The 71,592-nt window shown below is 43.8% G+C and overlaps 1 protein-coding gene and 1 pseudogene across 5 annotated transcripts; one reads left to right on the top strand and one right to left on the bottom strand.

Moving 5' to 3' along the window:
• Positions 1 to 20,116: 20,116 nt before the first annotated feature.
• Positions 20,117 to 27,121, bottom strand: LOC138844999 (short coiled-coil protein B-like; annotated as a pseudogene).
• A 14,087-nt stretch (positions 27,122 to 41,208) lies between these two features.
• Positions 41,209 to 48,168, top strand: LOC103350904 (uncharacterized). 5 transcript variants are annotated; one of them, XM_070055653.1, is made up of 6 exons: positions 41,209 to 41,348; positions 44,857 to 45,119; positions 45,746 to 45,818; positions 46,212 to 46,341; positions 46,658 to 46,745; positions 47,586 to 48,168. In XM_070055653.1, exons 2-6 carry the CDS (start codon positions 44,858 to 44,860, stop codon positions 47,612 to 47,614), a joined length of 582 nt encoding a protein of 193 aa, XP_069911754.1. In that variant the 5' UTR covers positions 41,209 to 41,348; position 44,857; the 3' UTR covers positions 47,615 to 48,168. The 5 variants fall into 5 exon arrangements, with proteins under 5 accessions (XP_069911754.1, XP_069911753.1, XP_069911752.1 ...); XM_070055652.1 differs by lacking the exon at positions 47,586 to 48,168 and adding an exon at positions 43,407 to 43,503 and having other exon boundaries at positions 46,658 to 47,018; XM_070055651.1 differs by lacking the exon at positions 41,209 to 41,348 and adding an exon at positions 43,181 to 43,503.
• Positions 48,169 to 71,592: the final 23,424 nt, after the last annotated feature.

The following is a 71,592-nucleotide window of genomic DNA, read 5'->3' as shown; positions in this document are numbered from 1 at the left end:
TTGAGGGAGGCAGCTTGGCCGGCTGCACCTTCTTCCTGGACTGGAGCAATTGGTGAGGTGCACCAGCCCTTCCACGCCAGCACTGGCAGTGGCCTTGGGAAGCCCTGAGGGGAAGGGAAGGGGTCCTTGAGGCTGAGGCTTGGGCCGGCCCAGTGGGCAGAATGGGGGAGGCCGGCGGGCATGAGAAGAGCTCTCGGGGTGAGTGGAGTTAGATGAGTTAGTGGCCACTGAGACAAGAGGGGGCAGGAAAGATATTGGGGAGTGAGTTCCCTGGGGGTGTTGTGGGAATTAGGAGCACACAGAAAGAGGGGAAAGACTTTCGCTTCAAGGCGTGGGAGGTAGACCTGGGAGGAAAAGTGGCTGTTTTTCACTGCAGAGTCAAAAACACAAAGTCTATCTTGGGTGAGATTGGGCAAAACGGTTGGGGTTTAGAGTTCAGGACTAATGATAGGCTAAAGGAAAACTCTGGGGGAGGATTAGGTGCCCTAGAAGAGCTTAAGACTTGGGAGTTGGGAACTGAGAACAGGTCTAAGAGTATTATGGAGAAAGGCAGGTGACTCTGAAGTCAGAAGAGTTGTAATAGGGAGGAGTGGCATCTACCAAAACTAGTGGAGGATCAGGAGTGTTAGACCTGAGGCAGAGCCTGGGAAAAGCCTTAGGACAAGTTGGGGGGGCAAGAGATTTTGAGGAAAGGAACTTTCTGAAGGGACTGGGGACTGATTGCAGGATTAATTAGGGAACTTTGGGAAAGATCTGCAGAATACTGGGAATGGAGAATTGGGTAATCTGGAAGAAAACTGGGTTGATGAAGCAATGGAGAAATTGGAGAACTTAGGTGATCTGGCAACAAAATATTTTTGTGGCTTGTGATCACCTTGTTGAAAACTAAATTGAGGCAGAAGACTGTTGATCATTCAAGAAGCATTTCTTGGCTTTGGAAGAAGTTTTATCTACTGTGTGGGAGCTTTTCTTTCAGTTACTTAAAGTAGTATTTGGAGTGACATGTGGGTATTTGAAAAGTTTGTGGGATGAGGGAGTTGTAAGTTTCTTTATCACAAATTTTTATTGACTTAATTTTTTATTTCAAAGCTTTATTTATTTGAGAGGCAGAACTACAGAGAGAGGGAGACAGAGAAAGGCCCTCTATCCTCTGGTTCACTCCCCAAATGACCACAATGGCCAGAGCTGGGCAGATCCAAAGCCAGAAGCTTCTTCCCGGTCTCCCATGCGGGTGCAGGGGCCCAAGCACTTGGGCCATCTTCTACTGTTTTCCCAGGCCACAGCAGAGTGCTGGATTGGAAGAAGAGTGGCTGCGACTCGAACTGGCGCCTGTATGGGATCCAGTACTGCAGGCTGCTGCTTTACTCGATATGAAACAGCACTGGCCCCTGTGGTATGTTTTGAAGTTAGATATTGTGACACGCCCAGCTCAGTTTTTCTTGCTCAGGATCACCTTGGCTATTCTGGGTCTTCTGTGATTCCATATGAATTTTAAGATTGTTTTCTCTAATTCTCTAAGGAATAGCATAGTTATTTTGCTAGAGATTGCACAGAGTCTGTAGATTGCTTTACATAATATAGACTTTCTAGTGACATTGATAATTCCAGTCTACGAGCAAGGAAAATCTTTCTCTGCTTTGGTGTCCATTATGATTCCTTTCATCAATGTTTGATAACGTTGCTGTAGAAAGGTTTCACTTCTTTGATCAAATTTATTCCTAAATAATTGATTTCTCTAGGAATATTATGAATGGGATTTATTTGTTGCTTTCTGTTTTGGTGAGTTCATCATTAGCACATAAAAAGCTATTGTTTCTGTATGTTTATTTTGTAACCTGCAACTTTACTGAGTTGGTCTGTCAATTCTAACAGCTTTTTGGTGGGTTGTTTGGGTTCTTCCATGTAGCGCATCATGTTATTTGGAAATCTGGATAATTTGACTTTCGCTTTTCCAATTTTGATGCCCTTTATTTGTTTTTAAAGGTTGATTTATTTATTTCAAAGTTATATATAGAGAGGGAGAGACACAGAGAGAGAGCTCTTCCATCCACTGGTTCACCCCTGAGATAACCATGGGTGTATCTGGGTCAGGGCAAGGCCAGGAGCCTCTTCCAGATCTCCCATATGGGTGGGGGATCCCAAGCACCTGGACCATCATCTGCTGCTTTTACAAAGCCATTATCAGGGAACTGAATTGGAAGTAGAGCACCTGGGACTTTAAATGGTGCCCATGTAGCATGCTGGCATTGTGCAGGTGCCTATACCTACTACACGACAATGCTGCCCTCCCCCGTCTCCCTTTCCTTCTACTTCCTAGTTGCTCCTGCTAAAACTTCCAGTACAATACTGAATAATAGTGGTGAAAATGGATGTCCATGTCTTGTTCTAGATCAGAGGGGAAGTGGGAAAGTGCCTTTTTGTTTCTCCATTCAGTATGATATTGGCTGTTGGCTTGTCATATTTAGCCTTTTTTGAAGTCTGTTCCTTCAATATCTAATTTTTGAAGTTTTTTTTTTAATCACAAAGAGGTGTTGAATCTTAGCATCTGCTCTCTGTCTATTGAGATGACCATATGGTTTTTGTTCTTCATTCCATTGATGTGATTTATGGTGTTTATTGATTTGTGAATGTTGACCCTCCCCCCTTTAGGTTCACAGGATAGATCCCACTTGATCGTGATATATGATTTTTTCAATGTAGTTTTGCATTTGCTTTTCTAATATTTTGTTGAGAATCTTTGCATCTGTGTACATTAAGGATGCAGGTCTGTAGCTTTCTTTCTGTGTTGTGTCTTACTTCACCTTTAGTATCAAAGTGATGCTGGCCTCATAAAAAGAATTTGGCAAAGTTCCATGCTGTTGAATACCCTGAAATAGTTTGAAAAGTATTGGAGTTAGTTCCTCTTTGAATGTTTTGTGGAATCCAGTAGTAAAGCCATCAGGTCCTGGACTTTTCCTTGATGGAAGACTTTTTTTGTACTTTTATTTAATGAATATAAATTTCCAAAGTACAGCTTATGGATTACAATGGTCCCCTCCCCCCATAACTTCCCTCCCACCCACAACCCTCCCCTCTCCCGCTCCCTCTCCCATTCCATTCACATCAAGATTCATTTTCAATTCTCTTTATATACAGAAGATCAGTTTAGCATATATTAAGTAAAGATTTCATCAGTTTGCACCCACACAGAAACACAAAGTGAAAAATATTGTTTGAGTACTAGTTATAGCATTAAATCACAATGTACAGCACATTAAGGACAGAGATCCTACGTGAGGAGTTAGTGCACAGTGACTCCTGTTGTTGACACTCTTGTTTATGGTGTCAGTAATCACCCTAGGCTCTTGTCATGAGTTGCCAAGACTATGGAAGCCTTTTGAGTTCGCTGACTCTGATCATATTTAGACAAGGTCATAGTCAAAGTGGAAGTTCTCTCCTCCCTTCAGAGAAAGGTACCTCCTTCTTTGATGACCTGTTCTTGATGGAAGACTTTTGATTATTGCTTGAGTCTTATTGTTTATTAGCATATAGTTCTTCACAGTTTTTTATAATCCTTTGTATTTCAGTGGTGTTGGTCATAATGTCTCCTTTTTCATCTCTGATTTTATTTGAGAATTTTTTTTCTCTGTTAGTCTGGCTAGAGGTTTATGTGTTTTGTTTGTCTTCTCAAGAAACCAATTTTTGGGTTAATGCTGTGAGACAGCAGTTTAAGCCTCAGCCCACAGTGCCAGCACCCCATATGGGTGCTGGTTTGAGTCCCAGCTGCTCAACTTCTGATCGAGCTCCCTGCTCATGCACTGGGAAAGCAGCAGAAGATGGCCCAAATCCCTGGGCCCATGCACCCACATGGATGACTTGGGTGAAGCTCCTGGCTTCGGCTTGGCACAGCCTTGGCTGTTGCAGCCATTTGGGGAGTGAACCAGTGAATGGAAGGTCTCTCCCCTTTTTTCTTTCCTTCTCTCTCTCTCTAACTGTACCTTTCATTTATTTTTATTATTTTATTTTTTTTGACAGGCAGAGTTAGTGAGAGAGAGAGACAGAGAGAAAGGTCTTCCTTTTCCATTAGTTCACCCCCCAAATGGCCACTATAGCCAGCGTGCTGTGCTGATCTGAAGCCAGGAGTCAGGTTCTTCCTCCTGGTCTCCCATGCGGGTGCAGGGACCAAGTACTTGGGCCATCCTCCACTGCCTTCCCGGACCACAGCAGAGAGCTGGACTGGAAGAGGAGCAACCAGGACAGAATCCGGTGCCCTGACTGGGACTATAACCTGGGGTGCTGGTGCCGCAGGTGGAGGATTAGCCAAGTGAGCCACAGCGCCGGCCTAACTTTACCTTTCAAATAAATAAGTTTTTTTTTTAAAAGAAGATGCCAACACCAAAGCTCCACACATGCCCTCTATTCTCCCCTATAGTGTTCCAGAAGAGATGAGGTGGGAAAAGGAAGAGCTTCTATTTGACCTTATTGGTCCTTTCCAAAATACACATCTGATGCTAACCTCCTGCATAAAAGTCTTTAATACATCTTTACTCATCAAAGTGAGGTTTTTAGCTAAGGTGCTATTGTCTACAGGGATACCAATGAAAGCTCCACAGGAATATACATCAATTGACAAAGCCCATTGTCCAGATCCACTGACCTATTGTGGGTTTTTGTTTGTTTTTACCACAGCAGATTCACTTAAGCATGTGAGTTCCTTATCTTGCCATCTGTGCATAACAAACAACCATGAGACTGGTGCTTCCTACTGCATTAGTCTAGAACTGGGGTCAAAGCATTTGTTGCTGTTTCTGTATAACTTCAGGAAAGAAATAGTTTGGAACTTGAGGGGCCTATGGCCTTTGTGTGTGTGTGTGTGTGTGTGTGTGTGTGTTTTGACAGGCAGAATGGACAGAGAGAGAGAGAGAGAGAGAAAGGTCTTCCTTTGCCGTTGGTTCACCCTCCAATGGCCGCTGCGGCCGGCGCACTGCGCCGATCCCAAGGCAGGAGCCAGGTACTTATCCTGGTCTCCCATGGGGTGCAGGGCCCAAGCACTTGGGCTATCCTCCACTGCACTTCCTGGCCAAGCAGAGAGCTGGCCTGGAAGAGGGGCAACTGGGACAGAATCCGGTGCCCCGACCGGGACTAGAACCCGGTGTACCAGCGCCGCAAGGCAGAGGATTAGCCTAGTGAGCCGCAGTGCCGGCCGGCCTATGGTCTTTGTTACAACCATTCAATTCTGTCTCTGCAGGAAAAAAGCACACATGGAGAATACTGACATGAATGATTATGGCCATGTTCCCTTAACCCAACTGGGAGTGAGTAGGTTTCATTTCTAAACCAGACCAACCAGAGTTCAAATCATTTCAATCACGGAGATACAAGGAATGACATACTATATCAATATCTGCCTCCAGTTTTCATCAGGTACTTACTCAGACCCCCAGATTTATACCCATTTGATGGGTACTTAAATGCTTCATATACTTTATTTTCTGTGCCTCCTTATACAAGCGTATCAGCACTGGTCTCTCTTCGGGCACACTTATGGTTCCTCTCCTATAATACTTTAATTAATTCTCTATGACATAGATCAAATATACCCACATCTGCTACTTTCTTATGTTCCTAGACTCAAAACTTCTAGGTTCAAAATTCCCCGATTCAAAATGACTTTTTCACTTTAGAATTCTACAGTGTCTTCTACATAACTTTTTAATACACTATGGAGCTGTATATCCACTGGATCAAAACCTCATCAAGACACAACTTTACCTTCTTTGTTATAGTATCTAGGACATCTTGAAAAGTGGTTTAGACTCAACTGGTACTCAATAAATATTTGTTTTACCTGTTGATAAATAAAAGTGGTAGATACTCTTGCAATAGGATTCAATGGCTCCAGCCATTGCAGCCAACTGGGGAGTGAACCAGCAGATGGAAGACCTCTCTCTGCCTCTCCTTCTCTGTCTCTGTGTAACTCTGACTTTCAAATAAATGAATAAATCTTTTTAAAAAAACATGAAATTAGAAGCTTTTAGATCTGCCTTTCAATTGGGAAGCACTGTCATTTAATATTTCCAACAAACCTAAGAAGGGAGAAGTGTAATCACTCCCGTATCCTAGGTAACTGAAGTGATATAATTTACCAGGAGTCATTCCCATTTTGAGTCTGAAGCCAAGGTTTGGATGTAGATGGATCAATCCATGTGTTATGGCCTAAACTGGCTTTCCTCTCAGAGTAATGCCTCAACCCACAGCATCAGCAGCAACAGAGAACACATAAAAATACCATTTCTTGAACCTTATAGTAGAATCAGAAATTCTGGGTGAGGGCTTAATGATCTGTTTACCAAAGTCTCCAGTTTATTTTGGCACATGTTAAATTTTTAGAATGACTGTTTCAAACCAGTATGCTTTCAGGTAAAATAGTATTTCTATGTTAAGCTGCCTATTCAAGATCCTGGTCCAAAAAGGATGGCAGGGAAAAACAGAAATCCAGAATGTATTCCTCCTAAAGTGGACACTGGAGAAAATAACTCAGACTGAAGATTTTGGGATACTTGTTATTACAACATCTCATTTCCCATTACATACTGTGTGGGAGACAGATCCCAGCTATTTCACATGCACTATCTCAACACCTCATGCAAACAGTCATATAGTTCCCTAGATCTGCCCCTTAACCAGTCACAACAGGAAGAACCATGTCTTCCTAGTCTTGTAAGTGCCTGGCACAACCAAGAGTGTCACCAAAAGGCGCAATACACGCTGTTTGCTAAAGGTGAGAGGAAGGCAAATAGAAGTTACCTGCTTTCATGGGCCTTTCAGGAAACAAAAAGCCTGGGCTTTATTACACCCCCCTTCAGGTGACTATAAACTTCTTTACCTCCACCACGTCTGCCAGTGTGGGCAGGCAGCGATGAGGTCAGGACCGCTCAGCAGCCAGGAATTCTGGAAGTGAGCCGGGGCTGGCCTCAGACTGCCCCATCGGAGGGCTGGCTGATCATCGCCCTTCCCTCATAGCTGTTGGCTCTTCCCGACGAGGCCCCTCTGGAGTGGGCTCTGCACTTTCAGTTTCCCTCTCGGCCACACTACAGGGCGGGCTTCCCCGGCGTCTTCGCACAGCTGGGCATCGGCTGTTTCTGTGAAGCCCCGCTCAGACGAAGATGGCCGCCGAGCCGCTGGAGAAGCTGTGGGCCATTGCCCCCACGCGGCTCTGCCCAGGCCACAGGCGCCTCGTGCCCCTGACGACGTGGCGAGGGCGCGGGACTCCGGGTCTGCCTGCCCACCACTTCCATGTCACGAGGCTTCCAGGGAGTGCCGCTGCCAAAGCCCGTCGGGCTCTCTTCTGAGGGCGTTTCCCTCGCTGTGCCCTGGCCGTCCTCCGTCGCTCGTCGCTGACAGGCGTCCTCAAAGCTGCAGGAGCCATCTTGCACTGGACTTGAGCCCCGCCGCTGGGGCAGATGCTCTCCGGCTTCCGCCAAGGGAGGCGCCCTCGCACCGCCGGGCCCAGTCTCCGGGTCTCCTCCTCCCGTCGTGAGGAGGGCGTGCGAGTCCCTGTTTGTGCGGTCCTCTGAGCGGACTCGATGGCCGCCTCGGGGCAACAGCCAGGACCCCGCGGGCAGCCGCTCAAGCACTGGGCGCAAGGCCGGGCCTCGACTGGGTCCGAGTCCACGCCTGCATTTGTTGGCCGCAGTGTGCGGCTCGAAGGCGCAGGGCGCGGGCAACGCTCGAGCACGGGGGCGCTCAAGCACTGGGCGCAAGGCCCGGCCTTGACTGGGTCCGCGTCCACGCCTGCATCTGTTGGCCGCAGTGCGCGGCCCGAAGGAGCAGAGCCCACGCTGACCCTGGCCCCGACCACCCTTCGCTGTCTGCCCTGGCAGCTCAGGCGGCAACGGTGTCCGTGGTCTTTTCCGCTCTGGCTCAAGGGGCAAAGACGTTTCTCCGGGCGCTTCCACGTCTCCCTCAGCGACGCCAGACAACACAGCCCTCTGGAGCGTGGCAGCCTGGGGGCAGCGAGGACGTTCTGTGGCGGCCGAGGCGGGCGGTGGGCGCTCGGCCTCCCACACGGGCCCAGCGCAGGCGCAGTGAGCGGGCGCCGCCATTTCCCTGACCAGCCGCTCCTCGCGGCCTTCCCTCGGTGCTCCTGGTAAGACGTGCTTCGTTTCTGTCTCTGCGAATAAGAGGGCATCTCACGGGAGACTCAGGTGTCCCTGCTCTTAGGACTGCTAGCGGGGGGCGTTGGTTTCTCGTCTGTTTTGTTCTTTGGCTGAGAGCTCTGCGTTGGCGCCGTGTTAGTGTAACTTTCTACAGGGTCGTTCCTTTCTGCCTCGGTATTTCTGCGAACTCATGGTACCTTCCAGCACAGTGATGAATATTATATTATGTTCAGATCTTGTGTTTGCATTGTGTTGTTTTCAGATTCTTGTTCATCTGATAGGCTGTGGTACCTTCTGTGGCACAATAAAAAAGAATTATTGCTCAAATAATTTTTTCTTCTAATGTGACAGGGTTTCTTTCCATGATAAAGAAACTCTATTTATTGTGCCGGAATTTAATTGTTTTATATTTTATACTGCAGTATTTTCTTCCTCTGAATTTTATTTACATATATATTGCGAGAATGGGTTGTCTTTCATTTTCCTCCAGTTGAAAAGCTGGTTCCAATCCCATTTGTTAAATTATTCACAATTTTCCACTGAGTTAGAATTCCTCTTTTGTCAAACATTAATTGATAAAATATACTTCATCTGTTTCTACACTTGGTTTTATAACTCTTCATTAAGAACTAATGTATGCTGCTAAGAAGGTTAATTTTCATCTCTCTCAGAATGTATATTTCTGTCAGTGTTTCGCTTTATTTTGGTATAGTCAAAAACATGACATTGAACTTGCCATCTTAACCATTTTTAAGTGTACAGCTCAGTAGTGTTGTGTTATTTTGTGCACCAACTCTTTAGACCTTTTTCATCTCGCACTAATATTGCAATATCATATGCAAGTGTACAGCCAGTAGACAGTAACTCCCTCTCATCCTTCCAGCCCTTGGTCCTCACATTTCTACTTCGTGTTTGTTAAGAGGTTGACCACTTTAGATACTCGATACAGATAGCGTAGTACAATTTTCTGTTTCTCCTTGGGTGATTAGCATAATGCATTTAAGCCCCATTCATGTTGCAGCCTGTGACAAAATGCCCTTTTTTATGGCTGTGTAATGTTGTATTATATATATATCACATTTTCTTATGCTGTTCATCTGACATTGGGCATCTGAGTTGCATCTACCTGTTGGCTCCGTGATTCATGCTGTGATAAGTATGGATGTACAAATATCTTTGTGATCCCCGTTTTAATTAGTTTTCACTGAATACCAGAAGGTGTTATAGTTAGGTCATGTGATCATTTTATTTTGAATTTCTTGAGGGACTTCTGTTTTCCATAGTTGCTGAACCATTCTACATTCCCAGCAATAGCCTGCAACTGTTCCAACTTCGCGGCATTCTCTGCAGTACTTACTGCGTTTTGTTCTGTTGCTGTGGGCCATCCTGATGAGTGTGAGGTGATATCCCCTGTGGTTCCCCACAGAACTGCTGATGCTGAGAATCTTTGTGTGTGCTTATTAGCCATTTGGAGAAATGCTGAGGTTCTTTGCCTTCTATTCCTGGCATGTTTAAAAGGATATTGCCAGTGGCTTATAATGTTAGGTTGAAAGATTTTCCTTCATCAATTTAAATATGTTGCTCTTTTGTTCACTGGATACGAACCTTTGGAGAGTAGCTTTTTTTTTTTTTTGCTTTTTTTTTTTTTTTGTATACAGTGTTCATTTTCCTTTGTTTGATATTAAGATTTTCTCTTTATTTCTGATTTTTACTCATAGACATTTGTGTTTTGCAGATTCTTGTTTGATATTGCTGAGTTTTTTTTTTTCATTCTGCCTCTAGGTTGTTGTCGTTTCCACCAAATTTACTATATTTTGAACCATTGTTTCTTTAAAATATAGAGGTTGTATAAGTTTGTATAAGTTGTCCATCATTTTTCTTCCTTTCCTAATTACTCTGAAGATTCTAGGTCCTTGGCTCTTACATATTAAATTTAGGATTATTTATTAATTTTTCAAATGCCTTTTGGGGGCATCCATTGGATAAAATGAATCCAGTGATCTATTTCGGCAAAATATATGTTAATAATTTAGGTCTACTAGTCCTTATTTCTCTGTTATTCAAAAGCCTTTAGTTTTTCCAGGAATATATTATCATTTTTCATTAATTTACTCCTGAATATTTTTTACTTTATGGCATTTTTTGAAAAAATTTATTTTGTTTATTTGAGTGTTACAGAGAGAGGCAGAGACAGAAAGAGAGGTCTTCCATCTGCTGGTTCACTCCCCAGATGGCTGCGTCAGCTTGAGCTGAGCCGATCCAAAGTTAGGAGCCAGGAGCTTCTTCCAGGTCTCTCACATGGGTGCAGGGGCCCAAAGACTAGGACCATCTTCCACTGCTTTCCCGGGCCACAGTAGAGAGCTAGATCAGAAGAGGAGCAGCGGGACTAGAACCAGCCCCTATATGGGAGCGCCACCTTGGCATTTTTAATAATATTAATTTTAAATTCATTTTCATTATTAAAAGATTTATTTATTTATTTGAAATGCAGAGTTTTGGAGAGGCAGAGTCAGAAAGAGAAAGAGAGGTCTTCCATCTGTTGGGTCACTCCCCAGTGGCCTCAGATGGCCTCGATGGCTGGAGCTGGGCTGATCAGAAGCCAAGAGCATGGAGTTTCTTCCACATCTCTTGTGGGAGTACAGGGGCCCAAGGACTTGGGCCATCTTCTACTGGTTTCTGTGACCCTAGCAGAGAGCTGGATCAGAAGTGCAGCAGCCGGGACTCGAACCACTGTTTGTGTGGGATGTTGGCACTGCAGGTGGCATCTTTACCTGCTGAGCCACAGTGCCAGCACCTTTATTTCCAGTTTTTAAACTATAGATAAAAATACAATTGATTTTGGTGTACATCATCATGTGTAACCTTGGTATGTTCATTTGTTGATTTTTATACGTTGATATATAATTTCTTAAATTCTTTTTATCTACACAATTATGTAATGGCTTATAAAGACCTTTTTCTTTCTTTACTTTCTTGTCTCTTATTTGTCTCACTGCACTAACTAAATTACCTGATAGAATGGACAAGTTTACAAAGTGGAGCACATACGTGATTGCCTCATTCTCAGACTCACAGGGAGCATGTTCACTATCTCGTCATCAAGTGTGGTGACTATCAGGAAGCTTTACATCGACATCTCTAGAATGAGGACGCTTCTTTCTGTTCCCAGTTTGCTGCAGTATTTTGTCATTCACGGATGTCATATTTTGTCAAATGTTTTCATCCATCTGTTAAGACACTCATATCATTTTCTTGTTAATCTGTTATGGTCATTCTGCTGATACACCTTTTCAGTTTTTGAAAACCATGCATAGTCTTTGCATAATACATATTTTCAGCAAGATTTTTGTAGCTTTCACACAGATCAAACAATGCCTTTATTTTCCACTTACTTGTTAAGAACACTGTGACTGGATACAGACTCTAGGCTGAGAGGTTTTTGTTCTTTCAGCACTTTAAATGTTATTGCACTGACTTCTTGATGCAATGCTTTGATTAGAACTTGGCCTCAGTTTTACAGGGCTCCTCACTATGGCACATGCCTCTTTTTTCCCTCTGGGCACTTTTAAGGTTTTGCTAAGTTGTTTTTCAGCAATTTTAGTATGGCATTTCCCCTGTGTAACATTATTCAGTGTCTTTGAGCTTTCCAGACCTGCAGCTTGAGAGTTTCCATTCTATTTGGAAAGGGGTTAACCTTTATTTCTTCAAATGTCTTTTCTGTCACATCCTCTGTATTCCCTTCTTTCTGGGATTTTAATTATAAATGTGTTCTTGCTATTTTTAGTTGTTCTGTAAAGTAATATTCCTCAAGTATGAATTATTATTAAATATTAATTGTTGACATTTTCCATAAAGTACCCCATATTTTATTGAAAAAATTCTACAAAATAATAGATTTAATATGTGAAGTTACTAATTGGGCTTTTTGTATCATAATGTTTAAATGTTTCAGCATGACCTTAAAATTTTTTACAACAAAGTAAATTTATCTTTTAATTCTGTTTTACATAAAGTGTATTTGTCTACTCGTACAGGTGCACGATAATTGGCCAAACTATTCAGAGCTGGATATTATTGAAATTCTTAGCTTTTCAGGTTTCAGAAAGGTAGTTTGTTACATATACTAAATATTGTGTGCTTCCTGCAACCTTACCATATCTCAGGGGTTGTGCACTAATGGAATACCCTTTCAAAAATCCAGGTCAGGAATTTTCACTAACATAATTCACGTTCAGCCAGGTTTTACTTTCAAATGATAGAAATAAGATGTAAAAAGCACTGCATTGGAATTTGAATCTTTGATCTACTTATGATTAGTTGTGCTGAGAAGAGTCACTCAGCTGTTCTGGTGCCTTGTATTTGCTGATGGGATGTAGCTAATAATGTCTACCTAACAGGGTTATAGTGAGTATAAAATAGGAAAAATGCAAATAAAATAGGTAACAGACTGGCTGGCATGGAGATGAAACCTCAGTAGATACTAGTTGAAGCTGAATGGTGGTTTTCTCTTAAAGATTATATTTTTTATTCTCACAGTATTCCACATGAAGGAATGATAGGTTTTGGCTTAGACTACAGATGGAAATAAGGGACAGTTAATGATTTGCCATTGAGGTCAGGAAATGAATTCAGATCATCTGACTTCTGTGTTGAATGTAAATTTTGGGGTGAGTAATTCAGAGATGGCAGTATTTTGCATTGGAAGCTAGGTCTCTAAGTGAGCTTTGCAAAGTAGGCACATTGACACTGCTTTTCTTGGAGTTACTAAGTGGATTATAAGAAGCAGTCAAGTACAAATGACCCTACGTGATTGGAATTCAGTGAATAGTGGATATAATGAGTTTTGGGAGAGAAGCTGTAATCAGTGGAGAGCTATCTGTGATTTGTGGTGACTCAGTATTTCTGGAGCACCCTTTAAGTCCACACACCCCCATGATGCTGTTGCCCCATGTACGATGCAGGACAGTTTGGGTCAATTATTTTGTCCAGCAACACAAAGAGGGATGGATATATTCAGGAGTCCTTTTTTAAAGTCTCAGATACCAGTTCTCTGGAATCACCTGGGAGATTTTCATTTTGTTTATGCCTAAAAATGATACCTTGTTTTTTCCATGCCTCCCAGATAATTTGGAGATCATTTTTGTAAGAGAACAGACACTCAAAGTTCTGAAGGCTTGTCCTGGCTCAATTTCTGCTCCTACTGCAATTCATGTCTGGCACAGGAGACAGCAAGATGATGTCATTACTTGCACTTCTGATGCAACCCCTCTTGCTTGAGGATCTTGAAATCCTTGCATGGATCCCTCACCCACTTCCCACTTCTAATTACAGAACAATGACATCTATACAGAAACTTTGCTATTCCTAATATGTCTACTGTGTTTACGTATTTTTTAAATTATGTACTGAAGATATGTCAAGGGTGAATATTTCTTTAGCAACGAACACAACAGACAAAGCTCTTTCTGCTGATTCTATTTTTGTGGATTATGAATACACCTCAATAATGCCTTTTGTAAAACATTCACAGCTGTTCCAGTGCCCATTCCTAAGCAAACTGATTGAGACTCCTAAATCGAAATGACATAGAATCTTAAGCATGAGTATATTGCTACAAGGAAATAAGATTAAGAGATACCTAGAAGTTTGCCACTTCCAATGCCAAGGAGTGAACATATGCAAAACTTTAGGCCACAATGAGGGTCTTTATGATTTTGTGTATTAGAATAGACCTTATTTTCAATTTATCATTACCTCTGAGTACTGGAGTAATCTGAGGATTTTCTGTACTATTTGCTTGCTAATTATATTGTCAGTGCCAGCGTTGTGGCACAGTGGGTTAAAGCCCTACCTGTAGTGCTGGCATCCCGTATGGCATCGGTTCAAGTCCTGGCTGCTTCACTTCTGATCCAGCTCCCTGCTAATGTACCTGAGAAAGCAGCTGAGGATGCCCCAAGTCCTTGGGTCCCTGCATCCACATGGGAGACTTGGAAGAAGCTCCTGGCTCCTGGCTTCGAGTGGGCTTATCTCCATCCTTTGTGGCCATTTGGGGAGTGAATCAGTAAATAGAAGACTTCTCTCTCTCTCTGTTTCCACTTCTCTGTCTTTCAAATAAATGAAAGTAAATCTTTAAAAAAGTACTGGTGCTGTGGTGCAGTGAATTAAAGCCCTGGTCTGCAGTGCCAGCATACCATATGGGTGCTGGTTCTAGTCCCAGCTGCTCCTCTTCTGATCCGGCTCTCTGCTATGGCCTGGGAAAGCAGTTGAAGATGGACCAAGTCCTTGGGACCCTGCCCTCATGATGGAATCCCAGAAGAAGTTCCTGGCTCCTGGCTCTTGGCTTCGGATCAGCGCAGTTCCAGCCATTGCGGCTATCTGGAGAGTGAACCAGAGGATGGAAGACCGACCTCTCTGTCTCTACCTCTGTATGTAACTCTGTTTTTCAAATGAATAAAATAAATCTTTAAAAAATTGAAATAAAAATACAAAACTACCTTATGTTATCTAGTTGTCAAAGTTTAAAAAGTTATGTATGCAGTGCTATTAGCAACTTAAGTATCTTCTTATGGGGAATTGATTTTAAAATGATGGAAAATCAATATAAGGCAATTCTATGCAAAATTAAAAGGACAAAGTAGGTTTTCTTATATTGTCATGGAAAGATCTTTAAGACTTATTTTAAGGGACAAGAAATTGTTAACATTTTGTACAAACCGGTCCCTGTTTACAAAAGAGCAACAAGAGGTAAGTATTGGTATAGAGGTTAAGACATCACTTGGGATGGCTGTATCCCAGCTTAGAGTGCCTGGGTTTGAGTCCTGCCTTCGATCCCAGTTCTGTGTTCTTGCTACAGCAGACCTTGGGAGGCAGCATATAGGGGCTCAAGTTTTTGAGTCCTTGTCATCCAAATGGATTCAAATCTTGGATTCTGGCTTTGACCTGGCCCACCCAGGTCACTTAAGGGATAAACCAGTGGATGGAAAATGTATGTGTGTGTGTGTGTGTGTGTGTGTGTGTGTTTCTTCCTGCCTTTAAAATAAAATCACAACAAAACTTATGTATATGTATATGTAAATATTTGCTGCTTTTTCCTAGAATTTTAACTGGACAACCAGTGAAAGGATCAAGTTTACTTTGCATCTCTTTGAACATTTCCTCTGAGGACTAAAAGACATTCCCATCTGTCTATCAGAACTTACCAGGTTAAGTTCCTCTCTGGTACTGTCATGCTTTTATTATTATTATTATTATCATTATTAATTTAATGAACACATTGGTATGCGCTGAGTATTCTGTTCCTGATTGTTCCTTACTATTAATGTTTGAAATGTTACCTTTAGAGATTTGAGACCTTTGTGTCTGGAAGGTTCTATTCATTAGGACATATAACATCTGATTAAGAAACAGGTAAGATCATTGAGCTTTGTCTGAGAATGTATTACTGTGTGTCAGTTGATATTAGTTCAGTATTAATCCCAGTGACCCCTAAATGATGTGGAAGAGGGGAGGTGGACATGCAGGGAGATGGTAAAATTGATCGACGAGGAAATAAAACCAATCATCTGAGCACCTTTGCAGAGTCGGTTGGTTTCATCATCTGGCAAGCATTTGGATGCACCTTTATTTTTTTTTTTAATCTATTACCACTCATGTAGCCCATCCCCATTGTGTCCTTACTTCCCTTCTTGTCAAATTAGCAATGTTATAGTCATTGCTTTGCATAAATCCTCAACTCCTGTTACTTCTGCCCACTCCTCGCCTGGACAATGGCAGTGAGATACATCTCTGGTCTTCTTTTCCCTATACCTGAGCAGCTGAATGTGGCTCAGGAAAAGCTCACAAATCATGAGGATTGTCCAATGTCCACTAAAGACTGCCAATCTCAGTAGGCCCTCTGCTCTGGCCTCATTGCCATGATCATTTCCTCATTTCCTTGTTCAGATAACTCTTCTTCTCTTATCCAGAGAAGACCATTTCCCATCACTGTCCTTTTCTGAAACTAGTACCTGGGGCCAGTATTGTGGTACTGTGGGTTAAGCCACTGTTTGCAATGCCAGATGCTTCAAGGAGTTCTGGTTCAAGTCCTTGATGCTCAGCTTCCAATCCAGCTCCCTGTTAATGCATCTATGAAAGCAACAGAAGATGGCCCCAGTACTTGGGCGCCTGCCACTCACATTGGAAACCCAGATGAAGTTTGGGGTTCCTGCCTTTGGCCTGGACCAGCCCCAGCTTTTGTGGCCTTTTGGGGGAGTGAACCAGAGGGTGAAAGACCTTTCCCTTTACCTCTTTCTCCCTGTAACTCTCCTGTTCAATTAAAAAAATTTTGAAAAAAAAAATTAGTGTATCATCACTGATGTTTCCTCTCAATGAATGACTTTTGAGTCTGATTGAGACAAAACAAGTGGTCTTAAGAGAACATCCTTGACTTCCCCACCAAAGAAATCTACCATTCTTCTTTCCTTTTAACCCATGTACCACAGATTTTCTTTAGTTACAAAGTATGACAGTTTATGCTCATTTCTTCTCAGTACCCTAGAATCTTGTACTGCAGCCTTCTCTCTCATGTACCTTGGATTTCTCTTCTTTATTCTTTGGATTACGAATGTTATCACCTATATATGCTTCATTTCTTCTCACCTGTAAACAAATATACAACTGCAACTCCCAAGCCTCTGCAGATCACCAACAATCACTTTATGTCTCTGTTATCCTTTATAGAAAAATATCTTAAAAGCCTCTCTACTTCTTTACTTCTGATATCCTATACTAAAATTAATACCATCCTATATAAGTGCGTACGTTTTTAAATATGTGCAAAATGGTTTCTGTTCCATGTTTTTCTTTGATGTTCAAATTCTCTCCTTTGCCTCTTAGGGATGATAGATTCTACACGTTGAACAAAAGTTGAGCTGTAAATAGTTTCCAAGAGGAGGATTAAAGGGTATAGGAGGCCTTTATTTCTTTTATGTAGCATTATTCTCTATGCACTTCAACTTTCTTATTGAATATATATAATGTTAAAATATATGGACAATGGTAACCTGAACAAGTAAATGTAGCCCAGATTTACTTCAGTTTTTTTTTCTTCCTTATGGCTCTGATTTGTGTATGTGTGTCTTTTTTTTTTTTTTTTTTTTTTTTTTTTGGACAGGCAGAATGGACAGTGAGAGAGAGAGACAGAGAGAAAGGTCTTCCTTCTGCTGTTTGTTCACCTTCCAATGGTCGCCACGGCCGGTGCACTGCGGCTGGCGCATCGTGCTGATCCGAAGCCAGGAGCCAGGTGCTTCTCCTGGTCTCCCATGCGAGTGCAGGGCCAAGCACTTGGGCCATCCTCCACTGCACTCCAGGGCCATAGCAGAGAGCTGGCCTGGAAGAGGGGCAACCGGGACAGAATCTAGCACCCCGACTGGGACTAGAACCTGGTGTGCTGGTGCCGCAAGGCGGAGGATTAGCCTATTGAGCCACGGCACCAGCCTGTGTGTGTTATTTTTTATTTATTTTTTTCTGAAACAACTTTTTATTAAAACAGCAAAGCAGAATTACAACACAATTTATTTATTTTTTTAACTTTTATTTAATGAATATAAATTTCCAAAGTACAGCTTATGGATTACAATGGCTTTCCCCCCCATAACTTCCCTCCCACCCGCAACCCTCCCCTTTCCCTCTCCCTCTCCCCTTCCATTCACATCAAGATTCATTTTCAATTCTCTTTATATACAGAAGATCAGTTTAGCATATATTAAGTAAAGATTTCATCAGTTTGCACCCACACAGAAACACAAAGTGAAAAATACTGTTTGAGTACTAGTTATAACATTAAATCACAATGTACAGCACATTAAGGACAGAGATCCTACATGAGGAGTAAGAGCACAGTGACTCCTGTTGTTGACTTAACAAATTGATACTCTTGTTTATGGCATCAGTAATCACCCTAGGCTCTTGCCATGAGTTGCCAAGGCTATGGAAGCCTTTTGAGTTCACCGACTTTGATCATATTTAGGCAAGGTCGTAGTCAGAGTGGAAGTTCTCTCCTCCCTTCAGAGAAAGACAACACAATTTAAATATCTGTCAATTAGGTCACAAAAGGGATGCAAAATGTTTGCAGTGTAACTACTATATATACATACATCAAATCTTGCACTATTACAGTAAGATTATTCCATGATTAAAAGTAGCCAAATCTAGTAATCATAAACTCTATTATTTGATCTCTTTTCCTAGAACATTTAAAAAACATTTTTAATTTACTTGAAAGTTGGAGTTATACAGAGAGAGAGGAGAGGCAGAGACAGAGGTCTTCCATCTGCTGGTTCAGTCCCCAATTGGCTGCAACGGCCAGAGCTGCACCCATCCGAAGCCAGGAGCCAGGAACTTCCTCCTGGTCTCCCACAAGTGTGTAGGGGCCCAAGGACTTGGACCATCTACTGCTTTCCTAGGCCATAGCAGAGAGCTGTATTGGAAGAGGAGCAGCTGGGACTAGAACTGGCGCCCATATGGGGTGCCAGTGCTTCAGGCTAGGGCGTTAGCCCACTGTGCCACAGCACCGGCCCCTTCCTAGAACATTTTAATATTACTTCTGACAATGATTATTCCCTTACCAAACAGTCTACAAACTAAGTTTTAAAAAATTGTTAAAGGATAATGAAAACTCTGCAAACCAAGTTGACTTTACAGAAAGTTCTGTGAGAACAAGTAAGATAAAATACTGAGCAAGGTTATCAATTAGTGCACCCGTGAAATTGTCCCAGTTTATTCATAATTCTGATAATATATTGAAGGAGTTTTGCTGTTGATCTTCTAGGTTTTACAAATAAAGCTTGAGTCCAAATTCTTTGTAACTGCTCGCTTCTGGTGGTGGCTTAATGTAAGATCAAACAGTCCCTTTTCAGATCTATTCCCCAGAATATGTTCTCTGCACCAGAGATCACACAAATCTCAAGTGAAAACATTGTTTCACTACTGTTTCCTAAGTACCTTTACACCCTATTTTATTTTTTCCTCAAGACTTTCTATTTTTAAGCGCACACATGGCTAGAACTCCTATCTTTTCAGAAACCAAGTAGGTTATCTTGTACAAAAGGAAGCTTTTAACAATTCTGACAATTTACTTTCAAGGAAAAATCATTTTTTAAGCTTCCATCTGTTTTCAGTTGATTAAAGAGAAACCAGCGATCCTATCATATTACTAAATATCACAAATGACAGTCGCTAGCTGAGAAAATATCTTCTCTTGGTTAATTTTTTTTTTGACAGGCAGAGTTAGACAGAGAGAGAGAGAGAGAGAAAGTTCTTCCTCTTCCCTTGGTTCACCCCCCAAATGGCCACTATGGCTGACGCGCTGTGTTGATCTGAAGCCAGGAGCCAGGTGCTTCCTCCTGGTCTCCCATGCAGGTGCAGGGTCCAAGCACTTGGGCCATCTTCCACTGCCCTCCCGGGCCACAGCAGAGAGCTGGACTGGAAGAGGAGCAGTTGGGACAGAATCCAGCACCTCAACTGGGACTAGAACCCCTGGGTGCCTGCGCCGCAGGCAAAGGATTAGCCAAGTGAGCCACTACGCCAGCCCTCTTGGTTAAGTTTTAACAATTAGGGTTCAGGTTACAACATAGATGATTAACTATTTTTTTTTTTTTTGACAGGCAGAGTGGACAGTGAGAGAGAGAGACAGAGAGAAAGGTCTTCCTTTGCCGTTGGTTCACCCTCCAATGGCCGCCGCGGCCGGCGCGCTGCGGCCGGCGCACCGCGCTGATCCGATGGCAGGAGCCAGGAGCCAGGTGCTTTTCCTGGTCTCCCATGGGGTGCAGGGCCCAAGCACCTGGGCCATCCTCCACTGCACTCCCTGGCCACAGCAGAGGGCTGGCCTGGAAGAGGGGCAACCGGGACAGAATCCGGCGCCCCGACCGGGACTAGAACCCGGTGTGCCGGCGCCGCTAGGCGGAGGATTAGCCTACTGAGCCGCGGCGCCGGCCGATGATTAACTATTAATATTACTTTTTTTTTTACTTTTACAAATGTCAAACTGTTTTCCTTGGGGAAGGCAGTGGGAAGGAAGAGGCAAATGGAACAGAGGTACAACATGGTGGACAAGTGCATAAAGCTGTGCATTCAGGACATGATTTTGGTTGCTTTTTCACAATATGGTGGGTTTTTCTTGTATATCTTACTAAACCTATAATAAAAGACAGCTTTAAGCCTATAAATCAAAGTAAAGTCGATAAAACATTCATGTTCAAGTTTCAGAAGTATATGCAATTCTAATTATAAAGTCTCTACAATACATTTGCACATTTTCATAGACTAACCTAATAAGCAAACTTGTGGAAATCTCTAGTTAAGTAGTTAATTTTGCCTACATCTGACATTATCTTCAGAAATACTCAGTGAAACCACAAATAAAAGTACTGTAACTTTTGGAATTATCAAAGTTTTAGAGGAAAAAAAAAGGTCAGCAGCAACTCCGTGAAAGAGAAGGGACATCAGTCCCACTTCCTTTTGGTTTTCGTGTCAGCTGTTTGAAAAACACTGTAAGCTGACATGAGGTTTTCTATATACTGTCCAAGGACTTGGTTTTCTGATTTAAACTTCAGATTTTCTTCCTTAACTGCATCTACTCTTGCAGAGAGTGTGTGTTGGAGTTCCAACACAGGATTAACAAGTTACCATTTTTCCGCCAGTTTCACCTGATTTTCAGCATCAACTGTATCCATGTCAGCATTCATCATCTTGGGGTTTGGATGCCAAATCCTTGATGACTGTTCTTCCTTTTGAGGCTCCGGGGAAGGGGAGGTCTTGGGAGGATGCTTCAGGCCAGGGGACTTGAAACAACTGACACTCATTTTTTGTTTCTTTAAACTGTTTCAATATTAATTAGATTTTAACAGATTCATTGTGCTTTGTAGATACAATTGTAAGAACCCAATGCTATTCCCTTCCTCCCTCCGTCCCTCCTCCTCTTTCCCTCCCAACCTCCTTTCTTTTCTCTTATTTTTTTTTCTAATTTTCATTCTATTTAAGGTATACAAATTTCATGTATTTCATATATACAGATTTAGGAACATAGTGATACTTCCCACCCTACGCCCCCCATGCTGCAACCATTCTTCTTCCTCCCCCTCCTATTCCCACTCTTGATTTTTACGAAGATCCATTTTCAGTTAACACTACTACACTCAATAAAGAATTCAAAGAATAGTTTGAAAACAAAAACACTGTTGCTAAACAGTGGAGACAAGGTTCTGTACTGCCTCTGGGTTTTTGTTGTTGTTGTATAAGATTGCTTTAGTTATTTGGAGTCTCCTGTGTTTCCATATGAATTTCAGCATTGTTTTTTTCTATATGTGAGAAGAATGTCTTTGGTATTTTGATCAGTGTCCCATTGAATCTGTAAATTGATTTTGGAAGTGTGGACATTTTGATGACATTGATCCTTCCAATCCATGAACATGGAATATTTTTCCATTTTTGGAACCATCCCTGAATGCCAGGGATAAATCCTATTGGGCTGGGTGAAACATCTTTCTGATGTGTTCTTGGATTCGATCAACTAGTATTTTGATGGCGATTTTTGCATCTATGTTCATTAGGGAAATAAGTCTGTAGTTCTCTTTCACTGTTGTATCTTTTTCAAGTTTAGGAATTAAGGTGATGCTGGGCTTCATAGAAAGAGTTTGAGAAAATTCTCTCCTTTCAGTTGTTTTGAATAGGTTGAGAAGAATTATTTCTTTTTAAATGTCTGGTAGAATTCAGCAGTGAAGCCACCCAGTCCTGAGCTTTTCTTTGCTGGGAGGGTCTTTAGTACTGATTGAATTTCATCTTGGTTATTGTTCTGTTTAGGTTTTCTATGTCTCATGAGACAAAATAGGTAGATTGTATATGTCCAGGAAACTACCTATTTCTCCTAGGTTTCCTGATTTGTTGGCATACAGCTCTTTGTATTAATTTTCTTCTTTTTTTTTTAGACAGGCAGAGTGGACAGTGAGAGAGAGGGAGAGACAGAGAGACAGAGAGAAAGGTCTTCCTTTACTGTTGGTTTACCCCTCAATGGCCGCTGATCCGAAGCCAGGAGCCAGGTGCTTCTCCTGGTCTCATATGCGGGTGCAGGGCCCAAGCACTTGGGGCATCCTCCACTGCACTCCCGGGCCACAGCAGAGAGCTGGCCTGGAAGAGGGACAACCAGGACAGAATCCGGCACCCCGACAGGGACTAGAATCCCGTGTGCCGGCGCCGCAAGGTGGAGGATTATCCTATTGAGCCGCGGCGCTGGCCTGTATTAATTTCTGATGATTCTTTTTATTTCTGTGGTATCTGTTGTTATATTTCCTTTTCCATCTCTGATTTTATTGCTTTGAGTCTTCTCCCTCTTTTTTTGGTTAATTGGGCCAATGATGTGTTAGTTTTGTTTATTTTTTCAGAAAACCAGCTCTTCACTTTGCTGATCTTTTGTATTGCTGTTTTGGTTTCATATGGTTCATTTCTTCTCTAATTTTAATTGTTTCTTTTCTGCTACTAGTTTTGGGTTTGATTTGCTTTTTTTCCTAGGTCTCTGAGATACATTGATAGCTTTTTTATTTGATGCTTTTCCAACTTCTTGATGTAGGCTCCAATTGCTATAAACTTTCGTCTTAACACTGCAGACACATGGAGACTGAACAACATGCTCCTTCATGAACAGTGGGCCACAGAAGAAATCGAAAGAGAAATAAAAAAAAAATCTCAGGAAACAAATGAAGACGACAACACAACATATCAAAACTTATGGGACACAGCAAATGCAGTGTGATGATCCAAAGCCATACTGCTTTCCAGGTCATAGCAGAGAGCAGGATTGGAAGTAGAACAGCCAGCACTCAACCAGAGCCCACAACACGGGCTCCTAGAAGTAGAATTGTAAATCCATTAGTCATGTCCAATTATTTTAGACAGCACATATATTTATAGTATAGGGCATATACAAATCACTCATTATACTACCACTAAAGAACATTAATGCTATGAATATGATATACTTACTTTCCAGGTCTCCCAGGCAGGTGCAAGGACCCAAGGACTTGGGCCATCTTTCACTGTTTTCCCAGGCCATAGCAGAGAGCTGGATTGGAAGTGGAGCAGCTAGGACTAGAACTGGCAGCAGTATGGGATACCTGCATTGCAGGTGGCAGCCTTACCCACACATCACAGCTCCAGCACCTGCTGTGGCAGTTTCTTTACAACCACTGCCTTCACGGAGTCTCAGAAGTATCTTGGGGAGACCCCAGATCTAGAGCCTCCTGTGGGCCCTGATGAGAGAGGAGAATGTTCTTTACCCTGGTGTACAACTGTACATTTTCTAACAATGTAGGTAAGAGATCAGAGTCCACTAGGACTTCTCTTTTAAGCCTTGACTATTCAGCAGCCCTGTTGAAATGAGTTGTTCATTTACCCATGAGCAGCTGCATGCAGGATCATTTTGCTTATGGTGTCAAACTGAGTGGATCTGGCTAAAGAACTCTTGTATTTTTGTTTAATTCAATGATTCCTCTGTGTCATTTTCCCCTTCTTCTAGGCAATAGCACTCAGTCCCCAAACCACTAGAATTTCGCCATAGAAATGACTGAGAAATTCAATCTGCATCATAAAATGCAGCTCAGTTCTAACAGCAGGCAATCCTTCCTGTGCCTTCTGCTGATTTCTCTTACATGTGACCCTAATGCCTATTTTGGCACATCATGTCACGGCTGTGAAACATAGTCAGGCCCTCCTATTTGTCTTCTCTTATGAGCTCCCTGCAGGGCTGCCAGAAATAGTCATATTCATGATTGTCAGGCCCTGGCCATAGCAATCACAATGCCTTCACATCAGAGCAGGGGCCAGTCTCTGCTCCCTGTCCTAGTGAGATGTGGAGGAATGGATGAGGCTTTGTCAGAGGGTCAAAAAAGAAATGAAGAGTGACATTGGAAAGGGGCAAACATTTGGTGCACAAATGGAAAATTGCCATGACTGGGAGGGATTCTCTGTCTCTCAGACACACATATACAGAGATGCACACATGGCCCTCCCACACATTCCCATGCATACATATACACATTGATACACACAATCACATAAGTGGGCACATTCCCCCACACGTACACATACACACATGCACGTGCATACAGGAGTGACATTGTAATCAGTAGAACTCTTGTCATGCATTCCTATATCCAGTTCAATGGGCCAGTAGGACTATTGAATATTTACTGGTCCCTTGTGTGAACTATAATGTATGTGCTTTTTGTTGATCAGATCTGCATTATTGATTTTTTTAAAGATTTACTTATTTATTTGAAAGAGTAACAGAGAGGAAAGGCAGAGACAGAGAGAGAGGTCTTCCATCTGATGGTTCACTCCCCAGTTGGCTGCAACACCCGGAGTGCGCCGATCCAAAGCCAGGAGCCAGGAGCTTCTTCTGGGTCTCCCACGTGGATGCAGGGGCCCAAGGACTTGGGCCATCCTCTACTGCTTTCCCAGGCTATAGCAGAGAGCTGGATCAGAAGTGGAGCAGCCAGGACTCAAACCGGTGCCTATATGGGATGCCGGTGCTTCAGGGCAGGGTGTTAACCCACTGAACCACAGCACTGGCCCCTATATTGATTTTTTTACTCATCCAACCTCCCCCCCTTTAAGGTTTTTATTTATTTATTTGAGGGTAGAGTTATAGACAGGGAGACAGAGACAGAGGGAAAGGTCTTTCATCAGCTGGTTTACTCCCCAAATGGCTGCAATATGGGATGCCAGCACCACAGGTGGGGGCTTAGCCTACTGCACCACAGTTCTTCTTTTGTCTGAGCTCAAATGAACTTAATTCCATGTGTCCTCAATTCTCAGAACCCAACAGTTGTGAAATTTTGATATATTAAGCTTTGAATGGTAGAATTTATAATTTTGTGTTAAAACATATTCAGTTTATACCATTTAAAACGTTTGTGGGGCCAGTGCTCTGATGTAAACAGTTAAGCCTGTGCCTGCCATGCTGGCATCGCATATGGGTGCCAATTCTGATTCTGCTTCCTGTTAATGCACATAGAAAAGCAGTGGCTTCTGGATTTGGCCTGGCCCATTTCTGGCCACTGTGACCATTTGGGAAGTGAACCAATGGATGGAAGATTCTCTCTCTCTCTCTTGCTCTCGTTGTCACTCGCTCGCTCTCTTTCTGCCTTTCAAATAAATAAATTTTAAAAAAGAAAACTTTTGCATATTTTTCTGTTTACATACATAGTGTGAGAATCAGATACAGAGAGATGGAGAGAGCTTCCGTCTGCTGGTTGACTCCCCAAATACCTGCAACAGCTGCAACTTGGCTAGGGATAAAGCAGGGAGATAGAACTCAATCCATGTCTCCCACAGGAGTAGCAGCAACCAAGTTATTTGAGATATCATCAGTGTTTCCCAAGAGTCTGCCATTTAGCAGGAGGCTAGAGTCAGGGATTGGAGCCAGGAATCAAACACAAATATTTCTTACGTAGAGTGCAGGCATCTAAACTGTAAGGCAAACAACCACTCACACACCATTTTTTTTAAGTCAGTGTCTCCTGAATGTCTTTGCTCTATATAGACCAGGTTCTCCCTCACTTCCTGTTTCAAATTTGAGAGATGCTTATGTTCCCCAGAGAGCTGATCCAGTAAGGGCTTAGCCTTCAGGTTTGAGTCCATTCTCTCTACAGATACTCTTATCTTAATGTGCAATAACTACCATGAGGTAAAATCCATGTATAATTTTTTCATAATAAACTTTTCCATGGATGTTTTGAAGGCCATCCACCATGCCTGATTTTCAAAAAAAAATCTTCGCAACTTACAGTTTGCTTATGGCCTTACCTAAATACTGATGGAGATAATGGATTTAAAGGGCTTCTATAACCTCAGCAACTCATGTCAAAAGCCTCAGATGATAACTGACGTCATACATCAGAGTGTTAATTTTTAAATTAACAACAGGAGTCATTGTGCACTTACTTTCCATGCAGTACTCATGTCCTCAATGAGTTGTATTAAGAGTATTAACTGTAGGCCGGCGCCGTGGCTCACTAGGCTAATCCTCCGCCTTGCGGCGCCGGCACACCGGGTTCTAGTCCCGGTCGGGGCGCCGGATTCTGTCCCGGTTGCCCCTCTTCCAGGCCAGCTCTCTGCTGTGGCCAGGGAGTGCAGTGGAGGATGGCCCAGGTGCTTGGGCCCTGCACCCCATGGGAGACCAGGAGTACCTGGCTCCTGCACCCCATGGGAGACCAGGAGTACCTGGCTCCTGCCATCGGATCAGCATGGTGCGCCAGGCGCCGTGCGCCAGCCGCGGCGGCCATTGGAGGGTGAACCAATGGCAAAGGAAGACCTTTCTCTCTGTCTCTCTCACTGTCCACTCTGCCCTTCAAAAAAAAAAGAGTATTAACTGTAAAACTTGTTCTCAAACAGTTTGTATGTGTGTGTGTGTGAGAGCAAATTGTTGAAATCTTTACTTAGTATAGAGTTGGTCTTCTGTGTATAATCAAAAATGAACCTTAATGGAGAATGGGACTGGGAATGGGAGAGGGAGGAGGAGGAGGTGAGGGAGGGCTAGTAAGGTGAGAAAAACTATATTCCTAAAGTTGTGCTGATGAAATTTGTACTCATGCACTAAAAGATTTCTTTGGGAAAAAATCTTTGCACCAAACTAAATTGAATTCCACTTTTTTGTAAACTTTTTAATGTACCCATATAACAAGTATTACACATATGCCTCAACAGGAAGGTTTATTTCCTGAGTCTTTAATTCAGTGAAAACCAGAGCATGACCTTCAAAAAATCTTGGAATATCCCACGTCTTTCTCCCTACTAATTTCCTTTTCCTTCTCAGTGTCTTTATTTCCTTTTCTTCCTTCCCACTCCATTCTTACCTTTGCTATCATGGTTGTTGTCTTAAATGGAAAAGGACATAGACGTCTATCAATGATCTTTGAGTCTGCCACTTAGATTACAGGTCCAGAGGCTTAAAAAAGGATGCAAGTTTTGAAAAGCCTTTGGTGTTTTCCAAAATATATAGAGTGAGCTTGAGAGAGTCTCCTTGTGAATGGCTGAGTTGTTACAATTGTAACCATGGCTATTTTAAGTCTTTTGTCATCCACAGCTCTGATTCTTCTCTGGAAATATTTGCAATCAGGTTCATGGAGAAGACTCTTGGACATAGGTTTCTGATGGCCTTGACATCAGTGGACTAAATAAGAATTTCCAGAACTCTGACAATAAAACAAAACAGCAAACTCATAAAACTGCTGGTGGACATCAAACAAGACAAGAATTAGTTCCATGAAATTTGTAGATTGAATTTTTTTGATTTTTTCTTAAACTAGCATTGGTTCTTTTACTTAAATGTTACCTCTTCTAGGCTTATGAAGACTTTTGTCCTGAGATTTCTATAGTTTACAGTGTTTTAGTATAGTTGTATAAATAAAGATAAAAACATGTACATTTTTCCTACTTAATTGTTCCAAAGTTTCAAACCTTTATGAATATTTTATTTTTCATGCCAGTGTGATTGTTGGCATCATTTCAGTAAGTGTCTTTTATCTTCCTATTAGGATGTTATTGGAAATATTATCATATCTAAAAATTCATCACAGAAATGTCTGGCTTCATGGGATTCTAGTCTTGCAGTGAGTAAATGGAAGTTGTCACTTCTTTGTAGGCCGTGAAACTTCAAAATGTTTTGTACTACAGTTGTAAAAGTGAAAAAAAAATTAAATTCACCTTGGTTAGGCTTGCTAACTTTGAGAGTTTTCCAAATCTGAGATTGCCAACTGTTCTTACTGTACTTCGTGCAGAAAATCAGCTAACAAACTATAATACGTCTGCACTTAGATTGCAACTCTGTTGATTCTTTATAAGGCATAATTTCAATCTGTCATGGTCTCACTGGTTGTATTATATATACCTTTTAGAAAATAAATGTACGTGGGCACTGGTATTTCTAGGAGTACATTGAGTGGCTGCCTGCCCCCCCCCCCCGGGCTGCCATGATGGTTACAGTGCTTAATCATGGCTCCATCTCATGCTGCTAAGCAGGCTTTCTCCTGTCACTGGCTGCCAAGACACAGCCCCAAGCTCAATGGCTAGTCTTCCTGGAGCACCCCAGAGTTTGACTAGAAAGCAAGCTGTGAGCCACACTTGCCTGAGTAGGTTCTTTCTGTCTTCTTTGTAATGATTTCCAGTTTCTCCCTAAGGCTGCTTCCTGGTATCTAGAAGGGAGCCTTTAATTGCTCTCACATGACTCAGTGTTATACCACTACTAACTCATTAGAGTTGTGGTAAGATCCTTGAATTTAATTCCCTACATCCATTCATTTTTTGATCAACATTTTAGTATATGTACCATGTTACCTTTCTCTGAAGGGAGGAGGGAACTTCCACTTTGACTATGGCCTTGTCTAAGTAAGATCAGAGTTGGCGAACTCAAGAGGCTTCCATAGCCTTGGCAGCTCATGACAAGAGCCTTGGGTGATTACTGATGTCATGAATAAGAGTGCCAATTGTTAAAATCAACAACATGAGTCACTGTGCACTTACTTCCCATGTAGGATCTCTGTCCTTAACATGTTTGTACTATGTGAATTAACGGTATAACTAGTACTCAAACAGTACTTTATACTTTGTGTTTCTGTGTGGGTACAAACTGTTGAAATCTTTTCTTAGTATATACTAAATTGATCTTCTGTATATAAAGATAATTGAAAATGAATCTTTATGAAGAATGGGATGGGAGAGGGAGTGGGACATGGGATGGTGCAGGGAGGTTATGGGGGGGGCCCGCTATAATCCAAAAGTTGTACTTTGGAAATGTATATTTATTAAATAAAAATTGAAAAAGGTAAAAATATAAAAATAAAAACATAGACTTCTATAAGCAGCAAAAAAATATATGTACCATGTAAATTTATGTATATGTGTATTTAGTTACATGGCATTGTATGCCACACTGCATCTGAAATTATACATGCAGTGGGGTTTATAAAAGAGGCCTGGTAATTTTTCAAGCTAAAGGTTGCTTTCTCATGGAACACTTTTCAACTCTATGAGTAACTCTGTATTCTGAAGATGGAAACACTGATCTGAGTGATTTGTGGGTTCTTGCTTTTGAGTTTGGCCTCTGAGCTATAATCATGTGAGTCGTCATAGATCTAAGTCAGGCCACCTTATGTCGTCTGTGATGAGTATGCTGTTATGCAGTGTGTTCCTGGATTGCTGAAAATTGTGTTTTGTCTGCTCCCTAGACTCAATCGGCTCCCCTACAGTTTGGGATCTTGGCAGCAGTCCCGTAGCTCTGGGCTTCCCCAGCTCCTCTTCCTGAGCCCCTGGCACAGAAATTGTCATCTTCAACAGGGCAGATAGTCAACGTGGCAAGAAAACTTCCATGGGATGATGATGGAGAATTTCTAATGCAAACAGCAATTGTTTGTCAAAAGACGGATTAGTGGCACTTAGAGATGTCTGCCTGTGTGCCCCAAGATATTTAGCTCTAATCATTGTACCTTTTGTGCCAACTTCCTTGTCATTCTTCTTCCTGCAGTTTTTCTATTGCTCTTTTAGGGCTCCATTGCATAGTTGTCTCTCCATTCTGAAAATGCACTTTGTAGGCAGCTTGATATCCTTGTGTGTGTTTTCTCTGCCCAGATATTGATTTTTTTCTTTTTTTAAACTTTTCTTTAATGAATATAAATTTCCAAAGTACAGCTTATGGATTACAATGGCTTTCCCCCCCATAACTTCCCTCCCACCCGCAACCCTCCCCTTTCCCGCTTCCTCTCCCCTTCCATTCACATCAAGATTCATTTTCAATTCTCTTTATATACAGAAGATCAGTTTAGTATATATTAAGTAAAGATTTCAACAGTTTGCACCCACAGAGAAACACAAAGTGAAAAATACTGTTTGAGTACTAGTTATAACATTAAATCACAATGTACAACACATTAAGGACAGAGATCCTACATGAGGAGTAAGAGCACAGTGACTCCTGTTGTTGACTTAACAAATTGACATTCTTCTTTATGGCGTCAGTAATCACCCTAGGCTCTTGCCATGAGTTGCCAAGGCTATGGAAGCCTTTTGAGTTCACCGACTCTGATCATATTTAGACAAGGTCATAGTCAAAGTGGAAGTTCTCTCCTCCCTTCAGAGAAAGGTACCTCCTTCTTTGATGACCTGTTCTTTCCACTGGGATCTCACTCGCAGAGATCTTTCATTTAGGTCATTTTTTATTTTTATTTTTTGCCAGAGTGTCTAGGCTTTCCATGCCTGAAATACTCTCATGGGCTTTTCAGCCACATCTGAATGCCTTAAGGGCTGATTCTGAGGCCAGAGTGCTGTTTAGGACATCTGCCATTCTATGAGTCTGCCGTGTATCCCGCTTCCCATGTTGGATCGTTCTCTCCCTTTTTTATTCTATAGGTTAGTATTTCCAGACACTAGTCTTGTTTATGTGATCCTTTTTACTCTTAATCCTACCATTATGATCAGTTGTGAACAGAGATTGATCACTTGGACTAGTGAGATGGCATTGGTACATGCCACCTTAATGGGGTTGAATTGGAATCCCCTGGTATGTTTCTGACTCTACCATTTGGGGCAAGTCAGATTGAGCATGTCCCAAACTGTACATCTCTTTCCTCTCTTATTCCCACTTTTATATTTAACAGGGATCATTTTTTCTGTTAAGTATCAACAGTTAAGAATAACTGTGTATTCATTATAGAAACCAACCAATAGTATTTAGTAGAACAAACAAACAAAAAATACTAGGAGGAATAAAGTATTAAGTTGTTCATCAACAGTCAGGACAAGGGCTGATCAAGTCACTACTTCTCATAGTGTCCATTTCACTTCAACAGCTTTCCTTTTTGGTGCACAGTTAGTTGTCACCGATCAGGGAGAACATGTGATATTTGTCCCTTTGGGACTGGCTTATTTCACTCAGCATGATGTTTTCCAGATTCCTCCATTTTGTTGCAAATGGCCAAATTTCATTGTTTTTGACTGCTGTATAGTATTCTATAGAGTACATGTCCCATAATTTCTTTCTCCAGTCTACTGTTGATGGGCGTTTGGGTTGTTTCCAGGTCTAAGCTATTGTGAATTGAGATGCAATAAACATTAAGGTGCAGACAGCTTTTTTGTTTGCCAATTTAATTTCCTTTGGGTAAATTCCCAGGAGTGGGATGGCTGGGTTGTATGGTAGGGTTATATTCAGGTTTCTGAGGAATCTCCAGACTGACTTCCATAGTGGCTTTACCAGTTTACATTCCCACCAATGGTGGATTAGTGTCCCTTTTTCCCCACATCCTCTCCAGCATCTATTGTTGGCAGATTTCTGAATGTGAGCCATTCTCACCGGGGTGAGGTAAAACCTCATTGTGGTTTTGATTTGCATTTCCTTGATTGCTAGTGATCTTGAACATTTTTTCATGTGTCTGTTGGCCATTTGGATTTCCTCTTTTGAAAAATGTCTACTGAGGTCCTTGGCCCATCTCTTGGGTGGGTTGTTACTTTTGTTGTTGTGGAGTTTCTTGATCTCTTTGTAGATTCTGGTTATTAATCCTTTATCTGTAGCATAGTTTTCAAATATTTTTTCCCACTCTGTCGATTGCCTCTTCACTTGTCTGACTGTTTCTTTTGCAGTACAGAAACTTCTCAATTTGATGCAATCCCAATAGTTAATTTTGGCTTTGATTGCCTGCGCCTCCTGGGTCTTTTCCAAGAAGTCTTTGCCGGTGCCAATATCTTGCAGGGTTGCCTCCAATGTTCTCTAATAATTTGATGGTGTTGGGTCATAGATTTAGGTCTTTAATACATACTGAGTGGATTTTTGTGTAAGGTGAAAGGTAGGGGTCTTGCTTCATGCTTCTGCACGTGGAGATCCAGTTTTCCCAGCACCATTTATTGAATAGACTGTCCTTGCTCCAGGAATTGGTTTTAGATCCTTGATCAAATATAAGTTGGCTGTAGATGTTTGGGTTGATTTCTGGTGTTTCTATTCTGTTCCACTCGTCTATCCATCTGTTTCTGTACCAATACTATGCTGTTTTTTTTTTTTGGACAGGCAGAGTGGACAGTCAGAGAGAGAGAAAGGTCTTCCTTTGCCGTTGGTTCACCCTCCAATGGCCGCCGGGGTTGGTGCACTGCGGCCAGCGCACGGCGCTGATCCGATGGCAGGAGCCAGTTACTTATCCTGGTCTCCCATGGGGTGCAGGGCCCAAGCACTTGGGCCATCCTCCACTGTACTCCCTGGCCACAGCAGAGAGCTGGCCTGGAAGAGGGGCAACTGGGACAGAATCCGGTGCCCGACCGGGACTAGAACCCGGTGTGCCAGCACCTCAAGGCGGAGGATTAGCCTAGTGAGCCGCTGTGCTGGCCAACTATGCTGTTTTAATTACAACTGCTCTGTAGTATGTCCTGAAATCTGGTATTGTGATGCCTCCAGCTTTGTTTTTGTTGTACAAAATTGCTTTAGCTCTTCGAGGTCTCCTGTGTCTCCATATGAATTTCAACATCAGTTTTTCTAGATCTGAGAAGAATGTCTTCGGTATCTTGATTGGTTTTGCATTGAATCTACAAATTGCTTTTGGGAGAATGGACATTTTGTTGATGTTGAATCTTCCAGTCCATGAGCATGGAAGATTTTTCCATTTTTTGGTATCCTCTTCTATTTCTTTCTCTAAGATTTTTGTAATTCTCATCGTAGAGATCTTTAAGGTCCTTGGATAAGTTTATTCCAAGGTATTTGATTGTTTTTGTAGTTATTGTGAATGGGATTGATCTTAGCAGTTCTTTGTCAGCCGTGGCACTGCCTGTGTATGCAAAGCCTGTTGATTTTTGTGCATTGATTTTATATCCGGCTACTTTGCCAAACTCTTCTATGAGTTCCAATAGTCTCTTTTTTTATTTTTTTTGTTTTTTGACAGGCAGAGTGGACAGTAAGAGAGAGACAGAGAGAAAGGTCTTCCTTTGCTGTTGGTTCACCCTCCAATGTCCCCCATGGCTGGTGCGCTGCGGCTGGCACATGGCGCTGATCCGATGGCAGGAGCCAGGTACTTATCCTGGTCTCCCGTGGGGTGCAGGGCCCAAGTACTTGGGCCATCCTCCACTGCACTCCCTGGCCACAGCAGAGAGCTGGCCTGGAAGAGGGGTAACCGGGACAGAATCCGGTGCCCTGACCGGGACTAGAACCCGGTGTGCCGGCGCTGCAAGGTGGAAGATTTGCCTAGTGAGCCGTGGCACTAGCTCCAATAGTCTCTTAGTAGAGTTCTTTGGATCACCTAAATAAAGAATCATATCATCTGCAAAGAGGGATAGTTTGACTTCTTCCTTCCCAATTTGTATCCATTTAATTTCTTTTTCTTGCCTGATGGCTCTGGCTAAGTCTTCCAGAACTATGTTGAATAGCAGTGGTGAGAGTGGACATCCCTGTCTGGTACCAGATCTCAGTGGAAATGCTTCCAACTTTTCCCCATTCAATAGGATGCTGGCCGTGGGTTTTTCATAAATTGCTTTGATTATATTGAGGAATGTTCCTTCTATACCCAATTTGCTTAGAGTTTTCATCATGAAAGGGTGTTGAATTTTATCGAATGCTTTCTCTGCATCTATTGAGATAATCATATGGTTTTTCTTCTGCAGTTTGTTGATGTGGTGTATCACATTGATTAATTTGTGAACATTGAAACATCCCTGCATACCAGGGATAAATGCCACTTGGTCTGGGTGGATGATCTTTCTGATGTGTTGTTGTATTCTATTGGCGAGAATTTTATTGAGGGTTTTTGCGTCTATGTTCATGAGGGATATTGGTCTGTAATTTTCTTTCAATGCTGCATCTTTCTCTGTCTTCGGGATTAAGGTGATGCTGGCTTCATCGAAAGAATTTGGGAAGATTCCATCTTTTTCGATTGTTCTGAATAGTTTGAGAAGAATTGGAATTAGTTCTTCTTTAAATGTCTGGTAGAATTCAGCAGTGAATCCATCTGGTTCTGGGCTTTTCTTTGTTGGGAGGGCCTTTATTACTGTTTCAATTTCTGTCTCAGTTTTGGGTCTATTTAGGTTTTCTATGTTCATGATGCAATTTAGGTAGATTGCATGTGTCCAGGAATATATCCGTTTCTGATAGATTTCCCTGTTTGCTGGCATTCAAGTCCTTGTAGTAATTTCTGATGATTCTTTTTATTTCTGTGGTGTCTGTTGTTACGTTTCCTTTTTCATCTCTGATTTTATTGATTGGGGTCTTTTCTTTTTTTAGTTGAGCCAATGGTGTGTCAATTTTATTCTTTTTTTTTTTTTTTTTCAAAAAACCAGTTCTTTACTTGGCTGATTTTTTGTAATTTTTTTATTCAATCCTGTTGATTTTTTCTCTGATTTTAATTATTTCTCTTCTCCTACTAGATTTGGGTATGGTTTGCTGCAGTTTTTCTAGATCCTTGAGATGCATTGAAAGCTCATTTATTTGGTGCCTTTCCAATTTCCTGATGTAGGCACCTATTGCTATAAACTTTCCTCTCAACACTGCTTTTGCCGTATCCCATAAGTTTTGATATGTTGTGCTGTTATCCTCATTTACTTCCAGAAATTTTTTTATTTCTCTTTTGATTTCTTCTATGACCCAGTGTTCATTCAGGAGCATGTTGTTCAGTCTCCATGTGTTTGCATACACTCTAGGGATTCCTGAGTTGCTAATTTCTACCTTCATTCCACTGTGGTCTGAGAAGCTGCATGGTATGAATCTAATTCTTTTAAATTTGCTGAGACTTGTTTTATGGCCTAGTATGTGGGCAATCCTAGAGAAGGTTCCATGCACTGCTGAGAAGAATATAAAATCTTTAAGTGTAGGATTGAAAGTTCTGTATATATCTGTTAGATCCATTTGGGCAATAGTGTCGATTAAATCTGCTGTTTTCTTATTGATCTTCTGTCTGGTTGATCTGTCTATTTCTGAGAGTGGAGTATTGAAGTCCCCCAGTACTATTGTATTGGAATCTAAGTCTCCCTTTAAGTCCCTTAACATACCTTTTAAATAAACTGGTGCCCTGTAATTAGGTGCATATACATTTATAATAGTTACATCTTCCTGTTGAATTGAAACCTTAATCATTATATAGTGTCCCTCTTTGTCTCTCTTAACAGTTTTCGTGTTAAAGTTTATTTTGTCTGATATTAATATGGCTACACCTGCTTTTTTTTTTCATTTCTGTTGGCATGGAATATCTTTTTCCAGCCTTTCACTTTCACTCTGCATGCATCTTTGTTGGAAAGATGTGTTTCTTGTAAGCAGGAAACGGATGGGTTTTGTTCCTTATCCCATTCAGCAAATCTGTGTCTTTTAACTGGAGAACTAAGTCCATTCACATTCAATGTGACTATTGATAAGTAGTGACTTTGCCCTGCCATTTTCCCAAAGATATTTTCTAGTATATTCTTTAAGCTTCCTATGATCTTTTACTGGTAGGTTTTCTTCCTTTACCTTCTTTCATATTGATGGCCATGTTTCTGTGTTTCTGTGTGTAGCACATCTTTAAGCATTTTTTTGCAGGGCTGGACAAGTGGCGACAAATTCTTTCAATTTCTGTTTGCTATGAAAGGTCTTTATTTCACCTTCACTCACAAATGAGAACTTTGCAGGATATAATATTCTGGGCTGGCAGTTTTTCTCTCATAGTACCTGGGCTATATCTCGCCATTCCCTTCTAGCCAGTAGGGTTTCTGATGAGAAGTCTGCTGTGAGTCTAATTGGAGATCCTCTGCGAGTAATCTGACGTTTCTCTCTTGCACATTTTAGGATCTTTTCTTTCTGTTTCATTGTGGTGAGTTTAATTACAACGTGTCGTGGTGAGGATCTCTTTTGGTCATGTTTATTAGGGGTTCCATGAGCTTCCTGTACTAGGATGTCTCTGTCCTTCTCCAAACCTGGGAAATTTTCTGCTAGTATCTCACTAAAAAGGCCTTCTAATCCTTTCTCCCTATCCATGCCTTCAGGAACTCCTAGAACTGAATGTTGGAGTTTTTAATAGTAACTGTAGATTCCCGACAATATTTTTTAGATTTCTAATTTCCTCTTCTTTTCTTTGGTTTGACTGTATACTTTCCTGTGCTCTGTCTTCTAAGTCCGATGTTCTCTCTTCTGCTTCACTCATTCTGTTTTTAAGGCTCTCCAGTGTGTTTTTCATTTGATATATTGAATTCTTCCCTTCATTATGATTTCTCGTCACTATCACAGTTTCATGTTCTACTAGTTTCTTCATTTCATTTTGATCCCTCCTTAATATTTCATTTTCATGAGAGAGATTTTCTATCCTGTGCAGTAAGGATTTCTGTAGTTCAAGAATTTGTTATTGAGAACTTCTTAATGTTCTTATCAAGTTTTTTGAGATCTGCTTCTTGCATTTCTTCTATCTCATCATCTTCATAATCTTGAATTGGGGTGTCTTTATCATTTGGGGGCATCGTAGTGTCTTCCTTGCTCTTGTTACCTCGGTTTCTGCATTTGTTTGGCATTGTGGAGATATTCTTTGGTTTCTTCGCTGTGGTGTTTTTTCCCGTTATACTGTGACTCTAGATTAAGTGGACTGTCTGCTTTTGACGTATCCTTAGAGGCTGTGATGGGTGTGGCCAGAGAGCTCTGTTTGGTTCTTCAGGGTTAAGGGTGTGCCAAAGGTGACTCACCCAGTTTGTTCTCTCTCTCGCTCGCTTGCTCTCTCTCTCGCTCGCTTGCTCTCTCTCTCTCTTTTTTTTTTTTTTTGCCTCAGAAGGGAAGTAATTCCACACAGCTGAGTGGAATTAAGGGTAGTTGATGTATGAAATCTGGCCCCTGTGGGTATTAGTCTGCTCTACCCCAAGGACCACACAGGGTCTATGCTGCCCTCAGTGTGGTCTCAAATTTCTCAGCAGTCTCTCACCGGGTTGCCAAGGTTACCAAATTTGTGTACTTGGTGAGTTCTCTCACCCTCCCTTAGATTTTCACAGTCTGTTTGTTAGCTCCACACTTTCACTAGGTTCTAACCTCCAGTTATTTCTCCCCACGAGAGTCAGGTTTTTCTGCTTGGCTGATGGCGGGCGCTGCTTAAGTATGTCCAAAATGGCGCCTGCTCTTTGTCTTGCTCGGCTTTGTAGGTGCATGGAGAGAGAGGCTAGTGTCCGTGCCGGTTCCCCTTATTTATTCATTTTTTTTTCTCTCCTCCAGTCAGCCTGGTGAACTTTCCCCAGTGGGGCTTCAAGCCTCATTCCCTCTAGGCTCTTTCTACCTTTCCCCACCAATGACTTGGGTTACTGAGGCTTTTGTCTCACCTCCCCTTCCAGCACTGGTGCTGACTCCGTGGCTCGGTTTCCAAGGCTCGGCTTCTGCGGCCCGGTTCCCGTGCCTCGGCTTCTGCACCATGGGCATCCTTGCTCTCCCTGTAGGTCCTCCACGTCACATCCACTAGATCCGGAAGAGTTTCCTCTGTAATTTTTTCCCAAGCCTTTTCCTGAGACTACAGTAACTCCACTTTTATTAAACTACCTTTTCCCGGACTATCAGTGCGTGCCCTCACTATTCCGCCATCTTGGCTCCTCCAGCCAGATATGATTTTTATTACTGAATAATGCTGTGAAGTCAGGCTGAGCAAGTCCAGCCAGAGTTCCCTGATGACGGGTTTTCCTCTATGCTCTGAGCTCTGCATTTGTGGGCATCTTCATGTAATCCATGTTATTTCTTTGTCTCACACTGCTGTGGAGATCCTCTTCTTTTTGAAGCCACATCTGTCAGGATCTCCCATCTTTGGGAACTGACCAGGTTACCGCAAAGGAAGAGTCGAGGAGACTGAGGAAGGTCAAGCTAAATACACTTTATTGATACTCTAGGCAACTAGGAGGAGAGATCGCTCAAGCCTACTCCTGCGGGCACTAGGCACTACGGACCAGGAGCTTCTCCCTGCGGGCACTAGGCACTACGGACTGGGGAGAGAGGCTGAGCAACCCTCTGGTTTACAGCGGCTGAGGGTCCCCTTATATACAGTTTCTAGAGGCTAGCCCCGCCCACATTCCGACCCCCCAGGGTCCCGTCGTCATGGCAACGACAGTTTGTGGTTAGGAGGTCTAGTTAGGTGGCAACTTTCAAATCTTACCAGCTAGGGTGGCTACTACTTTACTTTTCCTTCAAGCTGCCTGTGTGCAGTTACTTGCTTTCAAAGGGTGCTACAGTTACTTTGTTTCAAACCGCGCTACAATTGCTTTCTCCATGAATGGTTCCCTAGCAACATCCTTCCTTCTTCTTTGGTGCATCTTCCTCACCTGAAGAGGCCTGACCCTGACATGTTTGCATCCTGACTCTCCCTGAAGGAGCTGACTGGGTGATCTGAAGCTCCGGTGAGAGTCTCTTCATTGACCTGAATTCTCTCATTTGTGATTTCTTTCATCTTAGTTGGGTGGCTGAGGAGAAAACCTAGGAATGTGGAGACTTAAAACTGATCTCTGCTTCTTCCCCAAATGGCCGCTACAGCCAGAGCTATGCCGATCCGAAGCCAGGAGCCAGGTGCATCCTCCTGGTCTCCCATGCGGGTGCAGGAGCCCAAGCATTTGGGCCATCCTCCACTGCCTTCCCCAGTCCACAGCAGAGAGCTGGACTGGAAGAGGAGCAACCAGAACTAGAACCCAGTGCCCATATGGGATGCCAGTGCCCGAGGCAGAGGATTAACCTAGTGAGCTGCAGCGCCGGTCAAAAATTTATATTTATTAAAAGTTTTTTTTTTTTCAGAAAAAGAGATGTAGCTTTGTGCTAAATTTGTCATTTTTGCAATGAAAGGCTTGACAAACAACTTTGAGAATTAATGACAGTAAAATTTGACAATGTCAAGTGCAGGGACACCAAAATATAATTTAAAAAAAATTCTTTTGTGCAACTCACAAACTGTTATGATTGCACAACATCTTTGGAGATGGTGTGGGGTGGGGTGTGGGGAGCAGGGTCCATCTCCTGCAACATGGCGGGGCGCCTGGGAGACAAATAAGTACTGAGACTGTGAACTGAAACTGACTCTGTGCGTCTGATCTCCCACCATATGGCAGTGAGAGGGAGTAAACAAATCTTACACAGCTGCCTCATCAATTAGCTGATTCCTGATCCAACCTCTGATTGGAGGAAAGTGGCAGCAAATCCGGGAAGGACTGGGGAAAGAGAACAGTGCCCGGTGTCGTTCCTCCACGAGTGAGGGAGCGACAGTGGGGTAGAGAAGATTTCCAAAGTGGTTGATCATTCCAACTTCATTACTTTGAGAGGAATGTTTAGTGTCTCATGGGTATACCCCATGCCATCTCAACCTGGGCAAGTTCCAGCAGCTAAATTGCAAGCCCCTGGCTCCAGGAAAGTCCTCTGAGTCTGAGGTCCACAAAAGCTTGGTGGGAATGGAAGCCAAGAAAGTGAGGTGGTGCTCTCACCCTAGTGTCTGCTCATTACTGTCCATGCACACTGTGGATCAGCAGACACGCACAGTCATGATCTTGGTCTTAACCGTGTTTGACAGTGAATTCAGAAGGGTTCAACCATGTTATAAAAAAACTCCATCAGGCAACATTCCATAAGGATGGCCAGTAAATCCTGTTCTCTTCAATATGTGGATGAACTAAAGGAGAACACTTGAACAGTAGCATCAGGTTTCTACATCTTCCAAAAAGAGATCATCCCTATGTAAAGTTAGGAGATAATACATAAACTCTTTGAATCTCATGCTATCTTTGAAAAGAGCTCTTGTGGGGCTAGCGAAACCTGTAAGAGACAAGTATGAAATGTCACGTTTAGCAACCCTTAGAAACCAAACAAAACCACCAAGTTAAATGAAGGATTAGGGGGGCCAGTGCTGAGATGTAGCGGGTTAAAGCCCAGGCCTGAAGCACTGGCATCCCACAGGGGCGCTGGTTCTAGCCCCAGCTGCCCCCTCCTGATCCAGCTGTCTGCCATGGCCTGGGAAAGCAGTGGAAGATGGGCCAAGTCCTGCACCCACGGGGGAGACCCAGAAGAAGCTCCTGGCTCTTGGCTTTGGATTGACGCAGTTCTGGCCATTGCGGCCATCTGGGCAGTGAACCAGCAGATGGAAGACTTCTCTCTGTGTCTCTGCCTCTCTCTGTAACTCTTTCAAATGAGAAAAAAGGAAGGATTAGGATGCAGGGATATCTAAGTGGTTTTTAGCGGAATGAAATGGCAACATGCTGCCTGTGTGAGGGAAAGGAAGCGAAGACAACACTTGAATGCAGCCAAAGGCATGTTGAGACAGGACACAAAATATTTTGAAAATGAATTCATCCTTCACTTAGTGTTGTACTCTGCTGTTGGCCCCACACTACTGAATGGATACAGGGAAACCTGCAGAAACCCAGAGAAGATCATGGCAGCCAATAACGTGTTTTGTCACCCTGGGGGAAGAGGCTCGAGATGTGTTTTAACCTTACAAAAAAGTGTGGTGACTTCCTAACAGCTCTAGAGTAAAGAAACCTTGTCTGGAAACTAATTCTGCCTTGATGTTTTCAACTGTGGAGAAGGGTGGACAGTGAGAGATGTGCTCAGATTGTTGTAGAGGGAAAGGCAGGTCTTTGAAATCAGCACGGGGGTACACAACTCCTGAGACGGAAGGAGGAGTGGCTGGTCCCCTTCAGTGGTGACTTTAAGAGTTAGAGACCAGGTAGCCTTGCGTATCAGCCTGGTCTAGGCAACTGGAAAGCAGGAGCTCCTAAGATTCCATGACACCCCCTACCTTCTAATTCTATGACTGTTACTCCAAATGGTCACTTGGCAAGTAGGACCTTCAGTTCCCTTATTCTTGTCAGTGAACGAGCTATAAGCTGTTGCTTAAAAGCTGAATTTTGACCCCCCCCCCCCCGGATAGGACTGTTAGTAAAGACGTTCAGGATCCCTGGGGTGTTTCCCAACAGTAAGTTAGGCAATATGGTTATTCTCATCCCCGTCCTGATTGAAGCTACTGTATTTTATTTGTTTTAACTCCTCCTATGCTTGGTTTTCTTCACCCTAGTCCCAGAAACTGCGTTTTCTGCCAGCAACATCAAGATGGCAGGACCACCTAGCCCTTCATCTATTCCAGCAGATGACAAACTAAGGATCAACCAAGACTTCAGCCTCAAACTGTCAAAAGTCAGAATGGGAGTTGCAAGCTTTCCGACAACAAGTGTATAACTTGGCTACTTGCTTAGAGAAATACGGTGAGTTCTGTAGGTCCTCTCACCCAAGTGATGAATGATTGTCTTTTGTGCTTCTGAGAAATCAAATGCTTTCTAGATTTGATTGTTCTCTTCCCTTGAGTATAAGAAATGTCATTGTTACCGTACTGTGAGAAAGCTAGAAGTTAGTATTACAACCTCAGGTTACTGAGTATGGAATAGCCGAGGCAGGAGTTCTGCAAATTCCAGGTTTTCAGTCTAGTGTGAGGTAGGATGGGGTGGCAATTAAAATTCCAGGGAATGGTTCCTGGTACAGGCAAGGAAATGTCTGTTTTTGCTATGAAGAGGCCAATTCATTTTTTTTTTTTTTTTTTGGACAGGCAGAGTTAGACAGTGAGAGAGAGAGAGACAGAGAGAAAAAGGTCTTCCTTCCGTTCGTATACCCCCAAAATGGCCGCTACGGCCGGCGCGCTGTGCCGATCCGAAGCCAGGAGCCAGGTGTGCTTCTTCCTGCTCTCCCATGTGGGTGCAGGACCCAAGCACTTGGGCCATCCTCCACTGCCTTTCCGGGCCACAGCATAGAGCTAGACTGGAAGAGGAGCCACTGGGACAGAATCTGGCGCCCCAACTGGGACTAGAACCCCGGGGTCCAACGCCACAGGCAGAGGATTAGCCTAGGGAGCCTCAGCGCCGGCCGCCAATTCATTTTAATTAACAGCCTCTGTGTCCTGTACCACGTGGTGTGGGCTTCATGTCTGGGCTTAATGAACTTCTACTCAATTGAAGCTGCTTTTGTTTTGTTTTGTTTTGTTTTTAAGATTTATTTTATTTGGGAGGCAGAGTTACAAAGAGAGGGAGAGAGAGGCAGTGGGCTCTTCCAGGTATTGGTTCACTCCCCAGATGGTTGCAATGGCTAGAGCCGATCCGAAGGCAGGAGTCAGGAACTGCTTCTGATGTCCCACATGAGTGCAGGGGCTCAAACACTTGGGCCATCTTCCACTGCTTTCCCAGGCCATTAGCAGAGAGCTGGATTGGAAGTGGAACAGCCGGACTCTAACTGGTGTCCATAGGTATGGGATGCCAGCACTGCAGGCAGAAGCTTAACCTACTACACCACAGTGCCAGCCCCTCCAAGCTTCTTTTAAGTTCCAATTGGCCAATCCTTGTGCTAGTTACACAAGGGAAATGTGATGAAGAGTGCACAGGATCCACTTCATAGACAATAAAAGGGAGTTGGCCCTACCCTGGAACCATTATCTGTAAGTGACATTGTCAAGACCAGGGATTGCCCTGGTGAGAGGGAAGATCTGCTCGGGGAGCCCAGGGTCTTCCTGAAGGTGAAGAAAGTTCCTGACTCCTTGTGGCAGCACAGAGCAGAGTGTAGGGCGGGGACTCTGGGCCCTAGCCCCAGCCTCTATTCCAGAATGCCCGTCTTCTCTGTTCCTGAGATTCCTTATCTATGCCCACAGTGCTATCCCACCTCTGAATTATTGCTGTGAAATGCAAGACATATTTCTTGTAAAATACCAGTGATGATTCCTGGTATGGAACACATTTATTCACTATTCATTCATTATTTATAACTTAACAAGAACTTCATTAGTATGCGTGCATGTTTCCTTCAGGGCCTCTGGGTGATAAGCATTCTATTTTACACAATTCTATCTAGCTCTTCATCCCCAAACACAGAAGCCTGAAATCCTCAGCACAGAGGAATCATGCATCCCCAGTGTTAGGGTGCCTTGCCTAGCATGCAGAAAACCACTGCTTCACACCTCAACTTAGTGTTTGACTTAAGAGGCTGTGGGGTGTGGTGATTACACTGGGCCATGGCTGAGTCACAGGTCAGAGGAGGGGAATTCTGATTCTGTCAAATGTCCATTGAATCACCTGTTGTCAGGCACTTTAGCTGTGCTAGAACTCTTGTTTGCTCATCTCTAAGATGGGCATTGTCAGATGTCTTGTTGGGAAGTGGAGAAATAAAGATAAGGAAGGAAATCCTTACACAGAGCCTGGTAGTGGAGTTTGCCCTCCCTAGAGGCAGTGGCCTGAGCTGCATGTCCAGCCCTCCAGTGAGGCAGCCGTGTCTGTCTTTCTCAGATGGTGGAATATACAAACCCTTGCTACTCCACATGCTGGAAAAGAAAGGCCGGCTTGGATTGCTGCAAGTTATGTCACCGGTTCAAGCTGTGTTCAAGTAAGGGGGACTCCGTGCAGGGCAGGAAGGCGGGAAGGTGTATGTGTCTGTGAAGTGGGTAGCTCAGCTAGGACAACCTAGACCTGACTTTGGCCAGCAGCAGGACACTTGTCTCATAAATATTGATAAAATGCATGACCAACGGAAATGCTAACTGATGGGCTGCGATGGTGATGCAGAGCCTCTTTTTCTCTTTTAGAAAACAAGGAATTTCTTGAGTTCAGATTCACATCCCAATATTGAACAGAGGCTAGTGGCAACTCAGTGACATGTCTGCACACTCTAGTGTCGTCACTATGTCATCGGCTGTTGATCACCATCACCTCCTGACTGACTGATGATGAGGACCAGGCCTCCCATGTGGGTGTAGGGACGCAAGCACCTAGGGTCATCCTCTGTTGCTTTCCCAGGCAGATTAGGAGGGAACTGGATTGAAAGTGGAACAGCTGACCTCAAACCAGCACCATAGGCAGCATATCTATCTGCTGTGCCAGAGGGCTGGTCCCTGAAGGAGGACCTTTATGAGGGGGATGAAGGAAGTGTACTGGCTTTATAGGATGAAGTGAAGGTCACAGAATTTTACAAGGTCCCCCTGTAGCAAAGAGGCAGCTCCTTTGGAGTTTGTCCCTGGACAGACATCCCGGGCCTGTCGGGGAGCACGGCCACTTTGCTTGGGGAGAGATCCTGGTTCCTTGGGTCCTGAACTCCAGAGCCGTGCCACAGAGTCCAACCATACAACCCCCAGCCTGGCAGGAGTTCAGCTCTCTCCTTTGCATGCCTCTCCCTGTGGCCCCTGATTCTGCTAACTGAAAAAGGCCTGTCTGGGCCCAATGCCCACACGTTACCAACCTCCAGGCTGGGTCTGGCCAACAGCTGGTAGCAGGCCAACGTGCAGAGGAAAAAGTGGCAAGGAGGTCCGAGGTGGGTCAGGTGGGTGCCCGGCAGAAAGCCGGGGTGCTGTGTCGCCCAACCGGTGGCCTTGGTCTCTGGTGGGCAGCCCTGGCCCTGTGCTGCTCAGACTTCCTCCTGACCTGGACTGTCCTCCCCCAGGCCCCGGACTCCAGCTACATGTGCAGGTCTCCACCTCCCGCACTACCGGCCCCATGCCACCTGAGCCTAGCATGGCATGGGTGCTGGTGGCAGGCAGCTAGGTTTTGGCAACTGCCCTGGGGTTTGTCGTGGGACAGACCTTCTGGTCCTGCCGGGAAGACAGCCGCCCTGGTTGGGGTGGGATCTGGATTCCCTGGGCCAAGGGCTACAGGGCTTATGCTCCTGAGACACGTAACCCTGGCCCCGGCCAACCCCATCGGCCCATTGGGGGTGTCAAGCTCTCTTCCTCATGCCTCTCCCCAGCATGCCTGGCGCAGTTGCTCCATACCACCAGAACATGAGGCTCTGCCCAAAAATGGACGTGATATACCACTACTACTTAGCTGCCTCAGCAGCTCACGTGGATGTCATCAACCCCGGCATTGGCTACCCAGTCTTCTGGGGTCCCAGCCCCTTCGTAGAGCAGTCCTACCACTGTGCGGAGGTGCTGGAACATGAGTCCTCCCAAGGGAAATCTGGCTGCTCTGCTCGGATGCTGGGGTGCTGCCCGACCCCACCGCCACATGGTGAGTCGCAGCCTAGTGGCAAACACCCACCCTGGGCACAGGGCCTGGCAAGAGCAAGACCCCAGGGTCCCGTCGGAAGGCCTGCTGGAACGGGGCAGTCCAGCTGTGTCCGGCCAGCCACCAGCCAAGCTGCCAATGGGGTGGGTGCACGGTGGGGCACACGTTGTGGATTCCACCAAGGTGGGGGGGACGCTTTGGGGCGGGCCATGGCCCAAGGGAGACCACCTCACCTAGGTCCCCGAGACCCAAAATTGTACCAAGGTACCCAGCGCTTCTTGCCTGAGAGGAGACACCCCTGCAGGCCAGGAGCTGAAAGGGGCACCATGGCCCAGGGGAGCTGGCCCACCACCACTCAGTTGTGTGTTGGGTTGGGAGCACCAGGATGGTGACCGGCCACCTGCTGGCTCACTCGCTGAGACCCAGGCTTCCCACTGTATGAAGCTCCTGTGGCTGGGCAGAGACCACCAGGCTGGCCTTGGAGGCTGGCAACTGCCAGGTCAGGCCATGCTGTGCCCTTCGCAAGGCTCCGCGCCCATGGGCACGCAGCCCCAGGGAAGCCCAGTGCAGGTGGTTGAGTTCTGGTCAACTCTTGAGCATGACCTTGCCCTGCATGCGTTCCTTTACAGTGACCAACAGCCAGGAAGTGGAGGAGGCGGCAGAGGACTGGACGGCGACAGATCATGGAAACGCCCAATCCGGGTAGGTCAGTGTGCATGGTGGCAGCGGCCCTCCATCCACGACACTGGGCGTGGCCCGACACCCGGCAGCGGAGCTGGGTGAGGGCCGCGGGCAGAGGCGGGCCATGTGGCCTCTCAAGGGCCACAGGGCCCCGGCTCCCCCACCCTCGCAGGGCCCACATGGGCCCGACACACCCACTGCAACCCACCACCATGGCCCGGGGTGGCCAGCCGCCGGGTGGGGTCGGGCCACTGTGCCGAGGGAACAGTGGCCAGCAGGTCCGAGGCGGGTAGGCGGGTTGGCTGGTCGGCTGGGCACCTGGCGGCCGGCCCACGCCCCTGCAGCCCCGGGGCCCCGACCCTGTTCCCCACCGGAAGGCTTCAGCGCTGTCCTCTGCACGCCTCTCCCCTGCAGGCCTGGCATGGACGCCAGGTACCAGCAGACCGTTTGGGCCTGCCCCGAACCCAAGGGCATGAACTGCTACTACTTCGGGGACGCCGCGGCGGCCTACGCGGGTGCATACCCCGCTGGCGCGTCCTCCCAGGTCGGCTGGGGCCCCGGCACCTTTGTGGGCTGCCCCTACCGCTGGGCGCAGGTTGCAGAGTGTGAGTCCTCCTGAGGGAAATGTCCTGGCCAGGGTGGGATGGGCCGGGGCCCCAAGGGTGGCCACCTCACCCAGGCCCCCTCTCCCCCGAGACCCAGAACCACACCAAGCCACCAAGTGCTTCTTGCCTGGGAGGAGGCACCCCTGCAGGCCAGGAGCCGGAGGGGCCCCCGCGGCCCCGGGGACGCCGGGCACACGCGGTCGGGTCCCCGTGGACTCTCACACGTGACCACGCCCTGCGGGCGCTCCTTTGCAGTGCCTGACACCCACACTGACACCGACACCGAGGAGGAGGCGGAGCAGGACCCGGCGGCGCCCGCAGCTGAGTACGAGGCCCCTTGCGGGTAAGACTGCGCGCGAGTGGCGCCGGCCCTCCATCCGCAACACCCCGTGTGGCCCGACACTGGGCAGCGGAGCTGGGCGAGGGCCGCGGGGAGAGGTGGGCTGTGGCCTGCCAAGGGCCACGGGGCCCCGGCTCCCCCACTGATGATTTTTGTACAATTCCATCATCTTTGTGTATAAGTCGCTCTTGCAAGAGGGCGTTGCTATGCCTGTTCCTTCAGTTTATCAGACAAGGAAGTGTTTATCATCTTTATGTCCCAGGTTAAATGGCCCTTTTCTGTGCTGTGTTTATTGATTTCTCTGTTATTCAATGCCTACTTCTCTTTGTAAATAGCAGTTCTTTGTAAGAGCAAATATGACTATCATATTTTGTGTCAGTCATTTAAGTCTATTTTCTACACACTCACACACACATGGACTGCCTGCCTTGCCAGTTTTCATATATTCAGCATTTGCCATGCTGCGGCCAGGGAAAGAGATATTATTATTACCATTCCCCAAGTAAAAATTTAAGAATAAGCTATGGTAATGTGCGTAACTAATTAGCAGTGAAGATGGGAATCCAACTCTGCTCCTGTTGACTCCAAACATTTCCTGTTGTTCCCGTAAGACTGGAGGCCCTAAAAGGAGAAATGAGTAGTTCATGTTAATGGAAAGTTAATAGGGGCTGGCGCTGTGGTGTAGATGGTAAAGCTGCAGCCTGCAGTGCCAGCAACCCATGTGGGAGCTGGTTCAAGTCCTGGCTACTCCACTGTGGCTCAGCAGGTTAAACCCCTGGCCTAAAGTGCAGGCATCCCATATGGGTGCTGGTTCTAATCCAGTCTGCTCTTCTTCCAATCCAGCTTTCGGCTATGGCCTAGGAAAGCAATAGAAGATGGTCCAAGTCCCTGGGCCCCTGCACCCACATAGGAGACCCAGAAGAAGCTCCTGGCTCCTGGCTTCAGATCAGCTCAGTTCCGGCCATTGCGTCCAATTGGGGAATGAACCAGTGGATGGAGGACCTCTCTCTCTCTGCATCTCCTTCTCTGTGTAACTCTTTCAAATAAATAAATAAATCTTAAAAAAAAAAAAGAAAATTAATAGACTTTGGACTGAATTCTGGATGCAGATGTCAGTTCTGATGGGGTGAGTTGTGTGACCTTGGAAAAGTTACTCAACCTCAGACTAAGTCTCAGATTTGACGTTGTGAAATGGTAAATTAAACGAAGAAAACCACTTACTTAACAATAGCATTCAAAGCATCAAACAGAATTCCATGTTACATGCTGCAGAATAGACACTCACAGGAATGAGAAGTCCAGCCCTCGTTTTAATCCCTAGGGACACGTGGTGAGGACGGTGTGAAGTGTGGCAGAGTGAGTACATTTTAACAAAGTGAGTTGAGTCTCTTTAAAGGTGAAGATGACTGGCAAAGGTAAGGGGAGGAAGGAAGAGGGTTCTGAGCACCTTAATTGTCATATATGGATTTGATCATACCGAGACTAAGATATTGTGATTCCTACCATTAAGTTACACACTATTGATTTTGGCTAATTTTCTTTTTTTTTTTTTTTATCTTTTATTAAATGAATATAAATTTCCAAAGTACGACTCATGGGTTACAATGGCTTTCCCCCCCATACCGTCCCTCCCACCCACAACCCTCCCCCTTCCCACTCCCTCTCCCCTTCCATTCACATCAAGATTCATTTTCGATTATCTTAATATACAGAAGATCAACTTAGTATACCTTAAGTAAGGATTTCAACAGTTTGTTCCCACACAGAAACATAAAGTGAAAAATAATAGATGATTTTTTTTAAATGATGATGAAATCAGATCAGACCTATTGTCATGTTTAATCCCAGTGAGAGTCAAGTTGGGAATTGATCATTTCTTTCTTTTTTTTTTTTTTTTTTTTTTTTTTTACAGAAGATCAGTTTAGTGTACATTAAGTAAAGATTTCAATCGTTTGCACCCCCATAGAAACACAAAGTGAAATATACTGTTTGAGGACTCGTTATAGCATTAAGCCTCAGTGTACAGCACCTTAAGGACAGAGATCCTACATGAGGAGTAAGTGCACAGTGACTCCTGTTGTTGACTTTACAAATTGACACTCCTGTTTATGGCATCAGTAATCTCCCTATGCACCAGCCATGAGTTTCCAAGGCTATGGAAGCCCCTTGAGTTCTCCGACTCTTATCTTGTTTAGACAAGGTCATAGTCAAAGTGGAGGTTCTCTCCTCCCTTCAGAGAAAGGCACCTCCCTCTTTGAAGACCTGTTCTTTCCACTGGGATCTCACTCACAGAGATCTTTTTGATTTTGGCTAATTTTCACTTGATTTGACTCTTCTCCTCCTTTTTTCTTCTTTGTCATACCTCTCCCTAACCTCTCCCCACATACACACAGTTCTGGCAACTGGAAGGTCAAGGCCAAGGCACAGACGGATGTGGTATCTGGAGTGAGGGCTGCTGCCTCATTTTCAGATGGCCATCATTTCATACTGTTGCCGCATGGTTCAGTGAGACACACACTCTCTCTCTCATGTCTCCTCTGTTAAGGGTGTGGATCCCATTCACAGGGTTCCACCCTCAAGATGTAGTTATTTTCCAAAGGCTGCACCTGCTCTACCACAGTGGCAGTTGGGATCTCAGCATGGGCATCTAGAGAGGGAATGGAAGAGCAAAAGCCCTCCATTCTTAGCATTCTTGTATGGTGAGTTTAAAGAACAGAGATGTATTCTTTTCACAGAACATGCAGTTGGGGAGCAGACAGCCCCTAATGCTGAGGGTGGGTGCCATCTGTGGTGTAGGCTGTCTTCTGGCTTTCTGCCCTCAGTTCAAGGGCATTTGCAATAGCACTATCCTCTTGGTCATGCGATGCTGCTGACACTGAAGGCCAGAAAGGAAAAGTGTGTTGCCAGCAGTAAGGAAGTTTTCTTTATAGATTACGGAAAGGCTTTCTTGAAGCCAACTTCCACTTACGTTCCATCAGCCAGAACTAGGCCATGTGGCCAACCACAGCTGCAAAGGAGCTGTGAAGTTGGGGCCCACGGTCAGTCCTGGAGACACGGGCCCAAAATGATGGGTCCCACTAGCAACAAAGGGGGAAGGATATTTGTAAGCCATGAACAGTGCATCTGCAAGGCACGTTTTCTCCTCTTTTCAAGTCCATTTCTATTTAGAGAGGGTTTGTGTCTGAATCAGGCAAATGGCAAGAGAAATATATCACCATCTTCTTCTCCTTCCCCTTCCCAACTAGTCAAATTATTGGCAGAAAGAGGGAAAAGCTGTAAATCAGGTCAAAAGACAAATCCCGCTGGGAGTCTGGTGGATGCCATGAGTCGACCCCTGCCACTGTTTATGGAAGGTACAGGAGGTGAGCGGGTTGTGAGTGTGAGGCTGCATGACTTAGTGCAAGCGCTGCAAGTGTCAGTGAGGCCTTTCAGGGAATCAGAAAACAGAAGGGCAGTATGGCCTGAGCAAAAGCTGAACTCTTCACCCCTTCCCCATGGGAGAGAAGAGAGCTCAATGTGTCAGAGGCACATGATAGAAACTGTCAAAACGAAGTTTGGGTTTATACTGAGCGCGGGGGCTCCAGTTGGGAAGGAGAGTGGCACTGTCCTTCTTCCTCCTTGTCTCTCCCAAACCAGAATGATGGGGACTAGGAGGAAGGAGGCAATGGGGTTGAGGGATGCAGAAACATCTCTAGAACATGTGTCACACCTCCCAGCCCAAGTGTGTAGTGAAAGTAACCCTGTCCACAAACCAACAAACCCAGACACAGCCAGAACCCCGACACTGAGGCATTAGCAAAAACACGTGTGCTTTCCTCTCCTCTCAGTAACATTCAGTCTCCGTATTGAATTCCTACTGAGATTGCTGAGTTCCAGGGCCATTCACATGTAAGAGCTGGCCTAAAGCTAGGATCCTATCCAAGATTCCCACAAGCAAGCATTCATGCCTAACACTCAGGAGGAGCAGCAAGGCAGACCCTCCCACAGCCAGATAAGCAGAGGGGTTAGGGTCATTGGCCAATCTCACTGCTATTCAAACACAAGGGTCTTCAGGCAGCTGCTCATGTCATGGCCTGTGCTTTACTCTGCCCCACACCACCACCACCAGCAGCTCATCCAGGGAAATGGGGTCAGAGAGGGCTCTCTGAGAACCAGGAGCTCCCTGACTCCACTCTCAGCAGGAACAGCCACAGCCACCATCAGCATCTGCGTCCACTTTTGGCTATTTGCAAACAGCACCTCTCATAGCAACTGGCACCAAGACAGACAATGAAGATGTTACATCATCTTCGCTCATTTGGTTTACTTTGCCAGTAGTCACAGAAGCACAGGGCTTTTTCTATTGAAGAGGTACTTTGCAGGAGGTGGTGCAGTGGAAGAGTGGTTCAAATTTAGCATCTAATAATAGCCCAATTAAGTCACAGATCCCATCTGTTTCTACTAGGGGAGCTTTGCAGAAGTCAAAGACCACTTGTTTTCCTTTCCTTTCCTCTTGTACATACTGGATCTTTTTCCAGCACCCTCACAAACAGCCATAGAGGGACTGCTACTCCCCTTTGGGGAGTAACCCATTTATCAGTCCATTAGCCACTTATCTGGGGAGGGCAGCCCAGCATCTCAGCACAAACACCAGGGTGTTGGGTGCAACCTGGACCTTCTTCCCAGCTCAGCATGTATCTTGGCAGCACCTTTAAACGTGTCTCCCTGTCTGGTTACAGAGACATAAAATGGCACTCTTGTTAGGGACCCATTCGTGGAGAAAGTAACCGCACTATAGCGCAGTTTGAAAGAGGAAACGGTCTAACTGCAAAACCGTTATAACGGCTTAACTGCAAAACTGTTATAATGGCCTAACCACAAACTGCAAATCAACCGTCATAACCGTCATTGCTATGACTACAGGACCCTGGGAGGTCGGTGTGAGGGCAGGGCTGACCTCTAGAAACCATATATAAGGGGACCCTCAGACACTGTAAAGCAGAGATTGCTCAGCCTCTCTCCCTGGTCCGTAGTGCCTTGTGCCTGCGGGGAGAAGCTCCTGGTCCATAGCACCTTGTGCCGGCAGGAGTAGGCTTGAGCGATCTCTCCTCCTAGTCACCTAGAGTACCAATAAAATGTGTTTAGCTTGACTTTCCTCAGTCTCCTCAACTCTTCCTTTGTGGCAACCTGGCCAATTCCAGGAGGGGGAGATCCTGACAACTCTCTGTTCCCCGTCCACTCCCATAGGGTGGGTGAGAATTGATGCAAAGTGTTTGGGAGTCCTTGGAAGAAAACACCCAGCCTGGGCTGGTCACTGTAATATCCATGGTGTTGCTGCAGATAGGGAAGCAACGTGAAAAAGCCTCACACTTTCACTCCCTTTGGTTCTTGTTAGTCGAATGTGAAAGGAGCAGAGGGTGGGGAGAACTGGAAGGGAGAAGGAACGCTTGTGTTTGGTGTGTATGTTAGGGACTGGCCACAGAGGGGAAGGAAGGTGAGCACGGAGGTGTAGGTTCAATCCTTGAGGTCAAAGTGTTTCTAGCACCACAATTGTGTAAGAAGATGTATTACATGGCTACATTGGTCCAAAGTAAGTGTGCTACTATCTTCCAAAACCTACAATAGAGCAGAAGAGGAGTGGACCCTTGGAGAGTTTTCCAGCCATCATATTTACACTGGGTCTCCACAGCCTCAAAGAATATCATTAAGTTGTACCAAGCATAGGTTGGGAGTGCTTCTGAATGGCTGAGTGAATGATTAGATTTTGTCCTAAAGAACTGATTCTTCACTTGACTGCTCTGAATCAGATAAACATAACTGAACCAGTAAGCATATTTGAAACTCTTGAAAGAAGACCTTTGGAATTTTCAAAAGAAGGAGCATGTTAGAAGTAAACATCACTCTTGACTATGGGCCGAAAGTCAGTATGTACCATCAAGAGTGGGCAGGAGGCCAGTGTATCCCATTATCTAGAAGCATTCAGGCCAATCAGATCTGCTACAGCCAAGTCTCAAGCCATTGCAACAACTTAGTAAATTCCAAAGGCTTCCTATTTCCAAGAAAACAGAAAAGCATGGGCTTAGCTTGTAACAGATAGAATAATTTATTAGGCAATATCTTAAATGGATTATCATTTCAAGCATAGAAATTTTTGCCCTTAGAAAAAATACTTAGGATTAAATAAAAATGAGTAAAGTATTACTAAACACTTACGTTAAGCCTATCATTTCACTCTTAGTAGGAAATACTACCATGAATATCATTCTCTAGCTAAAACTCCCCAAAAGGAATTTTCAAAAGTAAGAAGAGGCCAAGTCGCCAGCTGTATTGAGATGTGCTATAGAAGAGGAAAGCTTTTTAACAGAGTAAGAGTAGAAATACATAACAGAATCAAAGCACAGAGCCAGTGGGCATACTTTCTAACCACACACACTGTATTTCATCATGACATAGGATATTGTCACAAAGTATGGGAGTCATGAGCTGTATGGAACAATAATACATCATTCCACAACTCCACGCCAGGCACTCAATATCCCCTGGGTTTGAACAGAATCCCTGATTTTATACCATTCAACACACAATCATCTCTCTCTCTCACACACACACACACACAGACAGACACACACACACAAGTTCTTTAGTTTTCTACTAGGTAAATAAAACCATAATGAAAGTTAAAGAATCCATACACTCACAGTCACTTGTTCATGCGGAGTTAGGTAATGAGCGTTCAAATCATAACACAAGCAAAACACTGCCTTTATACTCACTAACACTTTGATTTTAGGTATGGCACAGTTGTAGAATATATTAAAGAACATTGGCTTTAGAGTCCAAGACTAGAATTTAAATCCTGTATCAAACAGCCACCATCTATGTATCTTTATTCAAGTTATATAGTCTAATTTAGCTCAACTTCTTCATCTGAAAAATGGGTCAGGGGAAGAAAATCCTGTGGGTGCCCTGTTCCTCTTCCTTCCTGAGCTCGTTGTGAGGATTATATAAGAAACAGTATGTGAAAGTTCTTAGGAAAACCTTAAGGAATTACACTGATATTTTTTGGTAATTATTTATCTTCCATGAACCCTACTCTTCTCACTTATCAAATAGGGGTTAAAATACCTCTGCTGCTTCAAACCAATACATGTGCATTAGTTTGGGAAACAGTAAAGCATTTCACAGGTGATTGTTATTGTGTTAGACTAACCTTCTTCAGATTTCCAGCAACATCCTACCAAGATGAAATCTCCTTCATTTGTTGTTTCAGTGGCCTTGTCACAAAGGGCCTTCCTGACATAATATTGCCACTCTCAAATAACCCATCCTACCTCTTCCATTTAAATAATTGTTTGCATAGATCTGCATAAGTTAGACATCAGTTGTTACTTTACTTAGGCATTTCAGTTGAAAATAATCAAGCTATTATTAACATTTGTTCCTGGTTGTTTTGTTCCTTCTGTGTACCTCAAAACAAAATACTTTTTCTCCTTCAGGGAAAAGCTTATAGTTCAAAATTAAAAGTAAATAACAAAGAACAGGGTACTATAAATGTAAGGTCCATTTCTCAAGCCACAATTTCCCATGCTGCAAAAACTGCTTCTGCTATCTCTGACCATTTGATTAGCTGAACTCTAAAGCCAATCTGTTTCCAATTTCCAACATTAGTATAGCTTTAGGTAGTTTTGGGGAGAGGCTATAAAGTGTTTTTGCTTATTATAAAATAAGTAACACCCAGAAGTATACTCAAACATCACAGTAAAAATAAATGGATAAATGCTGTTAATAGTTTGGTGAATTTGTATATAACATCCTACAATTTTTCTTTTCCATTATGTTGTGGTCATGTTTCTCTGTCAAAGAGAAATCCACGCTCATCATTTTATCTATCTCATGCATGTTTCTTAATATATTTACCAGTTGTTTCAATTACTGCTTATTTTTCAGTAATATAAAAATGATATGCAGTCTCCTTAAAATTTTAAATATATGCTTACTATGTGATTTAGCCTCTTAATTCATAGATATTTACCCAAGAGAAATGAAAGTGTGTTTCTATAAAACACTTGTACACAGCTGCTCATAACAATTTTATTTGTAATAATAAAACCAAAAAGCAGCCCAGTGGTCCATCAACAGAAGAGTGGGTAAATGAACTGTCCAGTCCATGTGTGCAAAGGCATCAAAGCAGTAGTGTCAATGCATCTCAAAATAATTATGTTCAGGGGAAAAAGTGAAGCAAAGAAGGATATTTGCAGTGTCAGTCTATATGTCAGAGAGCTCAATATATGTCAGAGAATGCAATAGAATCCATCAGGGACAAAGGGTGGGAGTGAGAGGTGGGGAGGGCTTGGAGGAAGGGATTCCCAAGGGATAAGGGGAGGCACTTGGATGTGATGGACATGTTTGCTACATGGATGGTGATGCCTGGGGATACATATGTTCATACCTATCCTATGGGGCAATGTAAATACATGTAATTTATCATGTGTCATGTGTACCTAATACAATGATGTTAAAAAGTGGTGGTTGAGGGGGTGAGGGGAATGCCCTGAGGTACATTCTTGTGAACGGGTGGAGTGCCTGCTTTCAGGTCTCTTTAGCCTTTGGCATTGACTCATCATCTTGCAAGATCTTCCTGCTGCTGATCTGATCTTCCTGCAGATGATCTCTTTTGCTGGGTTCATCTTCATAATGCATAGCTTGAATCAAAAATTTGTACCTGCTCATTATTTAATATATTTTTATTTAGTGAATTATCCATGTACACTCTTTATCTGGACATCCAAGACCAGCACTTTTTGGCCCCCAGCCCCCTTTCTAAACTCTGTCTCCCACTGAGTAGACTCGCATAGCCCACGTGCCATATGCCATTGTTGGGTCACTAGCTGGGAACATCACTGAAGCAAGTCATTTCATGCGCAAAACTCAGTTTCCTCATCTGAAAAAATTATATGATAATTACAACCTAAAAATGATTATCAAAGTCAAATATGTGCAGAAACAAATTTTTCAAGATTTATTTATTTGAAAGGCAGAGCAACAGAGAAAGAGAGAGGAGAGAGACAGAAAGAGACAGAGAGAGTTCTTCCATCCACTAGTTCACTCCCCAAATGGTTGCAACAACCAGGGCTGGGCTAGGCCAAAGCCAGGAGCCAGGAATTCCATTCTGGTCTCTCACATTGGTGGCAGAGGCCCAAGTACATGGGTCATCTTCCACCACCTTCCCAGGAGCATTAGCAGGGAAGCAGAGCAGTCAGGACTCAAACCAGCACTAAGATAAGGAATGCTGGCTTTGTAGATGGCAGCTTAACCCACTGAGCCACAGTGCTGCCCCCTTCGGGAAGAATTTTAAACTCTGTCCAACAGCCCTCTGATTCTTCCAAAGCACATGCTCTCCTCATCTTTACAAATTACAGCTCTGCCCACGTTTCATAACCTAGCTCAAAGCTGAGTCCTCCATGGGGTCCTCTGCTGATCTCTCCTGATACGCTACATCAGTTATGCATAAGTCTGCACCTCTGCTGTCCCTCCACACTGGTCTGTAAGCTGCCCATGGACAGCACCATTTGATTCACATCTGCTCTCTCCACCATGCCTTGCAGATCATGTGCCATGAATACTTGTTCACAGGAGAAGAGCAACAAGAACCCTGATGCCCTGCCCTCTGGCATGAGTCATTACTAAGACTTCATTTCTCAGCTTCCAAAGAAGAAAATAACTCAGGAGCTATTCTTAGTGACAACTTAAGAACTGAACTTTAGGACCTTATTATGTGGTCTGGCTAATGGGACAGGAACTGGGTTCTTCTGAGTGCCCACCAAATGCCACCTCCCCTAGTACTTGTTAAACTGCATTAGATTGAGCCAGCACTGTGGCTCACTTGGCTAATCCTCCACCTGCGGTGGCAGCACCCCGAGTTTCTAGTCCCAATTGGGGCACTGGATTCTGTCCTGGTTACTCCTCTTCCAGTCCAGCTCTCTGCTGTGGCCCGGGAGTGCAGTGGAGGATGGCCCAAGTGCTTGGGCCCTGCACCTGCATGGGAGATCAGGAGGAGGCACCTGGCTCCTGGCTTCAGATCGGTGCAGCGCACCGGCCGTAGCAGCCATTTTGGGGGTGAACCAATAGAAGGAACACCTTTCTCTCTCTCTCTCTCTCTCTCTCTCTCTCTCTGTCTAAATCTGCCTGTCAAAAAATAAAATAAACTGCACTAGATTGAAATGAACTTGGAAAACTACCTCTGGAATCTCAAGACTGAATTGTTGAGATACTGGGTTTTTCACGTCTAAACCTTCCTTCCAAGCTTCGAACATGATAATTTGGTTCAAGGAACAGAGTAAAAGAGTGGAGACTATACTGCCTGATACACTTAGCTAAAAGGTTGCCAGGTAGAAACAGAGTTTGTTAAGGGAAGCAGGAAAGGGAAAGGAGAGTGAACTGGATTTATTTTATATTGCATGAAATCAGGAAAGGGAGGTACTGCATTAGGGGCAGATAAGGATTCAGATTCAGTAAAAGATCATGAGAGTTAATAATTGCAATGGTGATTTTGTAATACAAAGATGCCTTAACATTTTGGCAAATAATAAGATTTTAACTATTGGTCTGGTGTTTAGCCTAGCAGTTAAGACACCCACAATCCCAAATCAGAATGCCTGGATTCAAGGATTGGCTTAAGCTCCTGACTCCAGCTTCCTGATAATGCAGACTTTGGAAGGCAGCAGGTGATAGCTCAAGTTGTTGAGTCCCTGCCACCCATATGGGAGACCTAGATAGATTTTTCTGGCTCCTGGATTCAGGCCCATCCAGGTTCATCCATTATGGGTATTTAGGAAGTGAACTAGCAGATGGGGGCTCTCTCTCTCTCTTTGTCTCTCTCTGTCTCTGTCTCTCTCTTTCTCCCTTTCTCTCTTCCTGTCAGATACATATTTATTAAAAGAGGTTATAAATGTGTTAACTAGAAAGAAGGTGTTAAAACATTTATTCTGCACCAATAATCAAGTACATACACAAATATTTATGACAGCAACAAATTGTAAGCAACCACATGCCAATGATAGAGGATTGGTTAAATAAATTATGACACAGCCATATGCTGTAGTCCTTTGCAGGCATTAAAAATCATTATGGATGATTTGTGAAAGGAAAGATGCCCATATACATGCAAAGTTACCCAGAAAATTACAAAAAAGATTGTAAAATCATTTGTAGTGAATGACATAAATATATATTTACATGTGTACTATAGATATTATTTCTAAATATATTATGGCTTATGAATATAGAAAAATTAGAAGAATATTTAAACATTTGAACAGTGAGATTGCTTGCAGGCAAGATTATGTATGATCTATTGTTAGTCTTGTTTATCAGTACTACCTAAATTTTATCCATTAAATATGAACTGTTTGACAAAGAGAGTAATTGAGGACAGATAAGTATGTAAATCCGGAAGTCCAGATTAAGCTATGCAGTGGCACAAAGAAGCTAATGCAATGAACCCAGCTAATGCCAAATGAAAAATACCAGTAAGAATAACCATCTGTTTATGTTCCTTACTTGAATAATTAGCATTGAAGGAGCAGGAAAGATATTTTGCTGTAGATGTCTACAGGAGTCCCCTCTACATCAACCTTCATAAGTGCCTTTTAGGACAATAGGAAGAGATGGAAAGGGAGGAAGAGAGGAAGTAGAGGGAAGAAGAAGAAAGGAAAGAAATGCTGAGAAGTAGAAAGGAGAAGAGAACATTCTGTCTTCATGATTCCATGTCCAAGAATAAATGTCAGGCTCGCTGTCCAGGAACAAACTGGGGGCTGACATATCGGGGAGAGAATCCTAGCAGGTCAAGGTGCTGCCTGAAGTAAAGGGACCATGACAAGGATAGTGAGGGATGGAGTGAATTTGGTTGAAACTTGAAGTGGCTGTTTTTGCTGTAGGGCATATATATATATATATATATATATATATATGCAGGTATGAGTGCATGTGGATTCTGAGTAGCTGAAGGGGTTATCTGTGATGGTGATGAGCTCTCTGCTCCAGATATTCCCTTTCATGCACTGAGCTGTTAGACTGAGACTGTGCTGTACTTTGAAAGGATTAGATACCCAACTCATGCAGATCTTTTTTAAAGATTTATGTATTTATTTGAAAGGCAGAGTTACAGAGTTCACTCCTGAAATGGCTGCAATGGGCCAGACTGGGCCAAGGTGAATCCAGCAGCCTGAAATTCCATCCAAGTCTCCCACATAGGTTTCAGGATTCCAAGAACTTGGGCTTTCCCAAGTGCATTAGCAGGGAGCTGGACCAGAAGTGGAGCAGCCAGGACTCCACAAACCAGTGTCCATACGGGATGCCAGTGTCAAAGGCAGCAGCTTAATGCACTGCACCACCAAGGCAGCCCCAATGCAGGTGTTTAAACCCCGAAGCCATGGGCTGATGATGTTCTGCGAGAGTGAGGGCTTGACCAATTCTGGCGTCTAGGAGGTAGAACTAGTAAGAGGTCCTCAGTCACTAGGGCAAGCCCTCAAGAAGGTATTCTCAGGAGAGGACTGGGTATACAAGCTTGATTTGGGTCCAGACACTTCCTGCCTCCTGTCTCACTATGCAATCCTCCCTCTGCACAAGTTAAACCACTGCCATCCTCCTGCCTCACAGGCAGCTGAAGCTGTTGGAGCTGCCTGATCTTGGACTGTGAACCTCCCAGACTATGAGCGGGAATAAATCTCCTTCCAGGGGCCTGTATTCTGGCACAGTAGATTAAGCCACTTCTTGCAATGCTACCATTTCAAATCCCAGCTGCTCCATTTCTGATCCAGCTCTCTGCTGATACACCTGGGAAGGTAGTAGTGGAACATGGCTCAAGTACTAGGGCCCCTGCAACCCAGGTGGGAGATTTAGAAGGAGTTCTAGCCTCCTGGCTTCAGCCTGGCTCATCCCTGGCCATTGTGGCCATTTAGGGAGTGAATCACCAGATGAAAGATCTCTCTCTTTCTGTGTGTATGTGTGTGACCCTCTCTCTGTCACTCTGCCTTCCAGAGTAATCTTTTTAAATAAATAAATAAAGCTTCTTCCTTCATAGGTAACTCATCTTAGGTATAAACTCAGTGAAGAAAGCTGACCAAGCCAGGCTGCAATGCTGAGAAACACATTCTCTAGGTATTTTGCCAGTCATCTCTCTTTCTCACAATCTCTGTTTGGAGACACTACAGAGGAAGTGAAAGATGGGGCTGTGGGGAAGATGCTTCCTTAATCTCTTTTCCTGTTCTTGTCTGTGTGGACTTAGAGGTGGCATAGTCCCCACCAGCTCCAAGTGGCCATGGCCTCAAACTTCTCTCTGTACCCCTAGCACAAGTCTCATCTTGTCGGAGAAAATGAACATCAACTGCACAAGATTCTCTCCTTTTATCTCCTGTACTCAGAGAATTCCACCCCTCTCTTTTGTCTCTAAGAGTGGTACTCACTCCCACTTGTCTGTGGGGCACTTGGTGATTCCTCTTGTGCCTTACTCCCCGTATTAAATTCTCTCTGTTTGAGATACCTTGGGTGATTCCGATTTCTTAACTTGACCTAGATTATTGCCAAGGGAGATGGGTGAAAATGGCCTTGCAGTATGGGCCTGCAAGCATCTGGCTTCATTTGAGTGACAGGCAGCTCATTCAGGACCTTCAGGGTTACTTTCTCACTGGGGAGTAGCAGTAGTTTTAGAGTATGATATGCTATATTGAGCTGAAATCTGATTCCCTATAATTCCTAGGCATCACTCTTTATTCTGACACTAGAAACCATCTAGCTCATCCAATTTTTCTTTTTAAGCTTCAGGTGTTTCAAAGAAGCTATGTCTCCCCAAAGTCTTTTCCAAATTAAATACCTCCAGACCTTCCAACTATTTTTCTTCAGTTAGGATTTTTATTTTTTTCCTTTATCCTCCTAGGCCATCTCCCTTGAATAAAATCTTTGCATCGATATAGTTCTCAGATCATGCCCCCAAACACTACATTTTGAAAGGCATTTAAAGAAAACAGTGAAATTACCACTCCATTTATAAAAGCATTACACTTGAATTAAATTTGACAATTTGATAATTTGTGGCAAATATTTTTATTTATTTATTGACGGTAGGCAGGGGGAAATCTGCTTTTCTCTTGTGTTGTGCTGCCAAAATATCTCTGTGCCTTCCCCCTCCTCCACAATGGAATTTGATTTTTCTTATCCTGTATCCTTGCAATTTTAAAGTAATTTTAAATATTCATCTTTACCTCTATTTACTTTCATTGTGTAACCATTTGAATCAATTATTTTCAGCAGGTGAAATATTTTTAATCTTGACTTCCTCTTCTAAAATGTTGACTACCCAGCTTTTTGCCATCTGTGAACTTGAAAATCAAAGCTGATGTTTCACCATTTGAGTTTTTGAAAAGGCAGAAATAGAAGCAGAGACCTACATCCAAACCTACAGAGAATGACTGTCTACAGGAAACGCCACACCAGACTGTCAAGCACACCGACGGATCCTGCATGCCTTCCGCTTAGTTCATGCACACGCTGATACTGGGTTCCGCAGTCCCCTCACTTGGCCCTGGGAGTTCACCGCTGCTGCTCTGCACTCCCACTTGTTCTGTCCCTACTCTCATCCTCTAGATGGGCACCCCTCAATGGCCATGCCCTTTCTTAGCAGCCTCACATACTTTCTGGCTATCCAAGAGACTGTTCTTCCATCCTTAGCCATCTCCATCCTTCAGAGTACATGTCCCATAATTTCTTTATCCAGTCTACTGTTGATGGGCATTTGGGTTGGTTCCAGGTCTTAGTTATTGTGAATTGAGCTGCAATAACCATTAAGATTCAGACAGCTTTTTTGTTTGCCAATTTAATTTCCTTTGGGTAAATTCCCAGGAGTGGGATGGCTGGGTTGTATGGTAGGGTTATATTCAGGTTTCTGAGGAATCTCTGTGTCTACCTATCTCAGCTCAACGCCCAAACAGAGAGTGGGAGAAAGCTGATGTCATAGAATCTGGTATGAGACTGTCTCCTGCAAAGGCTTTCTTCAAGGCAGGCATTAAGAATACCTCAATCACTGTGCTAGCCTGACAAAATGGAAATGCTTATGTTAAATGAAAGGATCTCTAATACTTATTCCAGTTTTAGGATTCCACAATTTAAGGCTTTGTGACCACAACATCTGTGCATTTACCCAACACTGAGAGGCAGCTGCAAGTCAGAAGAAGAGGCAAGTCAGAAGCTGGTGCAAAGATAAATGAGCTGAAAAGGGGCTTGTGGTGCAGGCAACGGGGGTAAAGAGAGGGTCAGGAAAGTTCACGTCCTCTCTTTGGTTAACCCAAGAGGACTTCCTGCAAGAGGTGGGACCTTGGGGAGGTCTTGATAGGAGTGGGAAGGCTCAGCCTGCAGAGTGATCCACATGGAACAGACATTGTGAGAGCTCAGCACAGTTTGGAAATGTGTTGGGGCCAAAACGAAGTATCCCTTTTATGCCCAGCCCTACAATGCTCCCTGTGAATAAGATAAGGGAAGAAAGAGTTTTTCCAACTACAGACTCCTTCAGTTCCACTCTGACCAGGCACCTGAAGAGAACAATAAAACTTTAATGGCTCCCAGTGGGTTGATTCGGCAAGAAGGAAAGTGCTATAAATCTCTCCTGATGCTTATGTGCAGCTTAAAAACAAACAGCTCCAATCACACTTAGCAAGGCCAGCCAATTTTCCCAGCATGCAGATTTACCAGAGGAAGATTTATCCACCTGTACAACTTGGGGGAAGGAGATGTCTAGGAGAGACCATGGGGAAAGAAAGGTCAGCTGCAGAATGAGGGTCAGCGCTGCATGTCTTGATAAGAAGACATGGCATGCATGTGGTGGCCGTGCCAAGTGCCCATGGGCAGCGCCCAGGTTGAATCATCCCCTGTAGTGAGATGTGACCATGCAGATACATTGCTGGATGTAAAGCAACCTCCTAGCATTGTTTCTGCAAGCCCACAGGGAGATCTGCCTGTCCCTTTGGGGTCTTCTGTCATTGTGGTTGGCCTCCCAGCAGCTCAGGGCATCTTACTAATGAGTACAGACACATGATACATAAGCACAGGCTCTTCCCTGCAGTTACCCTCTTCCATGAGCCCAGGCAACATCCCAATCAGAAATATTAGGAAGCAAAGAGCCTTTCTCAAGCAGAATTCCTCATCTCCCCTCTACGACTCCCATCCCCTGCACCCTGTAGCTGTGTTTAGTGTGTTATGTCCTTTAATCCTCCAATCTGACCATTGGGCTTCTTTTTTTCCTCTTTAACAGCCTAGGAGGCTAAAATGCCATGAAGTTAAACAGTTTGCCCAAAGTCACCCAGATAGAAAAAGGAGAAGATGGGAATAGGTTTGAGATCATTATGATCATCACTCCAAAGTCCATACTCACTCATTAAGTTATGTAGGGTAAAAAAGGTCAAAGACTATTTTTTTAATTTATATATAAAAAATGTTTGAAACTATTTACTAGTGCATACATATGATAGGGCTTGTCCTAAGCACTTTTCACAAATTAGCACACTTAAATCTTCACAAGATTCTAAGAAGCAGACTTAACTGTTACCCATCATCTTACAAAGAAACTAAAGATTGACTAGATTAATATATTCATAGGATTCACATGGTGGGTTAAGGGGCTGAATCAGTAGTAAACTTGGATGTCTCTGATTCGAGAAACTTACCTTAACCTGCCACATCCTGTAACATGCGCCACTCCTGAGCAGTATGTCACCAATAATGTCAGCAAGAGAAAAACTGTTCCCACCCTCATTGCAGAGTAGCAAGCGGTGAATCTACACAGGGAGAGGCAGAGGCTATAGCTGTTTCCCAGTCCTCCAGCCCCGGCCAGTCAGCTGTCCTTCAGACTGGGCACTCCAGGAAGACCTGGCTCCCAGCCTGGCACTTCTACTGAGGGCCACACCCTCAGGGCTTGTAACTTCCCTACAAGGAGTCACTCTCTGGGAAGCCAGGGAAAGGCTGACTTCAAAACCAAGGGGAAAATCCAGGAGCAAGCAAGATACAGCATGAGTGCTTCTCCACAGGTTCCCTCTTGGAAGCTCATGAATGGCAAGAAAGCTCATGAATGGCTCAGGTCATGAGCACGGTGGATCTTCATCATTCAGAGATTCTGTGTGTGTGGATTTGTCTACTGTGCTGCCTCATGTACCTCAGAACAGGAGGGCAGTGATGCACTTTCTTTTTTTTTTCCATGGAAAAATGCAATTAAAAGACATGTTTATTTTAGCACAAAAAATTGTGAATTCATACCCCATATATGTTAATCAAACATTTTTTTGCAGCTACAATTATGTATTTGTTTTTTTAACTTTTATTTAATAAATATAAAATTTCCAAAGTTCAGTTTATGAATTACAATGGCTTTTTCCTCCCCATAAGTTATTTTTTATTTAATAAATGTGAATTTACAAAGTGCAACTTTTGTATTGTTGTGGCTCCCCCCCAAACCTCCCTCCCTCCCGTGGCCCTCCCCTCTCCCACTCCCTCTCCCATCCCGCCCTTCATCGAGTTTCATTTTCAATTACCTTCATATACAGAAGATCAACTTAGTATACACTAAGCAAGGATTTCAACAGGCTGCACTCACACAACCACACAAGGTATAGGGTATTGTTCGACTAGTAGTGTTGTTTATAAGTTTCATAATAAAACACATTAAGGACAGAGATCCTACGTGGGGAGCCTGTACTCAGTGACTCCTGTTGTTGATTTAACAATTGGCACTCTTATTTATGACATCAGCAATCACCCAAGACTCTTGTTATGAGCTGTCTAGGCTATGGAAGCCCCTTGAGTTCACCAACTCTGAACTTGTTTAGTCAAGGCCATATCACAGTGGAGGTTCCTTCCTCCCTTCAGAGAAAGGCGCCTCCCTCCTTGATGGCCTGTTCCTTCTACTGGGGTCTTGTTCACTAGGATCTTTCATTTAGATTGTTTTTTGCCACCGTGTCATGGCTTCCCATGCCTGTGAGAATCTCATGGACCTTTTAGCCAGATCCGAATGTCCCAAGGGTTGATTCTGAGGCAGGAGTGCTGTTTTGGGCATTTGCCATTCTATGAGTCTGCTGTGTGTCCTGCTTCCCCCGCAGGATCATACTCTGCCTTTTAATTCTATCCTTCATTGTTTGCTTACACTGTTCTTATTTGTGAAATCCCTTTGACACTTACCCTATCTTTTTGATCGGTTGTGTATTTATACTTATCACTTTACCAAGTGCGCTGGCATTGGTACCTGCCTCCTTGGTAAGACTGAGCTGAAATCCCCTGGCACATTTCTAGTTCCACCATTGGAGGTAAGTCCGAGTGAGCCTGTGCCAACCTATATATCTCCTCTCTCTCTCATTCCCACTCCTGTGTTTAACAGAGATCACTTTTCTGTTAATTTTTAACGCCTAAGAATGATTGTGCATTGATTACAGAGTTCAACCAGTGGTCTTATGTAGAACAAACAGAGCAACAACAACAACAGCAAAAATACTAAATGGAATAAAATAGTAAGTTGTTCCTCAACAGTCTAGATCAGGGCTGCTCATGTCATTGTCTCTCATAGTGTCCATGTCACTTCAATGGGTATCATTTTAGATGCTCGTTTATTTGCCATCGATCAGAGAGAACATATGATATTTTTCCGTTTTGGACTGGCTTATTTCACTCAGCATGATGTTTTCCAGCTTCTTCCATTTTGTTGTAAATGCCCGGATTTCATTGTTTTTTACTGCTGTATAGTGTTCCATAGAGTACATATCCCATAGTTTCTTTATCCAGTCATCCGTTGATGGACATTTAGGTTGATTCCATGTCCTACCTATTGTGAATTGAGCTGCAACAAATATTGAGGTGCAAATGGCTCTTTTTTTCTCCCCTTTAATTCCATTTGGGTATATTCCAAGGAGTGGGATGGCTGGGTCCTGTGGTAGTGTTATATTCAGGTTTCTGAGGACTCTCCAAACTGTCTTCCATAGTGGCTTTACCAGTTTGCATTCCCACCAACAGTGGATTAGTGTCCCTTTTCCCCCACATCCTCGCCAGCATCTGTTGTTGGTTGATTTCTGTATATAAGCCAATCTAACTGGAGTGAGGTGAAACCTCATTGTGGTTTTGATCTGCATTTCCCTGATGGCTAGGGATCCTGAGCATTTTTTCATGTGTCTGTTGGCCATTTGGATTTCCTCTTTTGAAAAATGTCTGTTAAGGTCCTTGGCCCATTTTCTATTGGGTTGTTTGTTTTGGTTCTGTGGTATTTTTGATCATTTTCTAGATTCTAGTTGTTAATCCTTTATCTGTTGTGTAGTTTGCGAATAACGCCTCCAATCCTGTTGGTTGCCTCTTCCATTTCGTGACTGTTTCCTTTGCTGTAAAGAAACTCTTCAATTTGAGGTAATCCCATTTGTTTATATTATCTTTTATTACTCGTGCCTCTGGGGTCTTCTCCAGGAATTCTTCGCCTATTCCGATATCTTGAAGGGTTTCCCCTATGCTCTCAATCAGTTTCATGGTGTCGTGGTGCATCTCTAGTTCTTTGATCCATGATGAGTGGATTTTTGTATAGGTGTAAGGTAGGGGTCTTGCTTCATACTGCGACATGTGGACATCCAGTTTTCCCAGCACCATTTGTTGAAGAGGCTGTCCTTGTTCCAGGGGTTGGTTTTAGGTCCTTTGTCGAACATGAGTTGGTTATAGATGTTTGGATTGATCTCTGGTGTTTCTATTCTGTTCCATTGATCTACCCATCTGTTTTTGTACCAGTACCAGGCTGTTTTGATTATAACTGCCCTGTAGTATGTCTTGAAGTCTGGAATTGTGATGCCTCCTGCCTTGTTTTTATTGTAAAGGATTGCTTTAGCTATTCTCGGTCTCCTGTTTCTCCATATGAATTTCAGCATCGTTTTTTCTAGGTCTTTGAAGAATGACTTTGGTATTTTGATTGGTATTGCATTGAACTTGTAAATTGCTTTTGGGAGAATGGACATTTTGATGATATTGATTCTTCCAATCCATGAGCATGGTAGGTTTTTCCATTTTTTGTGTCATCTTCTATTTATTTCTTTAGTGTTTTGTAGTTTTCATTATAGAGGTCTTTGACATCCTTGGATAAATTTATTCCAAGGTACTTTATTGTTTTTGTGGGTATCGTGAATGGGATTTGTCGCTCCCCGTCTTCGTGGAGGAACGACACAGGACCCTGCGCTGTTCTTTCGTCTGCTCGGCCCTCCCCGGGTTTGCTGCTGGTTCTTCCCAGGTTGGCTACCGACCCTTCCACCTCCGTGGAAGGGCGGTTCCCCCTGCCACATTCCCCACTTCCGCGGGGGAGCGGCACACCGCCGGCTGGCTCTCTTGGGGGCTGCACAGGTGTTCCTTCAGATAGATGTTCCCCTTAGATGTTCCTGGTGCATGTTGTCTCTCTCCTCCTTTATAGTCCTTCCACCAATCCCAACTCGGCTGCCCACACGCCGAGTACGCTGCTCTCCTCCAATCAGGAGCAGGATCAGCTCCTGGAGGTCATCACTCAAGTTGGCAAGAGGCAGCTGTGTAGAAGCTGTTTTCTTCTCTCCCAGCGCCATATTGTGGGAGAGCAGATGCATAGAATAAGTCTTAATTCCAGTAACTTAGTCTAGTCCGAGTTGCTCCCAGTTGCTCCCCACAGGATTGGTCTTAGAAGTTCTTCCTCGGCCCTGGCATTGTCTGTGTATACAAAGGCTGTTGATTTCTGAGCGTTGACTTTGTATCCTGCTACTTTACCAAACTCTTCTATGAGTTCCAATAGTCTCTTATAGGAGTTTATCGGGTCCCCTATATATAGTATCATGTCATCTGCAAATAGGGATAGTTTAACTTCCTCTTTCCCATTTGTATCCCTTTAACTTCTTTTTCTTGCCTGATGGCCCTGGCTAACACTTCTAGGACTCTATTGAATAGCAATGGTGAGAGCACGCATCCCTGTCTGGTGCCAGGTTTCAATGGAAATGCCTCCAACTTTTCCCCATTCAATATGATGCTGGCCTTTGGTTTATCATAGACTGCCTTAATTGTGTTGTGGAATGTTCCTTCTAACCCCAATTTGCTTAGGGTTTTCATCATGAAAGGGTGTGGTATTTTGTCAAATGCTTTCTCTGCATCTATTGAGATAATCATATGATTTTTGTTTCTCAATTTATTAATGTGATGTATTTCATTGATTGACTTTCTAATATTGAACCATCCCTGCACACCAGGGATAAATCACACTTGGTCCAGGTGAATGATCTTTCTGATGTGCAGTTGGATTCGGTTTGCCAGAATTTTGTTGAGTGTTTTTGCATCTATGTTTATCAGGGAGATAGGTCTGTAGTTTTCTTTTTCTGTTGTGTCTTTTCCGGGCTTAGGAATTAAGGTGATATTGGCTTTGTAGGAAGAATTTGGTAGGATTCCCTCCCTTTCAATCGTTTTGAATAATTTGAGAAGAACTGGGGTTAGTTGTTCTCTAAATGTCTGGTAAAATTCGGTGGTGAAGCCATCCGGTCCTGGGCTCTTCTTTTTCAGTAGTGCGTTTATTTATTTATTTATTTATTTTTGACAGGCAGAGTGGACAGTGAGAGAGAGAGACAGAGAGAAAGGTCTTCCTTTGCCGTTGGTTCACCCTCCAATGGCCGCCGCAGCCAGCGCGCTGCGGCCGGCGCACCGCGCTGATCCGATGGCAGGAGCCAGGAGCCAGGTGCTTTTCCTGGTCTCCCATGGGGTGCAGGGCCCAAGCACCTGGGCCATCCTCCACTGCACTCCCTGGCCACAGCAAAGAGCTGGCCTGGAAGAGGGGCAACCGGGACAGAATCTGGCGCCCCGACCGGGACTAGAACCCGGTGTGCCGGCGCCGCTAGGCCGAGGATTAGCCTAGTGAGCCGCGGCGCCGGCCGGTAGTGCGTTTATTACTGATTCAATTTCTTCCATGGTTATGGGTCTGTTTAGATTTTCTATATCTTCACGGCTCAGTTTAGGAAGGTTGTATGTGTCCAGAAATCTATCCATTTCTTCCAGGTTCCCCAATTTGTTAGCATACATCTCTTTGTAGTGGTTTCTGATGATTCTTTTTATTTCTGTTGTGTCTGTTGTTAATTTCTATTACTATCTTTGATTTTACAGATTTGGGTCTTCTCTCTCCTTTTTTTGGTTAGTTGGGCGAATGGTGTGTCGATTTTGTTTATTTTTTCAAAGAACCAGCTCCTGGTTTTGTTGATCTTTTGTATTGTTCTTTTTTTGTTTCAATTCTGTTTATTTATTCTCTGATCTTTAGTATTTCTTTCCTCCTTCTGGATTTGGGCTTGATTTGCTGCTGTTTTTCTAAATCCTTGAGGTGCATGGAGAGTTCATTTGTTTGGTTCCTTTCCAGCTTCTTGATGTAGGCACCAATTGCTATAAACTTTCCTCTTAGCACTGCTTTTGCTGTGTCCCACAGGTTTTGATAGGTTGTGTTATCATTTTCATTTGTTTCTAGAAATCTTTTGATTTCTCTTTTAATTTCTTTGATGACCCACTGTTCATTTAGGATCATGTTGTCCATTCTCCATATATTTGCATATCATGTAGAGATTCTTGGGTTGTTGATTTCGAGTTTCACTGCACTATGGTCTGAGAAGCTGCATGGTATAGTTTCAATTTTTTTTGAATTTGTTGAGGCTCCCTTTATGACCTAGCATATGGTCAATCCTAGAGAATATTCCATGTACTGGGGAGAAATACATGAACTCTGTGGCTGTGGGATGGAAGGTTCTGAAGATATCTTTTAGGTCTATTTGGTCTATAGTGTCAATTAGCTCTGTTGTTTCCTTGTTGAATTTCTGTCTGGTTGATCTGTCCATTGGTGAGAGTAGGATGTTGAAGTCCCCTGTTACTATTGTATTTGAATCTATATCTCCCTTTAAATCCTTTAGTAATTCTTTCAGGTAGCCAGGCGCCCTGTAATTAGGTGCATATACATTTATAATAGTAATGTTTTCCTGTTGGATAGATCCTTTTTAATCATTATATAGTTCCCTTCTCTGTCTCTTTTAATAGTTTTTATGTTAAAGTCTATTTTATCTCATATTAGGATGGCCACACCAGCTCTTTTTTGATTTCTGTTAACTTGGAGTATCTTTTTCTATCCTTTCACTTTCAGTCTGCATGCATCTTTGCTGATAAGGTGTGTCTTCTGAAGGCAGCATATAGATGGATTCTCTTTTTTGATTTTGGAAGATCTTTATTTCCCCTTCAATCATAAATGATAGCTTTGCAGGGTATAGTATTCTAGGTTGGCATTGTTTGTCTTTTAAAACTTAAATATATCATGCCATTGTCTCCTTGCCTGTAGTGTTTGCGATGAGAAGTCTGGGGTGAATCTGATTAACTTACCCCTGGATATGATTTGTTGTTTTTCTCTGGCACATTTTAGGATTTGTTCTTTGTGTGTCACTGAGCTGAGTTTTGCCACAATGTGTCGCAGTGAATTTCTCTTCTGGTCTACCCTGTTCGGAGTCCTGGCTATCTGTTGAATTTGCCTGTTGTTATCCAGCTACCTTTGTTTGAAGTTTTCTGATATTATTTCATTGAAAACAGCTTCCAATCCATTCTCTCTTTCCACCCCCTCAGGGACTCCTATTATCCGAACATTACACCATTTGATTGAATCTTGTAGGTCTCTGAGCATATTTTTTAATTTCTTCTTCTGTGTTTGAACTGACTGTATTATTTCTGGAAGTTTGTCTTTGAATTCTGATATTTGGTCTTCTATTTCATCTGTTCAATTTCCGAGGGATTCCACGGTGTTTTTTTATATGGTCAATTGAGTTTTTCATTTCCAGTATTTCATTCTGGCTTCTCTTTAGGATCTCTAATCCTTAGGCTTGTTTTTTGTTCAGCTCTTGACACTGTTTCTCATTATTTCTAAGTAATCTGATTATTAATTTTCCGAATTCTTTTTCTGGCATGGTTTCAAATTCTTCTTCTTCTTCAGCCTCTGTTATGGTTGGTTTAGCCTGCTCCATTGGCGAGTTTATATGTTATTCTATATTCTTATTGTGGGTTTTTGTTTTGTTTTTTAGTATTCCATCTGTGGCTTTTCAGGTTGATTTTCCTCTGCTATAGGCTGCTGTGAGTCTGTACCAATATCCAGTGTAAGCAGGCTGCTCTGCCTTCTAGAGCTTGTTTATTTATTTCTATTTACTTATTTATTCATTCATTATTTTTTTGTAACTTGAGTGGGCTGGTGTCGGGGCTTTGAGGTGCTAATCTCCACCCCTTTGGGGCCGGTTTCCTTGTTCCTGTGTTAGCCCTTACATGTCTGTGCCTGGGGTTCGTTGCTCAGCGGCTCTCTCTCACTACACCTCCTGTGTGAGGAGTGTCAAGTAGCTCCAGACCACCTTTGGACTCTGCCCCTGCTGCTTCCTCCTTCAAAGCAGAGGCCAGCCTCCTTTAAGCCTGAATGTAAACAAACAAGATGGCTGCCCTCTGCCCACTGCAGCTCTGATTGTGGTTTGGGTGGCTCCTAAGGATCCTGCGTTTTTGATCCCTCAGTTCATCCCCCTGGATTCTGCCCTCTTTCCGCAGGTGCTATTCAATTTTTTTTTCTTCTGGTAACTTGAGTAGACTGGTGTCAGGGCTTTGAGCTGCCCTCCCTGGCTGCCTGCCCCTGCGCGAGGAGTGTCCTGTCGCTCCACTCCACCTTTGGGCTCCGCCTCCGAAGGTTAGTGTGGAGGCAGAGGCAGTTCTCCTTTAAGCCCAAATGTAAACAAAAAAGATGGCTGCTTCCCACCACTGCAGCTCCGTTTTGGGGGAGGGTGGAGGCAGCAAGAGATCTTCACTTGTTTAGTCCTTC

This window comes from Oryctolagus cuniculus, chromosome 13, assembly GCF_964237555.1.
Source record: "Oryctolagus cuniculus chromosome 13, mOryCun1.1, whole genome shotgun sequence".
NCBI lineage: Eukaryota > Metazoa > Chordata > Mammalia > Lagomorpha > Leporidae > Oryctolagus > Oryctolagus cuniculus.
Note: the sequence above shows the minus strand (reverse complement) of the source record. Positions and strands in the feature narration are given on the sequence as shown.

Excerpts from the sequence above, each read along its gene's own strand:
- LOC103350904 (XM_051820838.2), top strand. The coding sequence starts at position 43,181 with ATGTCCATTGAATCACCTGTTGTCAGGCACTTTAGCTGTGCTAGAACT. Across the intron at positions 45,120-45,745 it reads CCCGACCCCACCGCCACATG|TGACCAACAGCCAGGAAGTG; the intron begins GTGAGTCGCAGC and ends GTTCCTTTACAG. Across the intron at positions 45,819-46,211 it reads CATGGAAACGCCCAATCCGG|GCCTGGCATGGACGCCAGGT; the intron begins GTAGGTCAGTGT and ends TCTCCCCTGCAG.